At 36.6% G+C, this 72,089-nt stretch overlaps 1 protein-coding gene across 1 annotated transcript; it reads right to left on the bottom strand.

The window, feature by feature from the left end:
- Positions 1 to 24,221: 24,221 nt before the first annotated feature.
- LOC131050037 (uncharacterized) lies at positions 24,222 to 58,044 on the bottom strand. Its single transcript, XM_059218727.1, has 6 exons — positions 58,005 to 58,044; positions 56,545 to 57,903; positions 46,108 to 46,231; positions 45,842 to 45,920; positions 30,832 to 31,066; positions 24,222 to 24,998 (listed from the first exon to the last, which is right to left on the bottom strand). Exons 1-6 carry the CDS (start codon positions 58,042 to 58,044, stop codon positions 24,715 to 24,717), a joined length of 2,121 nt encoding a protein of 706 aa, XP_059074710.1. The 3' UTR covers positions 24,222 to 24,714.
- Between the last annotated feature and the right edge of the window lie 14,045 nt (positions 58,045 to 72,089).

Genomic DNA, 72,089 nt, shown 5'->3' on the forward strand with positions numbered 1-72,089 from the left:
GTGATCTCAGGTTATTGCAATATATGAACGGATTAGGATCACCGTTAACTATTACCTCGACTCCATTATGAGGAAGCTTAATGCATTGATGATATGTTGATGGGACTGCCCTCATCTCATGAATCCAAGGACGTCCTAGCAATATGTTGTATGTGAGATCCAGATCTAGGACTTGACAAACCACATCCTTTGTGACTGGCCCAATTCTTAGAGGTAAGGTGACTGTGCCTTTGGATGAGCTCTCTTCATCATCATATGCCTTGATGGTGATTTGATTTGTTGAATTCACAGCTTTATCAGAATATCCCAATTGTTTAATGGTGCTTAATGTACAAATGTTTAGACCAGCTCCTCCATCTATCAGGACTCGCTTTATTCGATGTTTGTGTATGAAAGCTTCAACATGTAGAGGTGCATTATGTGGCTGACTTACGGAGGCGTCATTGGCTTCTGTGAATGTAAGGGAATGTGGAATGGAAAGGTATCCCACCATGGCTTGAAACTGGTCCACGTTCAGATCAGTAAGAACGGCAGTATCTCTCAAGATTTTGTCAAGAATAGCTTTATGAGCGGGGGATATGCGTAAGAGCTCAAGGATGGAGATGAGCGCAGGTGTCTTCCCTAACTGTTCTACAAGGTCATACTCAGGTTTGGTTGATGAAGAAGCGGTATTTTTAGTGGAAGCACCTGGCAAAGTAATTTTACCTCAACGAGTTGTAACATGACATTCAGAGGTATGTTCGGAAGAAGATCCAACACCTCTTAGGACAATCTTGGGTCTCTGAGGAGGATTCTCAGGATTTTTGTTCTTGATGGTAATAGTAGAGATATGATTGTCCATTGAGATGTGATTGATAGTTGAATCATAGTTGTAAGGTGCTCTAGTATAGTTGGCTTGATCATCTGTGACTTTGGCTTTTCCCTTGTCATGCTTTGGGAATGGTTCCTTAAACATCTCATGTTCTTGATTGGATGAGTGTCCCTCAATCTCAATGTCACCTCTATCAATGAGATCTTGCACAATGTTCTTCAATCGATGGTAATTTCCTGTCTTATGACCCTTGCTCTTATGAAACTCACAATACTCATCATCATTCCACCAATTTGGTTTGACCTTTGGTTCATATGGAGGAAAATCTGGAACTGTGATCACTTTGTTTGCCACTAGCTTTTTGAAGACTGATTCAAGTGGTTCTCCCAATGGGGTGTACTTCCTTCGTGATCTAGAAGTTGTTTGAGTATTCACTTGATTGTTTGTAGAACTTGATCCCGAAAAGATGAATTTGGGTCTCACTGTATTGGCATCAACAACACCATCATTGACTGTGTTCTTGTTTTTATTCCAAAATCTTGGCTTGTCTTTTCCTTTAAAGTCATCTTTGTTTTTCTTGAATATTTTAATGACTCCTTGTTCAATTAAGACCTTTTCTATTGCTAAACCCTTTTCAATAACATCCTTGAAGGTGGACAAACAAGCTTTCCTTAGATCATAGCCAATATCCTTGTTAACATTTTGAGTGAACATTTCTACCATTTGTTTCTGTGGAATTTTGCAAGAGCATCTGCTAGCTAGATTTCTCCATCTTTGTAAAAATGAAGCAAAAGATTCTCCCTCCTTTTGCTTAGTATTGCACAAAGTAGTGACTGAGATATCTGTCTCAATATTGTAGGAGAAATGCTGAATAAATGCCTCTGCTAAGTCACCCCATGACTTAATACCAGGAGGTAATTGAGAGAACCATTCCATAGCTTGATCGCCTAAGCTTTGCGGGAACAACCTCATCAAATATGTTTCTTCTGCCGCTACCTCTATGCAAGCTGTGAAAAATTGTCGTATGTGTGCCTTGGGGTCTCCTTTTCCTCTATACTTGTCAAATTTTGGCGTCACAAAGTGTGCAGGGAATGGAGGCATTGGAATGCTCTTATCAAATGGATAAGGACATATGTCTCTCAGAGTGTATGTTGGTTTTGGTGTACTCATGTCCTCCATTTTCTTTTGTAAATCTCTGATTTGTTGCTCCAAATTATTCTTAGGTGGCGATCGATTTCTTGTAGCATACCCCATGTTTGAGACACCAATTTGAGGAGGAGCTTGTTGCATGTATGGATGATATTGATCATAGACATGTTCATATGGAGGAGGTTTATATTGATGCGGCATATAGGGAGCACTTGGTATAGCTTCATGTTGAGGAACCCCATATCTATTTTGTGCATATATACCATATTCTATAGGCACGTCATGTTCTATTGTTGCCCCCAAATTTGACATGAGGTTTCCTTGTGTCCAAATTTTGAGCATGCCTTTGAATGTCCACTTGTTTTGATTGATCCATAGCTTGAGCATGTGATTGAGCATATCTATCTGCATAAGACTTCCATAATGGTCTTCGAAGGTAAGTATCATATGTTTGACCGTGTGTATGTGGGATTTCTGGTTTTTGAAGCAAAGCTGATGGTGATTCAGGTACCATATGCGGTCCTCTATTTCCTCCACTATTGGGTCTCCTTTGATCCATGTTGGAGTGAGTTTGTTGCGAGGGTCGGTTTTCCATAAGTTGAGACATGTCAAATTCATGAGGTATTTTAGCTCCACTTTGTGCTATCATGTGTAAGAAGTATTGTCTATCCCTCTTCATTATCTCTTCAACCAATCTATTGAAATGAGGATTCATTATGGATTCTTCTACATCTGCTGATTGTATTGAAAAGTTGTCCACATTGTCATTGTGTGTAGCATTGTTGTTTGTAGTGTCTGCGTTTTCCAAATTTGGAATGTGTCTATAAACATCCATGTCAGGTAATGTAGTGTGCTCAGGATTGAAAAATAAATCGTTGTCATACTCATAAGAACTCATGTTGGCGGACTCTTGAGCTTCTTTAGCTTTTCTCCTAGATTTTTGAAGACGGGTTTCAACCATGAACTAGGTGTTTGACCAAGATGTGAGAGACTAGATGAAAAATGGAAAGAGTATGGAAGACCAAGAGTTGTATGGGGTGTAAATGAATCTGAGGTGTACTTGCAAATGTCCAAAGTGTAAGACCAAGTATGTAAGTAGTAGAGTAGGTGTGACTTCCAAAGAGATGATTGTTTCTCTTGATGAGGTAAGCTGACCTTGACTCTAAGTAAGACCAAATGAGACCCAAAGGTAAGAAACCTTGATGAGGGACCACTTAGCAAAATGTAGTTGTATGTAGTATGTTGACAAAGTATGATGAGGACAAGCAAGTGACCTTTTGACCCAAGTTTAGACAAGTATGAATGTAAAATGAGATGTGAAGCAATGATGGACTGTATGAGACCCAGAGACAGGTTGAATGCTAGATGAAACCTGAAGAAACAACCTAGGAAGCTCAAGTATTCCGAAACTGATTTCTCTTGTTTGTCGGACTGTAAAAATTTTCAATCCTGGACACAGACGCTTCTGTATACTTCACAGACGCGATTCCCAGACACAGACGTGTCTCTGTTCGACACAGACGCTGCTAGACACACAGACGCTATTATGCCCTTCACAGACGCGCTTAGATGACTCAGACGCGGTTAAAACAAACACAGACGCGTTTCTGTAAACTTCGTGCAATTTTTCCAATCTGTGAAGTTGTTTTGTTGTGACCAAATCCGACTGTGTGACTGTTTTTCGTGACAAGAGGACACAATGTTGATGAGGACTCAATGTTTGCAAGTGTTTAGACTCCAAAAGTGTGTTGTTTGATGTAAAATGTTTTGCATACACTTGAAGACACAAAAGACACAATGTTTTGTTGTTTGGTCTTGAATGTTTTGAATGTTTAACATAAGACAAGCACAATTTTTATGGCTGGCCAAGACAATAGTTGTTGATCCCACATAGGGTTTTACCCCCGAGGCTACGCTATTCAGAGCGGATACTTAGATGCTTGACCTCACTGGCTCCACCCTCGGCACTCACTTCTCGGGTCAGCCAAGCATCAGTCCCCATGAAAACTCCCCATGGCGAACTTTGTATCTCTACTAAGAACCGTATGTGTGTGGGCCGCTACTAGAGGTCCGACCTCCTGCCCCAACAACTAGAAGGATTTGGGCTTCTAAAACAAAAAGGTGCTAGTAAGGGCATCCGCTCATGTGGCCATACATGCGGCACTTTCAGCTCTGTAAATACAGAAGGCTCCCAGCCGGTAGGGGTTACGCCCTACAAATGATCAAATAAATTTGATCAAACGGGTTTATAGGGAGACATAGTGTTGGTATGAACTAATCAGCACACGTTATTCATAGTTTTCACCATGAATACATTTGATTATAGTGGTTTGGATGAGGTGGGTTTTCCTCGCTACCACTTGGGTCGTTCTCTTCTCACTAGTAGTCCTAATGACCACACGTGAAGACAGAACCTCTAAAGATTAAACAAAAAGAGCCTATTGCTCAAGACACAAAAGACAATGATTCAATTTTAGTGCACCAATGGAAGTGTTTTCTAGTCTATAAAAACAAGGCACACAACAAAATTTCAAAACCCTAGCCAAGGACCTGCAACAAAATTTGTTAGTAGTTTGGGTTGTTTCAAATGATCACCCCTTCCTACAAGCACACAAGTTAGGTAAATTTTAGAAACCCAAAAGACTATGTGAAAGAGGGGCCTTCAACCAAAACATTTTTGCTTCCAAAACAAGCTGCACAAACTTAGTTAGCTAGATTTGAAAGGGTTAGTCCAAAAATAAACTAGATCTGAAACCCTACGCACGAAATCTGAAAATTGAATCAAAAAAAATTTGAAAATTCCGAAACAATAAAAACACAGACGTTGTTAACCACGACACAGACGCGTTTATATGACACAGACGCTGTTCTGTGACTTACAGACGCGGCCAAAAATCACAGACGCCCCTCTCCGACACAGACGCGAGCAGAAATACCACAGACGCGCTTATAAAACACAGACGTTCCTGTCTGAGACCTGCAAAATAAAACTTGTCAAAAACACAGACGCGACTCCAGTATCCGCAGATGCTCCTGAAAATCAGAGACGCGATCCGAAAGTTCGTAGACGCGGAAAAACCTAAAATGTCGTCGAAAAATGTCCGATCTGCAACTTCAAAAACGCAAAATCTGCAACAAAAAGGTTAAATGCAAAAGGACAAGAGTCCCACCGGGCGTGCCAAAATGTGTATGGTGAAAATGGATACAATAATAACAATATTGAAAGGCTAAATGAATTCAACCACCAAACCCTAGCCTAACAATCAACAAAGATCCACCATAACATATGAAGATTACCTAAGACAATGCAAATCAAATGAAATCACAAAGATTATACCACCACATGTCCAATAGGGTTTTGATCTCCATTCTTCCTATCTCCATTGATCTTGCTTGATATATTTGCTCTCAGATTTTTATGTGCACAAGAGCTCAACAAAGAACGGAATGTGGTTGCAAGTAGGATCGTAGTGTAGCCAATTGATCAAGTTGTTAGCTCATTAGGATCATTAGGGCATTAAGTCATTAGAATGCTTGATTAGGGTTTGATAATGAAGAAAGCATCTCCTTAAATAGAAGACACAATATAAAATGGAGGGATAAGATTGAGAGGTGTAAAAAGGAGGTCGGCTAAGATTAGAGGGTAGGTAGAAGAAATAGTAAAATAGTGAAAGGGGTAGGTAGTGTAGGAATTAAGAGATGAATGACATGTGTCATGTGTAGAAAAAGATAATGAATTAATTAAATAAATAAAAATTTATTTAATTAATAGAAGAAATGGGATAATTAAATAAATAAAATATTTATTTAATTTAGGAAAAGGATAATTTAAATAAATAAATGTATTTATTTAAATGAGAAATAAGGCTAGAAGAGGACAAATGAATTAATTAAATAAATAAAGATTTATTTAATTAATAGAAGAATTAGGCTTAGATAATTAAATAAATAAAATATTTATTTAATTAGACTGGACAATTTTAGGTGTCTACAGTATTAAATTCATTTAAGTGCTCCGCTACAGATCCTCCCTCACTCATTTTCAAATTAAACAAACGCTTCATAAGAAATACCTTATTCGAACCCGAGGGTTTCTCATACAACTTAGCCAATGTTGCCATCAAATCTATAGTCGTTTTTGCTTCTGTTATATTGAATGCTACAGACGGCGCAAGGCACAATCGAGTGGATCCCAGTGCCTTTCTATCTAAAATGTCCCACTTTTCATCTGACATTGTGGTCGGTTTCTTTGCCTTTCCTTCCAATGGCCGCCACAAATCCTTTTGATACAAGTAATATTCCATCTGCATTTTCCATAATTGATAATTCTGGCCATTAAACTTTTCGACCTTGAATTTGGAATCCTCCATTGCTCCCACTCAAATATGAGAGTCCTGCCAATTTACAGAATACCTCGCTCTGATACCAATTGTTAGGGTTTTAAGCAGATCCGAAGCAAATATGAACTAACAATTATATGCAGATTTAAATACAAAAGATAAAAAAATAAAACAAGACACAGATAACACAGAGATTTAACGTGGTTCACCTAGAATGGGTTACGTCCACCATACACAATCGTCCAATCTTTCTTATTATCCAGCAAAAATAGTACATCAACCTTACAATGCCTTAAGCATCCCAACCACTTATAACATGTGTTTTTAGGGCAACAATCAAAGTCAGCCTTTTTAGGGTTTTATTACAATGTCGGTTTTCATCAACAAAAAATACCCCAAAAAAAATTTTCTCGGGGGCTCCTGCCCCCGAACCCCTGCCCGGCCTCGGACCCCGACGAGGATACGTGCTAAGTGTACAGTACTTTTCTGATCAGTCGCCACATTTCAACAGTTACGACCTTTTCATGCAATGTATTCTTCTTACAGACTATTTAGCATTTTTATGGCTGGGTAATCTAGTTTCAATAACAACCTTGGGAATCTAAATTGCACATTAGACACACTCTAAAGAATTACTTGGATTTTGAAAAAGACTACTATTGTTAAAGAAATGGATATGTTCTTCAATATATGTTCCATTTTATACAAACAGAGCCCATGAAATGAACAATACTATCTGGCAAAATTAGTAAGTTATGTCCTATGTTCCTCATAATGAGGTTTCTTGTATATTATAGTATAAAATATCCATAGGGATATTGGTTATTACTCAGTGGCAAGTTAAAAAATTACGTGTGTATCCTCTAATTTATTGATCGTATACTTGCAAGGGACAAACCAAAAGCCATGCTAGTGTATAGATTTTTGTTTCCAAATTTATAAATGTATTCATTGTTTGTATTGACCTATAGTCACTATCAATTATATAATAAATGGTTTATAAGATACTTATATAATTTTTTAACCCGTCGCTAAACAATAACTTTTTTTTTGGTTGGTAACAATATATATTTTATTAATTTTTAAAACAAAATTGTAGTCTCCATAGTATCATCTATCCACCATCAAAAAATAGAATCAAAACTGCTCCATTAATGGAGTCCATAGCCAAGTATTTTGTCACCCACAACCCAACCTACATCTATCTAGTATACACTACCCTTTACATGCATATACAAAGTAGAACAGTCTAAAGCATACATCAAACTACTTCGAATCTACACAAAAATAGAATTTGAACAAAATTTACAAAAATATTTCATCTATCATTTCTTCCTCACTGCTTTAATCACCCCATTCACCCCAATGGCCAACAGTACCGATCACTAGTCTAAAAAGTTGTCAATCACTATAGTCATGATTCTCATCATAATTGTCATGAGAATCATTTGTATTTGACATAGAAACAATGTATGTTGATGGCAGAGCTAGATCTATGGGAGTATGATTATGAATATCAAACCAATAAAGTCTTTCAAAAGATTCATTGTTGTAGGTACCAAGTGTCAATTTATTCATTCCATTGTGGATATAATTGATGAATACTTTGTGTCCAAGTTGGGGTTTGTTCCCGGGTAATTTTAGGTATTCTTTTGTATAAGGTTATGGCAAGAAAAATACCTTGTGGTCCCTAATGGTCTATCAGTTGTCTAGTCCATTTAGTGTTTGATTCTGAAGAAAATTGAATTCTGAACAATTGTCCATGGTAGTGTAGGTGTGGTAAAGTTTCCATTACTTGATGTGGTTCTCTGAACTTGGTGCTTAGCCAGAGCTTTCCATTTTGATCCAAGAGGGTCATATAATCTATAGTACAGTGAATTGAAGTTGTTTACATCCAAACTTCATTAGGCACTTGATACCATCCTTTATTATTGCAATGGGTGCATCCAATTAATGTAGCATGTTCTAGATTGCTATAGAAATGATCAAAATTTCTAAGACCTGAGGGTCTGAAGGTCATTAGTCCTCTTTCTTGGATAAATATTTTGCAGGATAGGTATCTTATTTGATCATCCTCATAAACCTTTTGAACATTGTTATGCTCAATCTTATTGTCAACAACAATAGTCCTAGATCTAATCATATTAATTTTGTTGAATTCTCTTGACAGGAAGTCTGCGAATAAATTATTTGATCCTTTGAGATGTTCTACTTTGAAACCAAAGGTAGCGAGAAATTCTGCCCATCTAAGAAGACAAATCCTTTTTGCCTTGTGCTTAGTTTTTACTTTGAGAAATCCTTGAACATTCTGCAAGTTAGACCTGGCAAGGAAAGGTTTATCATGAATAAACAATTCAAAAAAAAATCTATTCATCTCAAGATGTGTTGTTTCACTTGAAGAGGGTTATAAGTGACAAGGAGATAGAGTGGTTAGAAATCAAAACAAATCATTCAAAACACAAAATAAACCATGATACCTTGTTACCTTTACCTTCTCCTTCGGATTGAGCAATGGATGAAGTGGAATGTGCCCCTGTCTCCACTTGATTTTGATGTGCTCCTTGATTGAATGTGGGTTGCTCTCCAATCCACAACAAATTGGATGGATTGATGGATGAATGCTTGCAAATGGATGAGGGATATGGATGACTACGGATTTGGATAGGGGTGATGCACAAGGATGGATTTCTAGAGCTAGAATGACAGCATGAGATTGCATAAAGATGAGATATGAAATGAAGGGGAGGAGATCCAATTTATATATTTGAAGGGGAATTAATGGACGATTGAGATTGCAAGCACATCAAGGGTGGAGATTGAAGGGAGGTGGGGACATGGATTGAAGGGACATGGTGTGGAGACTAAGAGATTTTCCATAAAGGCATTTCTTGTCTCCACACTCTACAATGTACATGGGGAAGCTACCCTCAAGTACATTTTTAATAATAAGATGCATGAGGAAAGGAAATGGGAAAAGGAATTAAAAATTCCTTGGGAAGATGAGAGTGCATGGGAAAATGAGAAATTTTGAAATCCTTGAAATGACCAAAGTTGGTGCATTTAAGGTTGGAGGTTGAGAGGGGACAAGCCATTTATGGCAATTGGTTGACTTTGTGGCTAATCATGAGGATTAGCCACTAACAACTGATTAGAAAGGGTGTTTAGGAAAATTAATAGGGGATTAGAATACAAATGAGAAAATTAGGAGGATTTGACAAGGGGAGAGAGAATGAGTGAAGGAATTAAAAATTAGGAAATAATGTTAAGTGAGCTTCTAGAAGAATTAATTGGGCTAAGTGAAGATTAGAGGAAAGTGATTTGTAGGAATTATTGATTTTATGGTAGTGCTCGATAACCACAGGCAAACATCAGATCTATTGCCTTCCCAACCATAGACGATAAGATCTTATCGTCACCCCCAAGCACATCTCTTCTCAATATATGTATTTTCTATATGATTGAGTGTATACATATATATGAATGGAGATTTGATCTCCTTTAAATGCACCGCTTATGCCTTTTCTCCAAGAGTCAGCCCTCTCCTAAGCAACACGTCTCAATACAAAGAGGTGGCAGACATCCAAATCGGCCTCAATCAATTACTATTAAAGCAATATGATAATCGACATGCATTAAGACCTTAATTATGCTTAACACAAATGAATATAAATTGGACCTATAATTGTTTAAGGCCGATAGGCCAATTAGACAATTATATTAGCTATGCCGACCATAGAAGGAATCCGACCATAGCTACAAACATCAACACTCCCTCTTAGCTAGGGAGGAATCCTTCTCAATATCTGAGTCACATAGTGACATCCACCATGGCTACTCCCAGAGGGTGGGTCCATCATGGCTACTCCCATGTATGGAAAGGTAAGTAAACACAAGTGCTTCATCACAGAGTCACTCAACGCGATGTTGTCACCTCAACATGACGTTCACCATGGCTACTCCCAGAGGGTGAATAAGCACAAATGCCAAGTCATGGAGTCTCTCACATGACATCCACCATACCTACTCGCAGAGGGTGGATCCACCATACCTACTCGTAGAGGGTGGAACAAGGGCTACAACCTCAAACTTCTCTCACAGAGAAGAATGCACAACAAGGATTGATACCTCCAACTTCTCTCACAAAGAAGAATGCACAACAAGGGCTAATACCTTAAACTTCTCTCACATAGACGAATGCATAACAAGGGCTTGCACCTCAAACTTCTCTCACAGAGAAGAATGCATTAAACAAGGGCTTGCACCTCAAACTTCTCTCACAGAGAAGAATGCATTAAACAAGGGATTGAACCTCAAACTTCTCCCTCACAGAGAAGAACTCAGTAACAAATCTTTATGATGGTGTGGCTCCCTCTGAAGCTGAAATATTAAGCTCCCTCTGAAGCTGAAATGTCAAACTCCCTCTCAACCTTCTGACCTCTTTGTCCAAGGTTACTTCTGACGATATGTTAGACTCCCTCTAAATGTCGATTCTTCCTCTGCGAAGAAATGCAAGCAATCTTCCTTCCTTGAATGCAATCTCTAATTCGTCTTGGAAGCATTTCAAAGAGAGATAATGATAGTCAGGGGAAATGTCAATACATGATTCACTATTCAATGAAGTAGCATGACTTAATGAAAATTCATGAACATTATTCAAACATAAAGAGTACTTATCTTTTATAATTTTGCTCAGCAATGGAATTTCCATTCTCTTGGATTGATCACACCGAAGCACCTAGTGATGATCTAATGGTTGGGAGGCCTCTCATCATCACTCATCATCTGTCCACAATATCTACTTTGTGCATAGCTTAAGCATCATCTGAAGAACTGCCTTTAATACCATCCACAACAAAGTGATGGATTAACCAAATAACTGTGACAAAAACCCACCCATTCAACAGTGCCTGAAAAGAAGACTAACAAGACCTCTAACCAAACTTTTACCCAAAGCCAAAACCAATCGATTCAAAACAACCGAATGGCAAACACCACCACAGGTGATGATGAAAGAAATCGATCACCCAAAAATGCAAGCTGCAAAATATAATGAGGAGTATTGGGCAAAATGTCAATCTAAGGAAAATTCGTTGGGTAGATCAGATGAACGAAACCACCGTCAAGAACAGATCGATCAAGCCAAAATAATGTGAGCACCTATGAACCAAGGCAAATGGAGAGCAGACCACACAATGACATATGTCGACTAAGCAAGTTCTAAACTGTAGAACAAGAGGTAATTGACACAAGCAATGATGATGTTGTCTGCAACAATACATACATTTGTCACTGCAAACTCTCAACAATAAGCCAATATGAATCGACTTGATCTGATTGAGGAGAACGTAGGCCGGTAATACGCATTGACCAAACTGAAAAAACACTTGATCTGTCACAATAGCAACGAAACTCGATTTGATGAAAAACGATACCAATGAGATGGCATTGCTAATCGCCAAGAAACACCTCTATAAAATGCAGGTCTAATGGAAACTCCAAGAATCAATGCCAAGAAGGAAAAAGTCCCCCCCTCTCAACCAGATCAGTCGCCACAAGGACGATGAGTCACACAGATCAATCACACGGGATATGCGCCAACACATCTCTACAAAATATATCTCGTTGGATCCACAGATCTAACCGACCAAAGGAAAGCACTCCACAAGTGATTAACACAAGTCCAAACTTCAATTGGGCCAATCAAAATGCCAATGAAGGAACCAAGCAAGTCCTCTGACTGAGATGTCAATAATCAAATAAGACTCTGAATAGCTCAAAATGAGCCTGTGAAATAGCTGGGTTAACCAAAATATGGGCCATAGAAAGTAGGGCCGCCAAATGCAAAAGCACATCGACACAACCACAAGTGTGCAACCTGCAACATAAAGATCGGCCTAGATCGTGTACTTGCACTCACCCAGAGTGTTCCACAGCTGATTGTACGGTCACGCGAGGCAGACATAATCATGTCCGAGTTGTCGATGGGCGTCGCAATGGTCGTCACCTAGTCTGAGTGCCCCTCCATTGTGCCGCGTAGTACTAGTGCTTCCGTCATGATTCCTCGCTTGACCAAAAATTCTTCTTTCTACTCTAATTTTGGTTTTCCCTTTGTCTCTCCTCGGTGAGGTGTATTGAACTCCCTCAAAAACATAGGAACTACCTTCAAGCGATTAGGCTCTATAGAAGGAACTTGGCTCTGATACTAGGTTGATTTTATGGTAGTGCTCGTTAACCACAGACAAACGTCAGATCTGTTGCCTTCCCAACCATAGACGATAAGCTCTTATCGTCACCCCCGAGCACATCTCTTCTCAATATATGTATCTGCTATATGATTGAGTGTATATATATATGAATGGAGATTCGATCTCCTTTAAATGCACCACTTATGCCTTTTCTCCAAGAGTTAGCCCTCTCCTAAGCAACACGTCTCAATACAAAGAGGTGGCAGACATCCAAGTCGGCCTCAATCGATTACTATTAAAGCAAGATGCTAATCGACATGCATTAAGACCTTAATTATGTTTAACACAAATGAATATAAATCGGACCTATAATTGTCTAAGGTCGATAGGCCAATCAGACAATTATATTAGTTATGTCGGCCATAGAAGGAATCCGACCATAGCTACAAACATCAACAAGAATCACATGATTTGGTTAATTAATTTGAATTAATTAACTAAAGGTAATTTAGAAGAATAAATTAATTGAGGAACCTTAGAAGAATTGGGAATAATCAATTTATTTAATAAATCAATTATTGGACTATAGTGACAGGATTAATTTAATTTAATTTAATTAATTCTGAGAAGAATAAATGATAACATAATTAAATCAATTAATTATGTAGTAAGGTTAAATTAATTAAAACAATTAATTTAAGCGTCTACAACACTTGCATTTGTCCTTCTTTTAACAATATTGTGCCTAGGAAGACAATTTCTTCTTTGCAAAACTGAGCCTTGTCTGGGTTCAAGATTAGGTCATTTTCCAAACACAACTTATGTAGCAATTTCAAATTTCCAAATTTGTTTTTGGACGTTTGCTAAAGACCAAGATATCATCTATGTATGCAATGAACTACTTATGATATTTGTGGAATACTTGATCCATAAATACTTGAAAAATGGATGGTGTGATTTTTAATCCAAAGGCCATTAAAAAGTGTGAAGATTGCATACTTTATAGTGTATTGGCATCTAGGACACCGATATACAATACAATTTACATGGTTTAGATGTGGCGCAGTGCAGGTCTGATTGTTAACAAGTGTGAAGATTGCATACTTTATAGTGTATTGTAGTCTAATTCACCAATAAGTCTTGACACTTGCTAAGAAGGAAAATGTTAGTCTTCATAAAGAACACAAGACATAAGACACTGATTTTTCCTTTCTTCTATAATAGGGTTTCTTATCTATTGTAAGCCTGATTCTCAACAAATGTTGAAACATATTGCAGTCTAATTTACCAATAAGCCTTTACATTTTCTAAGAAGCAAGGATGTAATACACGAGAAACCTTCTCATACAAAGCACAAGGGAGAACTTACTAATTTTCTCATTATATTCCTCTTGCAAGAAACATAGTATGTTTTGTGTTGCTCTTGTCATTCATTGATAATTTTTTTCCACACTCATATTTTGTTTGAATATTAATAAATGTTAGTTTCTATTGGAAGATTGTAGTTTTGAGTGGATTACTTCAGAAGGCTCTACAAGCTTGTATCTAGGTGCATCTCATCTCATTGTTCAAGTGCAAGCCTAATTCTTCACAAATGTGAAGCCATATTGATAGATTAAGCTTATTTGACAAAGAATTATTAGTCATAATCCAAGTATGTTTATAGTTCTACATTGAGTTATGACCTCTATTTTCTATAAGAGGGTTTCCAATCTATTACACATTTGTTTTTGTAAGCAATGAATAGTCCTTATTATCGATTGAAACCTTAAAACATGGGGAAGTTGTGTATGCGTGTGTGCACGTGCGTGGATGGGGTGTGTGTGTGTGCGCGCGCGCGTGTGTGGGTGTGTCTCAGTATTTAGGTTCAGGCTTGATTCTTCACAAATGTGAAGCCATATTGGTAGATTAAGCTTATTTGATAGAGAATTATTAGTCATAATCCAAGTATGCTTATATTTCAAAGGTAATATATGGCCACACATGGGCTTACACAAAGGGGGAAAACAAACTACTTGTGATTTAGCACTGAGAGAGTTTGTCAAAGAATACAATGAAGTTAAGAAAAAAGAGGATAAAGACAAGGGGCATCAAGTAGACCAAGCTAACAAGAAGAACAAGTGACCAAGGCAAGATTCCATTCAATGCCAGGACATTCTTTTGAAATGGAAGCACTCTAATGAGGAGATATTAGATATTGACCCCCAATAGGATGGAGGGGCATGGACCAATTCAAAGAAAGAGGGAACCTTTGAGATGAAAATGCATATCTCCTATCTTTAGTTTTGATGTTTAGCAATATCTTATAATAGTATGTAATATGTAATGATCAGTCGTTCAAACTCTATGCCTAGATAAGGCTTTGTTTGTATATTAACTTTGAAAAACTATAGATATGGCAGTACAAACTTGATCTTCTAGATAGGACTGCAATGACAAATAACGTGGATAAATTTTGCAGTTTTTTGAACTATCTTTAATATATAAAAAAAGCAAATTAAACTATGTTACCAACAAAAACGTAGCCAAAATAAAATAAAAAAACTAAAAAAGACTCGCAAATAATTAAGCTATGTCCCTCCAAAGTTAGCACCATAAAACTTCAATGAGGAGCAAACTCCATAAAACTTCAATCAGTGTATAACTATCATATAAAATTAGCAATGTATACACATGGTAGTCAAATATTTAAGAGTACGATGTGCATGCACTGCGAATTTAAAAAGTGGGTCAACAACACAAGTTACATGTGATCAAGATGTGTCATGTAGCAATGAACTAGGGAGGGGGTGAAGGGAATCAAGTACAAGGGTGATGTGTCCTGACAACAGAAATGCGACATATCCATGTATGCTCCAAACATATAAAATGTACATTTAAAATTGCCAGTGTCAAAATTTGAGCATGACACTTTCAAACATATCAAATTCATTTAAATCCTAAAAGGTGTCTTTGATCTAGATAGCAATAAGTTCCTTGGCTTTACTATATCATACCATGAAATTAAAGTTAATATTAAGTGTATTACATGCAAATGAGATAGTTGACATATGCATCAAATCTAGCATATTCAAACCAAATACATGCAAACCTAAGTGATGTTGATGTGCTAATAGATTGAATATGGTTTCTCACAAATCCAATGACATAATGGTATGATCAAAATGATTCAATAGACAAATAGATAGTATAACAATAGCATAAGATTAGATTTGTTTTGCTCAAATGAGATAAGAGGTCTCTCATTTATAAAATTTTCAAGAGGAAAATAAAATGCATAGATGGATTGGTTGATAAATGGTTAGGTTTAATTGAGGATTATGGTTTGGACTAAAAGTTGTTATGTGACAAGTGTTCCAAGAGGTGTAAGAGATAAGGTTTAGGATTTGGTTAAGGCATACCCTTATGTGAATGCTCAAGATTTGGAGATGTATGAAATGGATGGTTGAGATGCAAAGTCAGTTTGACTTTTGCAACCTTTCACATATGAAGATAAATGTGGGAGGGATACTTGTCATACGGTGGTAAGTTTAGATTGTGGTCCATTTGAATGAATTCAATGACTATAATTAAATGAACAAAGATTGAGGTATTGGTGTTGGAAATAAGCCACACCTAGACCGACGATGGACTAGTCCAAGAGGGGCCAGTAGCTCAATGGTAGAGCACTCCAATAGCGTATGGAAGGTCCTAGGTTCGAGTCCTAGCTGGTCCATGTCTCAACATGGTATCAGAGCCAGGTCCAGGCTAGGAGCCCCAAGCACATGAGAGGTGTGGCTTAAGGGGGGGTGTTGGTGTTGGAAATAAGCCACACCCAGACCGACGATGGATTGGTCCAAAGGGACCAGTAGCTCAATGGTAGAGCACTCTAGCATCGTATGGAAGGTCCTAGGTTCGAGTCCTAGCTGGTCCATGTCTCAACATGAGGGATAAATTGGAATTATATATTTGAAAGAAAAAGGTGGTAGGAAATAATTAGTCTAAATCAATTAATTAATTAGAAATTAGTTAATTGATTTAGTTGAAGAATTTGAGGAATGAAGCTAGACTTAATTACATAAATAAAAATTTAATTAATTAAAGTAGGGGATAAAAGTGAAGGTTATATTCATTAAATAAATAATAAATATTTAATTAATTAATGGCAAGGCTATGGCAAAATCAAATGTGATAAAGTATGAATAGATTTAGGTGTCTAGACCAAGAACAATGTTGTCAATGTTAGCATGCCCCCTAATAACATTTCTCAACTCTGCAACCTCCAAGGCATAATGTAGTATTTTGGATACTTTGTAGCTCATTCAATTGACCGCACTCTCTCTTTTATGCTTAAAAAAGAAATCATATACTCACATAGAATAAAGAGTATTAACTTAGCATTAGATTCTCTCATATTCATGCCAACTTAATTGGTTGTAAACCAAATTGTGGGTTCTTATCAAGCTAAGGTAAATTTTCTCATTGTTGCGACCTTGGTTTAGCTCTTCTAAACTATTTCTTCTCTTATACTATTAATGTTCTTCCTCACAAAGACAATAATCAAGCTAAAACCATGGTTAATGTTGGTTCTTTTTTGTTCATTTCTGATTCCACTAACTACTTTCAATTCTCCACTCACATTTGTATTTCTTCTACCATCAATGACAAATCCTCTTCTTCCAACTTCATTTCTTGTCATCTGATTCTTGCAAGCAAATGAAACACTAATATTATGATTATTTTAGCAAAGGTACCTTTCTTAATCATGCTAAAAATATTCACACACATCCACATCCACATCCACAAGAATGTTGCTCAATACATTCTTCTTTCTAATGACTTGTACTATCAAAAGTAGAATGGCCTTCTAGAATGTTGTTTGACAAAGGCAAACAACACTATTTCTTTACAAATGGCAAATAATGGTGCACGTGGACACTACAATGGCAAGATGTTTGTAAAAAACCTCTATATAAAATAATTGTTCCACTCAAATCTAGTACCGCTAAGGTCATGTGTAATTTTTGAATGGAAAATATAATTTTACATTTTAACCTTTATTCTGTTTTTAAATCTAGTAACAACTCTTCTTTCAAGAACCATTAAGTGAAGAAGTTTCTTGATACCTTCCATACCCAACATCACTTCTCTATTCTTTACTATTTATAACCCAATGACCAAGTTGACAATTCCAACAAAATAAATGAATTTATTTATGTAAAATTGTTGATCAACAAAGTAAAATTGACATCCTCAACACCCTCCTACCTTAAAGGCCTATTGTACAAGAATTTTTAATCCCATGTGTGCTTCTCCTCTAATCTATCATGTTGAGATTGTTATGACTCTAAAGCTTGGAATTTGTATACTTCTCCTCTATTCACACATTCATTAATGCCATTATGTATTATGAGCTACCACCTAGAGCTCAAGATGCTTCAGAGCATTGCATGAATGTGTTGGAACACCTTTGAGTCTTCTACAAGCAACTTGTAGGAGCTTATAATCAACATGCTCTCTATTACTATTTTCATTACAAGAGAAAACTAATGCAATACACATGTGAAAGATAGACTCGAAGGAAAGTTATGTTCTATTCACTTCTATGGATAGAAAACAACACTTTAAAGAGCCTTTTAAACTTCTCACCTTCAACAATTTTGTGTATGATCATTTTGCATGTTCTCAAATTCACTTCTTAATACTTATATTCAAGTTTCATGTACATAGAGCTTCTTTCCCTACATATATTCCATTAGACTTATTATCTACTTGCGGCACACATTGTGATATATTTTCTTTTCCCACAGGCTTGTACATCTCAATCCTATGGGCACACCTCTCTAGGCATTGACTATGCAGCCCTTTAAACCGCACTACATAGCCTATGTCCCCCTATGTCTTATTTCTATGCCTCCGTATATGGTGTCAACACGTGCTCTCTGCGGGTTTTGACTGTCCCCGTGCATATGAAAGAAAAGACGAGAGCTCAAATAAATTTTTGAAAGGGCCTCACCCTCCTTGTAGCCTGATGGTGGAAACATTTCCCCTACTGCATCTGCAAGGAGGGTGAGGCCCTTTAAATTTTATTTTTTTTAATATATTTTATATAATTTTTTAAAAATGTTACTGTATAAATTTTGATTATATTTTTAGTAATTTTTTAATATATTTTATTTATAGATTTTAAATATATATTATTTATATATATTTTTAATATATTTTATTTAAATTATATATTCATTAATTTTTAATATATTCTATTTATATTATATTTTTTATTTTTTTAATATATTTTATTAATATTATATTTTTTATTTTCAAATGAATACTAGTTTATTGGATATATATTGATTTTTTTATTTAATTATATATAATTTTTTATTCTTATAATATTATTTATTTTATAGATTTATTAAATTATAATGTTTAAATTTTAAGTGAATCTATATTATATATATTATAAAAAAGTATAAACCAATACATTAAAGTTAAAATATATTAAATTAAACCCCCATATTTTAACTCTAATTTTAATGCTAAAATATAATTTAAAATTATGGTAGAAATATAATTAAGACTAGGGTTAAAAATAGAGGTTTAATTATGGTTAAAATATTATCTATGATTAAGATTGAAATATAATTTAAGATTAAGGTTAAAATAGATCATTTAAGATTAAGATTGAAATATAATTTCATATTAGAGTTAAAATATAGGGGTTTAATTATGGTTAAAATATCATGTAATATAAGGGTTAAAATATAATTTAAGATTAGGGTTAAAATATCATTTAAAATTACTTATTAAAAAAAAATATATCATTTAAGATTAACCCGTTAATGGGTCCCTGCGGGTGATGCGGAACATCCACACACAAACTCACAAACTAGGGACAGCCCATCCCAACTTCCCCATTCAAGGCATGCAATGTATAGCCACAACCCATATGCACCATATACATTACAAGAAGGATTAATGACATAATAAACATGAAGAAACTCCCAACACAACTCATTTAATGCTCCCTAATACTTCTTTAGACTTGGACCAACTTATACAACAAATTTGATACAAAACATGAACTCGCTGCCAACTATGATAGAACTGAACTCAGTCACTCATAACTTGCACACCAGACAATTTTAGGAAGATCCCTTTGGTGAGAACTTAGAAAACTTGTTTAGGGACAACATATAAAAAAATTAGAAAGATCCAACGGTTAAAATAAAAGTTATACCATCTGCACCGTGACTGTACTTTTGTTTTATGACAGACATTGTGATGGTTAGGACAGTCATATACCAACAAGGTTTGGTTTACTCCTTAACTTATCCAACACTTGTTTCATGCCAAGAGGACTCATACTCATCATTATCTTCCCTCACAACACCATTCAATATAAATTTCACTCCTTAACATGTAAAGTGCAGCGATTACAAAGTGCCATCAAACTGGAGCAGTCATGTGGTCTAGTGGACAGTCACAAGGTTTGATTGGTAGGTGTATAAACACAACTTGAAAACCTTTGTAGCATGTAATGGTAACCTTAAAAAACTTCCCTCTCCCTTCACTAGACCCTCCAAGATTCATTGATGCATTCACACCACTCAAACCCCATGAAAACCATTATGTTTCAGACTGTGACTCAGAAATCAGTCCCTTACATTCAAGTAGCACGTGCCAAAATCATTCTTGAACCCCTGAAAACACCAAAATATGAAAATACATGATATTTTACAAGTTCCCACCAGTTTTGGTGGATTTCCAACAATTACAAACAAAGATTTACATTATTTGAGGACACTGTTAACCCTAGGAAGGGTTTTGACAGGGTTTCACAAAAATTATGATTTCTCCTTCAATACTTGGTCAAATCAAATGAAACAAAAGGCACAAGAAACTAGATTCATTCCCCTTCAATTCCAAATCAGTTAGAAAGGTCGATCAATGAGTTTTAATGGCGAACCAAAAGCATGAACAGACTGTAATATGGTGATTTCCAGAATTTAGTGCAGGAATTTCTTAATTTTTATTGATTTTTCTTCACATATATCAACAACAAACATGAATGAACGAGGATAGGCCTTTTTATAGGTTTTATAAGCCTCCTCATCAGTTACAACCACCTTTTGTAATTGTTTTAACAAACAAACTCCTAATTTCTCTTATAATGCAAAAATTGCTTTAAGCATTTTTGACAATGTAAGCAATTTTGCCAATTTTAACTCCTACACCCAACCTATGATATTTTAATGACACAAATAGGTCCAAATAGACATGAAAGGACCTTTAGAACCAAATTGTACATTATTACATCAATTTTAACCATTTTGCAAAGTATTTTCCAAATCGAGACCTTCTTAGGACCAACTAGACAACTTGGTTACATGAATGGTCAAATGACCTTATTACAATGCTATTGATCTCGTTAGACCTTATTTAACAAAAGAAGCCATATATAATTAAAAATGTTCATATTTGACCCCATATAGGTCATTGGAACCAAGAGGTACACTTGGTTCACTTGGTGCTCCTGCACCAGCGGGTTAATCCCCCTTTAGAAAAAGAGGAGGTTAAATGGGAACCGCCAAGCAAGGAATGGATAAAAATAAACTTTGATGGGGCATCTAGGGGAAACCTGGGAACCTCAAGAGTGGGAGTAGTTGCGAGAAATGATAAAGGGGTCATCATTTTCAAGGGTGCACGACGACTGCAAGATGGAACAAATAATGAAGCAGAGGTACAGGCGGCACTTATGGCAACTGAATTGGCTATAAACATGAAAATCCCAAAGTTGCACCTGGAAGGAGATTCCCAAGTGATCATCAACGCAATTGCTAAGGGCAATACCCCATCATGGAAATTATCCCATTAGGTGGAGATCATTCGAGAAAAACTCAACCTCTTTGAGGAGTTTCGGGTCTCCCACATCAGGCGAGGTGCCAATGCAGTGGCAGACTTTCTCTCCAACATCGGATGTGCCATGACAAGCCAAATGGCCAAGTGGTGGAAGGGAGATGGCAGAGTGTGGAAGTGGATTTAATGCAGTCCTAGAAGCATGAAATAATCAATATGCACACAAGGCAGCTCATAATGACAAATACGCCCTCTCAAAGGCACTGCAATTAATGAGGCAGCTACCGAGTGCAGAGTATCAGTTCAAGATTATGGCGGAAGGCAGCAAATCTGCGGCGAAATCTCATTCCTTTTATATCATTGATTATGCATTTATGACCCGTCGCAAACGACGACGGAGGAATTACTATTTTGGTTTGTGAGCGAAGTATTATCAAATAATCTGCTTAATGAGAGTTTTTATGTCATTTGCATTGTAGTGTTTGGAGATAACAGTTTTGTGCAGGTTCAATGGAGGCAAATTTTACTCTGAGAACCGAGAAAAAATTGGTTCCTTTTCTGGGGACGGTGTCGGATAAAAGAATGCAAGGACTCTTCAAATACAAAGAAAAGAAACTGTGGAGTGCAGCGCATCTAATGTTGGGGGAGGAGTTGTCGCACATTCACTTCCGGTACAAGACGAATATGGAGGTTTACTCCTTGATTATGGCTTGGGCATGCGAATTTGAACCAGAGGTGGAGAAAATAAAGCTCATGATGAAAAAGTTGATTGACGAGGACTATCTAATCAACCTTGACTCCATTTTGGAGTGGGTTGTCCCTCAGACAGGAATCCGCATTCGGGAGGGAGATGTTGAGGAGGAGATATTACCTTTTGTTCGAGGGCCAGAAAATCGAATAAAGGAGCAATGTCGTGAGCGAGCTCGCATAGGCTGGGAAGCCATGAAGCTCTACGTCAAACTAATCAAAATAGATGACGCGTTGAAAGCCCTCAAGCTGGTGGTGCGTCTAGAGGTTGGGAGAGAATTGCGAGACCGATTTGAGGAAGGGCGGGAGGTCCAATTTTTAGCAAGTCTTGAAGGAGACCCTGATTTTGGGAGTTTAGATTGCATCCCGAAAATGAAGACCGAAGCAGCAAAAGGAAAAGCACTGGCAGATATTGCGGATGAGGAGGAGAAGTAGACAAACCAGAGTGATACCAAATGAGTGGCAACATGTCTATAAATTTGTTTTGCTTTACTCCTACTACTGGTTTTTAAAAAAAACTATATTTTATGGATGACTGTAATATTTTAGTGCAGAGATGCACAGTACTGGTGTCTTATTTCCTTGTTTTTAGCTTTGAATGCTCCCCATAGTAGGTTATGATTGTTAGTTTTTGGCCCGATGTTTAAATCTGGTATGGCCTCGAATGATTGTATCTCTTTTTTGGAATCAATATACCACAAAATTACCGATCAAAAAATAATAATATCAATTAAGATTATGATAGAAATATAATTAAGATTAGAGATAAAATATTTTAACCCTAATCCTAAATTATATTTTAATCCATCATTTTTTTCTTACAGTTAGGGTAAAATGGGTTCTCTATAAAATCTTTAGGTTTCTAAACTTCTAGACATGCTCTAATGTTTCCTTCAATCTATACTAAACTCTTTATAACTCGCAAAAAATTATATTATTCTAGTTTAACAAATATTTATTGTTTTCTCTATAGATATTTCACCTCTTACTTAATGCTTCATATCCATTTTATTAATATTATTAAAAACTAATAAGCATTACACTAACAATCTTAATTATATTCATATTTTAAAAGACAATACTAAATTCTTTATAACTTGCAAAAAGATTATAGTATTCTAGTTTAACAATTATTTATTGTTTTATCTATAGATATTTCACTATTTTATTAATATTATTAAAAATTAACAAGGGTTACACTAACAATGCTAATTGTATTCATACTTTAAAAAAAATAAATCTATGACTTAAATCATTTCATCCTTTTCAAATAACATTTCTTTTGTAAAGAGTCCCTTTAACTTTTTTCCTAATTTTTTTCCTATATACGTACTAGACATAAGCTTAATCTTATAGATCAATTTACTATCAATAATATTTATTCATTTGGAGGTTCAAGCTAATTTTCATTAGTCAATGATAATCTTTTTATATGAATTTTTTCATTAAAAATAGAATATATTAAAAAATAAAAATATATAATTTAAATAAAATATATTAAAAAATTACTAAAAATATAATCAAAATTTATTAAGTAACGTTTTAAAAAAATTATATAAAATATATTAAAAAAAACAAAAATTTAAAGGGCCTCACCCTCCTTCCAGATGCATAGAAATAAGACATAGGGGGGCATAGGCTATGCAGTGCGGTTTAAAGGGGCTGCATAGCTGGTGCACACCTCTCTATGCTCCTTCCTTTTTGTTCCATTTTGGCACACCTCATGTTGCCTCCCCCTATATATATTCAATCTTCCATTCTTCTTAATACCTGTGTTTAATTGACCCTTTGCATGTCAATTCTTATGTTTGTTGTCTATTTGTTTATTATGTATGTTATAAACTAATATTGTTTTTGTTTGTGATGGTGTTGTGTTCCATTCTTCCTAATACGTATGTTTAATTGACCCTTTACATGTCAATTCTTATTATGTCTATTTGTTTATGTATGTCATAAACTCGTAATATTTTTTGTTTTTGTAATGTTAAAAGTGTTACCCTTTCTACACCTTATCATATTCCTTCATTTCTATTTATTTCTTAAACAATCACATATATAAACGAAATTATCATCATAACATCCCATCTATTTATATCTATATCATCATCATACTAAAAACACGTCGTCATTTAAGCACAAACTCAAATCAAATCATTGAATCGAATGTCCTTGCAATAATCAATTATGTATATACAACTACAATACCCCATATCTTACAACTATGACAAAATATGAGGTCAAAATTTATACGTGGTCTAGGATTTGGAGGCTACAATAAGGTTGTTAGTCATGACTTCAAAATTGGGTGGGTCCAACTACATCACATGCTCCTTTGCGCTAAAATGAACCCCTCTAGGCGCCCCTCTGCTCGCCCTAATGCCTCTCTCAAGCTAGCGTTCTCCATTGTCAATGCATCCATCCTCTGTTGAAGTGCCTCAAGCTCTCCTCGCACACAATCTCGCTCTACTTTGAGTGCATCTATCTTAGCACATAATTGCTGGACCTCTGTTTGCATTTGTCTCTGTTGAAGTGCCTCAAGCTCTCCTCGCACACAATCTCGCTCTACTTTGAGTGCATCTATCTTAGCACATAGTTGTTGGACCTCTATTTGCATTTGTCTCTCTCTCTCTCGAGCCTCATCATGTTAAATGTGCAAACTATTACGATCTGACTGAGTTTGGTCTCTCTCAATTAGGGCCTCATCTCTCACAACCACTGCCTTTGATACTCTCTCATAAAGTTGATCCCTCTCTACCATGGTACCATATGTGTGCTCCATATGTCGTCTCAACATAAGATCAAAAATGTGAACAAACTGGCTCGCTATTTCCATTGGCCTATCACCATTTGCTATGTCTCGATCAGGAAAAGATAGTACTATCTGGGCCAAAGTGTGGGTGATGACATCCTCCCACTCTCGAATGTTTGCTGCAAAACCCAAACACCAAACCACCATGTTAGTTCCCATCTATTTCAAATCACATTAAACTCAATAACTAATTTCTATACACATACTCATCTATATCTATCAAACTTAAATCAAACCAATTCACAATCAGATCTCCCAATTGTCCAATTGAACATCTTCATGTTGGATTTTGCAAAATAAGAAAAAAATTAACTACAAGTTCACGCCATGGTAATAGCCACAGCAATATTCAAGATCAAAGGATATAGGTAGAATAATGTTATCGCCAATAATCAAGAGAGTAAATACGCAGAATGGGATACATATGAAACTAGATGCCTGGATCATCACATGAAAATACATAGCTAAGTCAATGCATTTTAAATAAATGCAAAGGAGAGTGAATGTGGACACATCATCCACTAAGCGTAATTCTCAATATATAAGAAGACAGTTTCACTCACTATTATTAAGCCTCAGCAAGCTAAACTAGGTAAAAGAAAATAACTAAATACCTACACCAACAACGTATAAAAAATCCATGTATGAATGACTCTCAATAAAGTTGAGAGATCTGAACAAATGCAAATCAACTACTCATGCAGAAAGCGTCAATAGTTACAGAGTAAGATCGGGTCATAAACAATTGCAAAATATATCAAGGTGGGAGCCTAATAAGACAGAAGGAATAAGGGGTTCAAAATGTTCTCTCATTACATTTAAAGTGAGAGATGCAACTCTATAGGAATTGTCATCAAAGAGAGGATGAATGTCCTCAATGCAAGATCCAAAATAAAAAACTATATGAACATGTGATGTTAATCTAACAGATAGACATCCCAATGAGGTGGATCAAAAAGACAAATATGCTCTTACTGGAGAGAATCCAATGAGATCTCTTTGATGTAGAAGGTGCAAAAGAATTCAGCAAACTAATATGATTTTGTTGAAGTTGCTTCACTTAAAAAATATGCTTCTGAAGGCAATAATATATGTCATGATTTTTCTTCTTTCGCAGATGTTGGTATCTGTTGGCAGAAGATGGTCCTCTTGTGATGCAGGTTGGCTCTCACAATCCTTTCTTCCTTGTATTTATTGTTTTAAATTTGATTTTCAACTCCATATTTTGCTGCAAGTACTTCATTTCTACCTTCAACAAAATATATCAGTCAAAGGAAGCACTCAAAATGACAAAATTTTTAACATTTTGTCCTCCTCTTTGTTGGCTTCTTAGTTTCTATTGTTCAATCATGTGATTGATTTTAAATTCATCACATACTAATCTTTGGTAAAATCTATCAACAGTTCAGCACAATGCCTGATGCGAGATATGACGAATACAGAAGAAGTTCTCACTTCATTAAAGAATATATATTCCCGGGAGGATGCCTGCGTTCGTTGAGCAGAGTTACCTCAGCCATGGTAGCTGCATCTAGACTATGGTATTAAATCTCACTACAAATCTTTGTTTTCATTCAATTTAATTATTTCTAACCCAAAAAACAAAAAGGCTCTACATGAAGCATCCATTTCACTTTCAATCAAGTCCTACTTGGGTCAAAAATGATGGATGCATACTCTGTAGCAGAGTCCTGTTAGATTCAATGTTAATTTGCGGTTGTCTTGGTGGAATCAGCATGGAGCATGTGGAAAATATTGGCACACATTACTATCATACAATGCTACTCCGACCACAAGAAGTTTTTTTTTTTTAAGACGTTTTGGAGTTGTTTCAAGTTTATTTTTAGTTTAAACTTTAAAAGGGGTGTGGGGGTCCTTGTGAGCCCATCCATCTCTTTTTTTCCTTAAAATTGTGGCTTTTTTAAAGGCCCTCAAAAAGTGTTTGGGTAGTAGAGGACAGCTAGTCATCCCCTGCCATATCAAAGTTTCCCTCGAAAAAAGCTAACATCCTAGAACTCTTTCGTAAAATTTGAAAAAGTGGGGGATGGCGTGGGGACGTTCCTACCCACCCTGGCATCCCCAAAACATCCTCTCTAGAGGACAAGGTCATTTTGGTTAGGGGACTCACCCTCGAAGACCATAGGGTATACATAAAAAATAAAAGATCTAATAGCTTTCGTTTCTCACTTGGTTTACTTAGCATGAATTGATTTTGATGGTCTTTCCATAGCCAGGTGAACTTCAAATTGATGTTTTGGTAGATTAAAATGTAGCCATGTAATGGATTCTTCCAATAAATAAATCTTGCCCTGATACTAAGAAATGAGTGAAGACATGTAATAATTTTTATGGGATCTCTAAATTATCTCACAATAGTTCCCCTTGAAAAACTACTAAATTTTCTTAGCAAAACCTGCTGCTAAAAATTTATTAAATCTATGGGATCATTTCACTGAGCAAGGTCCTTCAAATATCATTTGCCATCACTTTGGCATGCAATTTATCTTTTTTAAAGCAAAATTCTTATATTTTCATGTCTAAGAACCACAAAATTTAGGCAAACTTTATGTTCATATAACTTGTTTCAAACTGAATTATGTCCTTGTGATCTGGCAAAGTATGCATTCAATACACCTATTTTTTAGGTATCTTTTACTTATTTCCCCTGCAGTCCCCAGAAGACTATTTGAATTTGTTGTAGGCAAGCTTGACGGAAAGTCTAACTCAAATTTGTCTCGTGGAGGTTATTGTATGGCCTGCATAAAACACATTTGACAATATTTTTCATAGTTTACAGCTTGTCATGGTTATCACCTTTAATATTTGGAGGATCTTTCCTTGGAAACAACTAAAATCCGTGTAAGGTATCTAGCATACAATTCTTTGAAGCTTTAGAGTTTCCAATACATTTCCCTGAGTTAATATGGTACATATCCTGGTCGTCACCTTCAGTGGATCTTTCCCAGAATCTAACTCAAAACATTCATGTGCGGGTCTGTGGTATACAATCTTCTAAAGCTTCAAGCCCAGCAATATTTCCCTAAACGTTACAGCATATGCAACAGTTACCACCTTTGGTGGATCTTTTCTTGAAGCTAGTTCAATACATTTGAGCACACATCTTCCGAACATAATTTGCTAAAACTTGCAGCCTATCAAAATATTTCTGCAATCTATTACAGAATGTCATAGTTATCACATGCGTGAACAGGTTTTTAGTATACAATCCTTTGAAGCTTTGGGCCTAATAAAATATTTCTCTACACCATCGTCATCAGTAAAGTTCATTCTCTAAAAAAATACATTAGGATTATGTAAGTTAATTTGAATTTTAACCCTAATTGGTGACATATGTAAAGTAAGTTTGTCAGATAAACACTTTGAAACCGGATGCTCGACAAACCTGCATTTCCAAAACCCCCGCATGCTTAAGAACTCTGTGCACATAAAAGATATTCAATTTTTGTTATCATTAAAAGGTAAGGCCTTGGTGTAATGATTATCAGGAATATTCAGGAGTGAGTGGATTTATTAGTCTTAAAAAATGTGGGTTAAAAACACAGCATATAATGTCCTTCAATGCATTGTTAAGACATGAACACAATATAGGGTCTAGAAAATGTGCTTATAAACCTCCTCCACCATCAAGCTAGCGAATTTACACAAAAATATTGAATCAGTCATCACTTGTACAACATTAGAGGTTCCAACCTCTTCTATGACATGCTTCAAAATCTAAAATTGGAAGTTTGCATTCTTCCTCTTCCCTAAACAATGAAGTTGACAAGCGATCAATGTCTAATATTGGTCCACCCATCCATGACGACAGAGAAGTTTGCATTCTTCCTCTTCCCTAAACAATGAAGTTGACAAGCAATCAATGTCTAATATTGGTCCACCCATCCATAACGACAGAGTAGTCACCCTTAAATCTTCTCAGGTAGGATTATTTTCTCACAACCTTTTACCCCTAATCTACTTGTGAACAAAAGATGAGAATAAAATTTTGTATAGCTGCCCCTATAGTCTTTCTTGCACAAATGACATAGCTATTCTCTACTCCTTGATTTTTTTTCCTTGTCTTTGTCTATGCGTGTTGCAAATTGTAAGAAGGGCTGTTTGAGGTTAGATGGGTTTTTTGCATAGGTTTTGAAGAGTACAAAAGGGCATTCAAATGGAATACTTGAACTTGCAATCCCTACTACACTCTCACTCACAATGGCAACCATTATTCTATGAACTCTAGTTCTTTGTTGCATTTGACTTCAATCTCTTCACTTGACTATTCCCATCGCTCATTGTTCCTTTTGTTAAGAATTTAAAATACAGTTGTGCAAACATAGAACACAAAATATTAAATAAACAAAAAAAACTTTCCTCGGAGTTTGGAAGTTTCAAAAAACTAAAAAAAAAATTGAACAAAAGAATAATAATTAATAGATGGTAAACTGGTGGGGTTAATCCCATGGTGTGATGATTAAGTCATGGCATTGTTGTTGTTGCCACCAAGGTTCAAATCTTTGTTGGGCTATTGTGATTGCAAACTTTGTGCGCCCATCGATACAATGTGCTTGCAGGTTTGAATCTTCACATTGATGCTGCTTGCATTCATGCCAAGTGCCTAGTGCTCCAAATTGTGCTCTAGACCCTTGCTGGGCTAGTGCGCTTGTGGACTTTGTGCCTCTATTGGCCTATTATGCTCATGGATCTATATCATTTGTGTTCATGCTAAGAATGAGGTCTCCTTTTTTTTTTTTGCATCTCTAAATTATTTCACAGCAGTTTCCAAAAAAAATATATTAGATTTTCTTTGGAAAACCTGTTGCTGAAAATTTGTGAAATCTATGAGGCCATTTCGATGAAAAAGGTCCCTCAAATATCCTTTCCCGTCACTTTCGTATGCAAATTATCCTTGTTAGAGAAAAATTATTATATTTTCTTATGTCTAAGAACCACTGAATTGAGGCACACACTTTGAGTTTATCAAATACGTTTCAAATTGAATTATTTCCTTGTGACCTGGCAGGGAATGCATTAGATACACCTAATCAAATTTTAGCTCTTCAATCCCAATAAGACTAATTGAATTTTGTAGGCAAACTTGACCAAATGTCCAGCTCAAAATTGTCTCATGTAGGTTTGTCGTATGGCCTGCATAGAATGCATATAATAAAATTCTAAATCAAATGCTTCTTGTCTAAGTACTTTGCACACATCTTAGTTGTAGTATTGTACATGTTTGTCATAATTTTTCACATGAAGGACAACATTCTTCATAGCCTACAGCTTGGAAAATTATAATTTTGTTAGGTTAGAAATGTTGATTGGGATGCAGTGGTCGTCAGGGTATAATGTCTTAAACTTCAAACCTAGCAACATTATTCCACAGGCTATAATAGCATGTCATACTTATCACATTCATGAAGAGGTCTCTAGTACAGAATTCTTTGAAGCTTTGGGCCTAGCAAAATATTTCCCCAAGCTATTGCCATCAGTAAAGTTTGTTCTCCACTAAAAGCATTACGGCTGGGTATGTTAATTTGAATTTTAACCCTGATTGGTGATACAAATATGGTGAGCGGTCAGATAAACACTTAGAAACTGCATGCCAACAAATCTGCATGCTTGAGAACTCTGTGCGCACAAAAACAAATTTGATTTATGTGATTATTAACAGGTGTAATAGCAGTGTAATGATTATTGTGTTAATTCACCAGTGATCAGATTTAGAAGTCTTACAAAATGTGATCTTATCACACGACACATTGAAAGGTTGCCCATAACCCTGCCCGAGATCTTAAAAGCAAAAGAAAGAAACACTTCAAGGCAGCCCACAACCTCTGCCAACATTCTGAAAATTAAGAAATCTTAAAGGTTTACCTAATCTCACCAAATATTTAGCAAACAGTAAATGACAAATCATAATGCAGTAATTACGAGAGACAGACTTACCAATTATCGAAGATGCAGGTGTTGTTACTGATGCCTCTGAAGAGGATAAAGCAAAACCGGTATATGCAGCGGAATTGGTAGTGGAGGTTGATCCTGATGAAAATGACTTCCCAAATGATGGTACAGTTACAGCAGCAGTACTGATCTGTCCTAGCGCAGTCGCTTCACAAAGCAAAGGAATTGTAGTTGTAGTCATAGTTGGACTACTTGCGACTCGGCTCGACTCGCCAAGCCCCTGAGAAAAAAACCCGGCAAAAACTCGGGAAAAACTCAATGAAAAACTCGGCAACGTAAAAACACGCTTAATTTTAATTAAAAATGCCTTTTTTTAGCAAAATTTAATGAGAAGATACATCCAATGAGTCAATAAATGACAACACAAAAGAAACAAGCTGATTCTAGATATACTTAAATGCAAAGTATCTACAAAATCGCATCCTCATGAGGAATGCTGATGGCTGGAAGCAAAATAGTAAATAATTTTTGTAAAACCAAAAGTAAATACATCATTACAACTTCCTCTTCCCAGCTCTAGCTAAAACCATTTACTATTCCTCTTCCTCTTCCCAGTTCTGAGGGTGAGAAAAAGAGGGGTAGAGAGATAGGTCTAGATCTTGGTGGAGATCTACAAACACGCAATATTTGAAATTTCATCATTCATATTGATAGTTTCAAACTTTCAACTCTAAAATGTATAATACCAAGATTTCTTCAATGCTAATTATGTTGTTATATGGAGCCTAATCCATCAGCGCAATTTCCCCCTATATTTTTCGACGGGGGTTTGGGGGCAGTGCCCCCAAGTTGGGATCAAGGGGCAGCGCCCCACAAGGCCAAAAATACTTTTATTATTTTATAAAGGCGTCGGGTGTTATAAAATATAAGAAAGGAAAAAGACATATTGAAATGCCACTTATACATAAATGTTATATTTCATGTGTATATTCTGATGAAGAGAATGAAACTGACCTGAAAAAACAAAAAATGATAATTTTTTGACATGTTTGGGCCTCTTTTTTTAGTCTAGCCAAGTTTTTTAAAGAAACTCACCGAATTTTTGCTGCGAGTTAAAGTCATAAAAACTCGCAGAGCTCAAAAACTCGCCGAGTACTCTGCGAGTGTGCCATCTATGGTTGTAGTTGCAGCGGTGGTTGAAGAAAATGAAGCAACACTGCAAAACACAAATGACAATTGAGATGCAGAGGAAGATTGAGTCGCTGGGGTTCTGTTGTGACCTTTTCACACATCGCCCCATTGCTAACGAGGACCCCCTCTTTGCCGGCTTTCTACGTTGTTAGGTTAGGGTTTTTGGCTGCTTAGTGGGCAATTTTGCGTTTCCCATGCCCGAGTCTCGGAATTTTGATCATGCCTAGCGCCGTCTAGGGTTTTTGAAGTTATGGGATCAAGTTGCAAATGTTGATATTTTAATGATCCTAAGTTTTGTCTAAGTGTTGACCTTTTGAGCGTTAACGTGTTTTTAAACACGTGCATTAGTGATTTTAAAGTGCGAAATAATTCACAGACCTTTTGGAGTGGTTTTCTCGCTCCTAAGGTATTATTTAAGTTGATTTTGCACTTCATTCCAGTATTTTCCTAGTGTTTTGCTCATATTTTTGGAAAATTAACCTAAGTCCAATTTAAATTTAATGTTTCTAAGTGATTTTGAGTGGTTAAAATGATAAAATCCTAAGGGAAATTCATATTCCAAGGATTAGAGGGTCAAATTCCATGCTAGAGGTGCTTTTCCCCTCACATTCCAGACTACCCAACCCATTCCCCCACTCAAAATCCACACTACACATGGGTTTCCCCTAAAATCCATTCTGGCTACTATTTTCCCCCACAGTTTATCCATACCTGGATCGATTTTCCCCTGGAAGTGCTAAAATTTGGCTAAGTGTCAAGATTTATCCAAACTGCCATCGATTTTCCACCAAGAGTGCGGACTGGAGTGCGGACTAAAGTGCAAGCAAAGTTAAGGATGATTCCATGCCTGGGTCGATTTTCCACCAAGATTTTTGTGACAACTAAGTGTGGATTTCTGTCCGGATTTTCATCCAGACAGAGGTTGATTTTCCCCTGAGAGCATTTTGTAAGGATTTTTGTCCGGATTTTCATCTAGACAGAGATCGATTTTCCACTGGGAATTTTTTGAAGAGTTTTGAGTTTGGATTTTCATCCAGACTGAGGTCGAAATTCCACCAGGGAGTATTTTTCCACGTTAAGTGAGTTTGGAGTGTCAATTTTTCAATCTAGACTGATATCGATTTTCCCTTGGGGATGATTTTTTGCAAATAGAGTGGATTTTTGTTTGGATTTTTGTCCAAGCTCATATCGATTTTCCCCTGGGAGGTTTTTTGTGTGCATTTTGATGAAGTTATGCATGGATTTTTGTCCAAGCATGTATCGAATTTCCCTTATGGGGAATTTTTGACGATTTTAATGATTTTTAAAGGGATTTTTCAATCCCAACCCATATTGATTTTCCCCTAGAGGCTTATTTTAGATTTTAATTGCAATATTTTAATAAATAAGCCCCATTTTAATTGCTTTTAAATAATTATTAATGATTATTTAAAATTTTAAAAGCAAAATTAAATAACTTGCAATAATGAATAATCATTTAACATATGAACCTTCTAGAAGCAAGTTAGGTTTTCACCAAGCAAGTATTTAAGCAAGTGTTTTATCTCAGATTGCTTGTGTGGTGAAAGTGTGAGGTGAAAGCAAGTATAAGAGAGGAGCCTTAGCATTATTTTATTATTATTTCTGCCAGGTGTCTCCATGAAAGACAATTTTTCTCCAAGTTGGGCGAATTTTTAGCAAGGCGTTTTTGGTGAAGTGTGGGATTGAGGATTTATTTTCCTCCATTTTTTCCAGCTTGCTGATCTATTCCCCTTGCTGCCATTAAAGACCAGTTCCAGAATTTCGATTTTGCTAAGTTTGGCAATTTTTTCCAAATTTGGCATTTTTTGGTGAAAGTTGGCGATTTTATGTTTGGAGACTTGGGCGATTTTTTCCTCCATTATTTGCTTGCTGTCTGTTGTGACGTTTTCACACATCGCCCCATTGCAAATGGGGACCCATGTTTTTTGCTTTTTAGGGTTTGTTTTCTAGGTCTTTTAGGGTTTTGTTAGTTAGCCTTTGCATTTTGAGTGCTGTCGGGGAGATCAATAGGATAGCAAGTCTTGCTTGAGTGAAGTCCCGATCCTGAAATTTGGCTAAGTCTGGAATGTCCTGATCCTGAAATTTGACTAAGTCTGGAAACTGAAAAACCTCAAAAAACTAGATTTTGCAATATAACTCCTGGAGGTCTGAAACCACTCTCAAACATCCTGAAAGTATATATGGAATATAACTTAAAGTATAAGAAATGTTATATTCCATATAAATTATCCTGATAGAGAGTTCAAAAAGTCAAATTTCGCTCCTGTCCTTCTCCAAGGGTCCAGAGCGAAAAAGCTTAGTGGAGTCATTCCTGACCTTGTTTGGACAAATTGAGACATCAAAGGCATGATGGAGGACAAAATGAACGTGATAGAGCATCCAGACTTGATTAAGGACGATGAAATGATGGAGTATTTGTCTAGAAAGGTAAATTCGCTCCTGTCCCTCACCAAGGGACCAGAGCGATTTTATTCATATACACATTTTTAGACCTTGTTTGGACTCGAACTTTTATTCATGGCGTGTAAAGAGATGATATTTTCCTTAGCGAAGGAAATTTGAAGTGAAAGTAAAAAGATTTGGCCCTGAGAGCAAAAAAATCGCTCCTGTCCCTCACTGAAGGACCAGAGCTTGAATTCCAATTTCGCATTATCCTTGCAAGATTTAAGTGGTTTCCCGATTTGAGGAGGTCAAGGGAAGTATGTTTTGCCCGTTGAATATAACTTAAGTACGCCACAATGAAGAAAATCGGCCTAAGTAACAAGTTCGCCCCTGTCCCTCTCCAAGGGACCAAGGTGATTGGCTAGGGCGCTCCTGTCTCTCTCCAAGGGACCAGAGCGATTTTCCCTCAAGACAAGATTCGGGCAAGAGAAAAACAAGTTTTACGTTTGAGGTGGGTGAAGGAAGACGCAATCGATCCGTTGAAGATAATTTTCAAAGCTAGCGAAGGACGAATTGGCTTGTAATTGCAAAAGTGCTCCCGTCCCTCACTGAAGGACCGGAGCTTGAATTTCAAATTTGCACTGTTCTTGCAGGATCAAGACAATTTTATGATTTGAAGAGACCAAGGAAAACATGATTTATCCATTGAATATAATTTGGAAGGCTAACAAAGGACGGATAAGCTTGGATTTGCAAAATAGCTCCTGTCCCTCACCAAGGGACCAAGGCGAAAATGCTTTAAAGTGCACTCATTTCAAAGATCGAATAAATTGAACTCGAAATTCTACGTAAAAATGCCATCTTGGACATCAAAAATGAGGTCTTGAACGTAAAAAACAAGAAGTGTGAGGTCCAAAAGGTATAATCGCTCTTGTCCCTCTCCAAGGGACCAGAGTGATCTTGTTAATAGCCATTATTTTTCATGATTGGGCGCCAAATATCCTTCAAATTACATTAAATGCCAGATTCGATAAAACCTTGAAATATTTTTGGCATTTAATAAAAGCGCATGGTATTTAATAATTAATTTTGAGCCTAAAAAAATCGAATTTTTTAATTATAAAGGCATAAAAATTAATTATTATTAATTTAAAAATAAAATTGGAGCGCTTGGGGTATTATTTAATGTTTTTATCAAGTCGGCCTCTTCTTTTATTAATTTTTATTTATCTTTTGGCCTATTTTTCCAAGTCGGCCCATGGAAATAAAATGGTGAGCGCTCTATATATTGGAGGTGTTGTTTCACAATTCAAATCATTCAATCATCCTCTCAAGTGCGATTTGGAGAAGCAAGGAAGGAGGTGCGAAATCTAGCTTGTGTGGAGCGAATTTCTACCAAGTGTGGAGACTAAGGAAGGCGAAATTCATATTGAAGGCTATGGGAGAGGCGAATTTCTTGCTACATTTGAAGGCAAATTTCCAGATCTTGAAGAAGCTAGCTAATGGAGGCGCAATTTTATCCAAGGGAGAGCTTTGATCTACATTTTGCCTAGCAAAATTCATCTATTTTTACATCATTTTTAGAATTAATTCCCAAGTGGAGGTATGGCGTAATCACCTTGGCACCATTTTTGAAGATTTAAATTTTGCTTTGAAAATCCTAAATTAGGAAATGATAACTCAAGATTTATCATGAAGTTTCCTAATAAAAATCTTGAATCTTCCTTTTAAAGTTTAATTTTTGGATTTCAAGACATATTACTAATTTTGAAATGTTGTGTAGGCATCAAATGGAGATCCCGGAGTTGGAAAATCAAGCCAGATCAAGGACGATCAAGCAAGGACAAGGACGACCTCCTCCAGCCTAGCATCGACAAGGACGACCTTCTTTGGACTAACGTCATCAAGGGCGACTTCTCCAATTCAGCATTTCCAGATTCAATGTACCTAACCCATGGAAGGTGGCACAAACTCCGATGTACCTACCCCGGCTATCCATTGGTCGATTTTTCCAGAGAGGACATGTGTCCAAGCAATACAATTTTATCATTGGTCAAGCATTAAATGTTATGTAATGGTTGTAACAAACCCTAATTAGGGTTTTTATTATTGAATCCTGGCCATTGATCTCAAATTGATCTTAGCCATCGAATTGTATTGTGGGCACTATATAAGCCCTGGCATTTCATTTTGTAAAGGGAATTAGCAATAGTTAGAGAGTTGAAAATAGTTAGAATAGTTAGAGAATAGTTGGAAGCAATTAGAGTAGAGTAGAGAGAGAAGGCAAAGATTGTTGCCAAGATGTTGTTGTAAAAGACTTGTAACTTCATTGAAGAAATGGTGAAATTTATGGGTCGATTCGACAATTTGCATGGTCTTTATACTTCTCGTGTTTGATTTCATGCTATTAGATGAGTGGAAGAAATGTTCTTGATTGATGGTGGAATTCGTATATCCATACTACTAGCAGTTTGTTGATTGCAGACTTGCCTTGCGTAGTCAACTGGAATCATTCAGCTTAAGCTTAACTTCAATTGTCGCTTCTTCATTGATATGCATCAACCTGATGGTGTCTATGCCTGCAGTGATGATTTGAACATCATAAAGCTTCCCTTCGAAGATCGCACTAGCCTTGTGGAGATGGTCCTACAATGTCAAAACAAGACCTAGTTAGAGTTTCATCAAAGATCAATCATTGCTCCTACACTCTTAGTATTAGGATTAGATCCTCTCTTCGCCCTCATCTTTTTTCCTTTTTTCAAGTCAAAGTTAGTAAAATCCTGTGTCCAGCAATATTCAAAGCAAATCAGAAGTTCAATCATCAAATGTAAGTCCCCTTGTGATTCTAGCAAATCATATCATACCACAGAGAGCTTATCCACACGTAGAGACCCTACATACAAGAACCTTGAAGTCATCCTGATTGATCCTTTTCGCGACATCTTTAGCATTCGGAGGCTTTACTCAAGAGAGGATAAGGTACCTTTAGGTATTTTATTCTGTGTATGATTGTGTACAAAATACATGTCAACACTGTCCAGACCTCCATTGCTGCAGATCAAGGCTGCCATTAACATCATTTTCAGAATTTTAGTATGGCGCCATAGTTGGGAAATTTTCGATTTTAGTTTGGGAGTGATTTGGTGCCACATTGTGGTGATAATCTGGAAACAATATAATGTTAGAACAATTTGGCTTGATCCAAGAATAGACTTGTAGTTAACATCAAATTACATTACAATTTAACAAAAGAAGATAAGAAATGTCAATGTTTCAAAAACAAATTTTGATGTTTGCTCTTGTGATTCAGAGTTCCCATTGTTGATAATCTAAAAATAGTATAATATATTAGAACGACTTGGCTCAATTTAAGAAAAGCCTCATAGTTAATATCAAATTACGTTACAAGTTAAAGAAAAACAATAGGAAATGTGAATATTTTAGAAACAAAGACAGTCTTAGTGCATTTACTAAAATTGATACTAACATCATACAACATGTAATAAGGAACTTGTTGATGTGTATTTTGTACACAACCAAACACAGAATAAAATACCCAAAGGTATCTTACCCTCTCTTGAATAAAGCCTCCGAATGCTGAAGATGTCGCGAAAAGGATCAATCGGGATGACTTCAAGGTTCTTCGTTGCAGGATCTCTACATGTGGATAAGCACCAGTGGTCGTTGTATATGCTATTTCTTCAAGGGGCCTTACGTACTTTTAGAGAAAGCTTGTCCGTGTTACTCTCTTTTCGACTGCAGGAACAGGATTTTCCTAACACTAACAAATTTTCAAAAAAAATGTCAAAAGAATAAGGGTTTCAAGGAAGGAATGCCAATCTAATCCTAAGAATGACTCAATGAAGGCTAGACTTGGTAAGATTCTACCAATTTCAATATCGCCAAGAAATTACAACTCTACTGGAATTGATGCGATCTTCTAAGGTGATTCAGTAACTTTCAAATCATTAAGGATATGGATACTATCATAGAGATACATATCAATACTTCCAAAAATGATTGAATTTTTTAAGCAATCTCAATATTTCCAGCTGACCACACAAGGCGTCCTTGCAATCAATAAGAAGCTAGTGGTTTGGAACGTGAATCTCACCAAAGATCAAGCACAACACTTAGTCCTTCAAACTTAAACTTAGATACTACTTCAACTGAGAGTGATTCAAGAAAATAAACAATCATGAAGATAGCCACAAGTATTGCAATAAAACACCATAACTTCAATATTTTATTGATCTCAAAGCCAAATAGACAACAATTGTTCAAAATTCTTTCTTCACTACTCAAGTTTGCTACACAATTACTTTTTCTCTCTAAGCTCTCTCTCCTTTTTTCTAGCTTCTAACTCTCAAAATGAAAATGAGTGAGGGTATATATAGCATCCTCAAATACAATGAATGGCCCAGATCGAAAGAAGATCAACGACTGAGATTTTGACACCTAAACCCTAATTAGGGTTTGTTACAAAAAGGTCCCCATTTAGATAAACATCATTAAATGCATAGCCAATAATTAATTGGCACAAATATCGAGGAAACATAGACCAATAGGAATTAAGCTGCCACATCATCCTATAACAACTTTTCATCTAGAATTTTGTTCCCTTTCCTATGCTCTTTCTTAGCATATTCAATGAATCTGGACACAACTCTCTTGATCTCAGCAATGGGAATCTCAGGAAGATTCTTCATTCGTTCTTCCAAGTGAAGGACTTGATCAAAAGCAGTGAGAAGAGTTGTCTCCCATCCAAGTTCAAGTTCTTTGGTCTTCTCAATCAGGAACATAGTAGTGTACATCTGATCTCGTTGCTTATCTGTGATGATGTTCTCCTCTTTGCAAAAGATAACCTTGACTCTCTCCTCCAACTCTTGGATGTCCACATCTGTCTCAATCTCGATCCGCTTGCCAAGAATGGTACATAACACCTCAAACACCTTGTCTTGAATTGGATGAATGATACCTTCAACTTGACTGCATCTGGTGTTGATGTCTTCAAAAAGGACCTCTTTCATCTGGAGCAGAGCTGACCACTGTAGGAGATTATGGGTTCCTCCATCCATTATTTTTTCTTGTGCCAGAATCCCGTCTTGGTGTTTGTCTTATCACTTGTAGGACATAAATGATAACATCTCTAGTGTGAGTGAATGCAGCTATAGTTATCATTAGATTATGGATAATCTCAAGGACCTGGATAGCTCGTTGAACTGTCTTCATCATTCTTGTTGCAAATTCAACAGCTACTGGTGGGATTTATCAATCCAAGAGCTCATAAGCTGAACCAAGCTCTTCACCCTTTCTGCCTCGCCTACTGATTCAAGAGGGAGCGCTTGTAAAGGGGATACTGTCAGATCTTGACGTCTCAAAGGCTGATTGAGATGACTAAAATAGCTTCTCCAAGCACTAACCTCTCTTTCAAGCTTCTTATTTTTTTCCATTTCTTCTTTAAGTTTGTCTTTAAGTGCTTCAAATGAATCGGTTGCTTCTTCCATTGCTTGCTCGGAGGTAAGTGGACCAAGCTCAAATGTTTCTAAGTCATACTCATCTGCAAGAATCTCACCCTCATATTTGTCCACTACTGGTGTGGCTATTTGCAATTTCCTAGATCCTGTCTCATCTCTAATTACCTTGGACATCTTTGTGGCCTTCTTCTTTTCCATTACCTCTTGAGAGTTTCCTATAAGGCTTTCCAAATCAAATACATCTTCTTCCTCTTCAATCACAACTACCCTTGTCAGTCTTTCTTTTAACCAATCCGGAATGGCGGATCTTGTTTCCCTTACTTGTATTTCTTTAAGCAGTGGTCTATCCTCTCGAAAAGGAGATGTCGCTTCATCATCATTCTTCTCCTCATGTAGCTCATTAGCATCAACTTGGGGAGATTGACTCGTCGACTGCTGAGGTGTCTATCCCTTTTCTTGCTTGTCATTTTGTACCATGGATTCCATAGATTCATCAATTTCATATACCATCTTCCCCTGATCTTCTCCTTGATTTGCCTTCTTTTCATGTCGAGAAGATGTGCTTGGTGGGTGATCAAGGTTTGTTTTCTGCTTCTTCCTGGAGGGTTCCCTTTTCTCGGATCTTTCTTGAGCTTTTGGAATGAGAAGTATTCTCACTCACGCTTGCTTCTCCTTCCTCTAGTCTTGCCTCCAAAGTGAATGTCATTGATACATTCTGCTCTTTCAACTTCTGATGTTGTACATCCACCCATCTGCGAGTGCATGATAAAACGAGAGCCATCAAAGCTCTCAAGTCTAAAACCTCGAGCTCATTCCAATCTATTTTTACTTCCTTGTCCTCTTTCTCATAGGATGACTGGAGGTATCTACCATTGTCCTAGGCTTGATCAGCTACTCTATAAACTTTGCATTTCCTGATGAGATCTAAGGGTAGCCTGGAATGCATCTTTCTTTTAACCTCTAGATCACCGGGGAGATTCATTCAAAAGTCCTCCACTTGAAACTCATGCTTGTACTTCCTGCCGACTATCTCCTCCATATAACCATGAGGATCAAAATTCTCGTGCAAGGCAAAGAATGAGGAGGAGTATAAAGATAATTCCTTCTCTGCATCTTCCGAGGCTTGAGTGTTAGGACACACCTCAACTGAATTCCCGAGTATGATGGGCATGGGAATTCCATTTCCATGCTTGTGTATGGATGCCTTCGCATAAGCTGCCAACTGTCTAGTCACCTCAAGTAGTACTATCCTGTCTGTTGGGTATCTTGGCAACATGTAAGGTGGTGAAGGACACCCGTGAACTCTAATGTATGTGAACTTTTGAAATGGATGAACCAGACGCCATACTTCTTCACAAGGTCCTGTGCATCCAGAGACAGACGATTGTGAATTCCCCCTTGCAATATCTTGGTAATGTTCATCGTGAAGGTGTCATTGACTAACTTGTAGTCACTTCTAGGCGGATGATGCAGATGAACATAAGAATCACAAACCCTCATTTCTTCGGGTCCTCTTCCGATCACTCCTTTGTGAGGTAGCCCTGCATACTCGAAACTCCTGATTAAGGCATATATAACATATGAGCTCATGTGGAATGATTTGGTGGGTCTTAGCCTTCTCAACTGCACGTCCAGACAATTGCTAATAATTTTGGCCCAATGAAGCATTCCTTTTCCTTGGACTATCATTTGAATGAAGAAGAACATCCACTTTTCAAAGAAGAAGGCTTGAGGAGCCCCTATAACTCGATTGAGCAAAGTTATCAAATCTTTGTATTCCTCCTGGAAGTCGATCCTATGTGGTGTATTGGGAATCTTGTTCAGGCGAGGCCGACTCTTGAGCAACCAATTCTTATTGATGAGATTCAGACAAGTCTCAGGATCATCTTCATAGATCGACCTGGCTCCTTCTAAGCTTTTGTAAATCATATCTTTATGGTTTGGAAGATGAAGAGCTTCGCTTATAGCTTCCTCTGGAAGGTAAGCGAAGATGTTCCCGTCTTTGGTTACGATCGTCCTTGATTGTGAGTCATAGTGGCGGGCACACTCGATCATCAGCTCATGACACTTGACTGCGGGAGGGAAACCTGCCGCCTTGATGATGCCACTCTCGATTATCTTCCTTGCAATAGGTGATGGCTTGCCAATGTAGGGGGACCTCTCGAAACTTCTTCACATTGAAGTTTCCTAAGTTGGTGTCTCCTGGTCACGATCCTGGTCTCCAACTCATCACCCCTCTGATCTTCCTTAATGAGAGCCTGCCGACTAGTAGATCCTCCGGCTTTGGGGGTCGCCATTTGATGCCTACAAAAATTTCAAAATTAGTCTTTAAGCATCATACCTTAAAGCGTAGAAATTAAGACCTTCTAAGGGAATAGTTCAAAAACATTAATTTGAAAATGACATGACAACTCAAGAATTATGAATTTTCAAATTATGAATGAAAATCAGATTGCACAAGACTTGAAAATGACATGACAACTCAAAAATTATGAATTTTCAAAGGATTGCTATGAGATCAAAACAAGTCTTGAATATAAACTTCAAAATTTAATTCTTCATACCTCCTTCTTTGAAAGCTTAACTATCAACCTTGGAAAAAATGAAGAAAGAAGATCAGACTTTGCTGGATAAGGATTGAATTGCTGGCCCTCTTGGATGAATTATGTCTTAATTAACCTTCAAAAGAGCTTCACCCTCCACTAGCTTTTCAAGATCTGGAAATTATCCTTCAACACTCAACAAATTCTGGAAATTTAACCTCCAATCTACTGGATTTTGCTCCTCAATCTGCTCCTTAGAATCGCACCTAGAAGGAATGAATGAATGATTTGAAATTTGAAGCAACACTCCCCCTTTTTATAGGGCGCTCACCTTAATCCCTTCAAGGCCGACTTGGCAAATAAGGGGTAAAAATAAATAAAAACTCCTTGAAAAGGTGGCCGACTTGCCTATAAAGGCATAACAATGATTTTGAGTGCTCATTTTATATTTTTTAATTTTAAAAAATTAATTTTAGTGCCCCCAAGGTGAATTTTTAAATTATTTCAAGGCCTAAAAATTAATTTATTAAATTAAAAATGCCTTTAATTAATGCGAATTTATTTTAATCCTCCCAAATGTTTTGAATTTAACAAATTTGGTGATTTAGTACAAACTGGAGAATATCAACGTTTGATCAAGGCCTAATGAAATTTGCTAATGATTTCGCCCTGGACCCTCTGGGAGGGTCAGGAGCAATTTTCTCAATTTAGTCCTGAATGTTTCATACCTTGACTTCAAAATCTCCTGGAGGGTGAATTCATACCTAATCAAAGTCTTGCATTTCAAATTTTGGTATTTCGCATGAGGAATTTAGGTGAAAATGTGGATTTCGCCCTAGGCCCTCTGGAAGGGTCAGGAGCGAATTTTTCCTCCTTAGGCTATTTCCTTCATCATCTTTCGTTGAATCCTTCACTCATCGCTAGGCAATATTCTTCCTTATTCATTCCACCCAAGTTTGTCTTGTTTCTGCAAGGTACAATAGGGGTTTTTCAAATTTTCGCCTTGAGCCCTCTAGAAGGGTCAAGAGCGATTTTTCCTCTTTGGCCTAGAATCATCAAGTTTTGAAGCAAACAATTACTCATCCATGGTCTTGAAGGTTATTTCTACCTTAGTGCATCCTTGTCTTAGCAAAAACTCAAAAGGAATAGGTTGATTTTATGATTTTCGCCCTGGGCCCTCTAGAAGGGTCAGGAACGAACTTTGAGTTTTTAGGCACATTCCTTCATTCCTTTAGCTTCAAATCACTTCTAAGGCATGAAACATCATGTCCTTCTCCCACCTAAGTCATGAATAGCAAGATTTTGTCTTGAATTTGCAAGAAAAGGGGAGGACTTGGAAAATTCGCTCTGGACCCTTTGGAAGGGTCAGGAGCGAATTTCCTCCTTGGCTTCAAAACTTTCACTTTCAACAAACTCTCCTCACTTCAAGGCAATCCAAACATCGTTTTAAACCCATGCCTAGGCTCAACTTCGCTCAAACTTTAGAAGAAAAGATGGGTTTTTTGATTTTCGCCCTGGACCCTCTGGAAGGGTCAGGAGAGATTTTCCCATTCTAGGCTTGGTTGCATCTTCTTGACTATCCAAATTATCTTCAAAGGACAAAACATACTTCCTTACATCCACTCCAACCACAAAAATCGTTTTGATCTAGCAAGAAAAAGTGTTTTTAAGAATTTCGCTCTGGACCTCTTGGGAAGGTCAGGAGCGAATTTTGCAATTTTGACCCAATCTCTCACTTTTCACTTTGAAAACTTCTTTGCTAAGTGGGATTTCATATTTCACCATCCTAGGAATAAAGTTTATGTCCAAGGAAGGCTAAAAAAAGTGTTTACAAAGAATTTCGCTCTGGACCCTCTGGAAGGGTCAGGAGCGAAATTGCCTTTCCTAGGCAAAACTCCTTCATTCTTTCATCTCCAAATGTGCCTAGGGGTTTCATCATGTTCTTTCCATCTTTCATCATGTCTTTGATACTCCAATTTGCCCAAACTGAGCAAAAGATGTCCTCTACTAAGATTTTCGCCCTGGACCCTTTGGAAGGGTCAGAAGCGAAATTTAGGTTTTAGGTGAGATCCTTCATCCTTTCAAGTTAAAGCTTTCTCAGGAGGGTAAAGGGAGTTGTCCTTGTTTCACTCATGCCCAAAACTTGACCTTTTTTATTGCAATATAAGAGATATTCAAAATTTCGCTCAGGACCCTCTAGAAGGGTCAAGAGCGAATTTGCCTTCCTTGTCCAAAATTCATCATTCTACATGCTTCCAAATCTTCAAACGTATCAAGTGACGTCCAATCTTTCCTCCAAGATGCCCTGCACATCACAATTTAGCCAAAGTTAGTGACAAAACAAGCTCAACTAAAATTTTTGCCCTGGACCCTCTGGAAGGGTCAGGAGCAAAACTCATAATTCCAGGCTAAATTGCTCAATTTTTAAGTTTCAAACCATTTCACAAGACAAGGTCAGATCATTTTCAAGGCCAGGAACCGGATTGCAAGTTTACTCAAGGCAAGAAATTGTGTTTAGAATGAAATTCGCCCTGGACCCTCTGGAAGGGTCAGGAGCGAAAATCCTATTTCAGGCATCATCTGGCTCTCCAAAATTGGTCAAATTCATCCTTAGGCAAGAACACATAAATCCATCCTCGAACATGTCAAAACTTAGTCAAAATTGTGAAGGAAATCCAGTCTACAAAGAATTTCGCCTTGGACCCTCTAGAAGGGTCAGGGCGTAATTTCACATTTTCAGGCCCTTGATTCATTTCACTCTCCATTTAACCAAATCAACTCCCTTTCTTCACTGATCATGCTTAGCTGACTCAGACTCGGAAACAAATAGGACCTTACCCAAAAAAACCTTCCTTCAATCTAGACCTGACCTGAGACCTATCCTATCCTTGACCTAACCAATTTGACTCTCCTGAAAGGCATGCTTCATTTTGACAATCTTGAACCTTCAGGTAGACTAACAATTCCAAAACTTGGTTAGACTTAACTTGAATGAAACCCTAAAATGAGCTTCCAAGGTTTAGCCCTAATCCAGCTAGCTCAGACAGGCCACTCACTCACTCAAAATCCTAAAAGCAAAGAGAAAGCAAAACCAAAAACAGAAGAGGGGGTCACCATTCTAATGGGGCGATGTGTGAATTGGTCACAACAGAACTCAACATCACCACACACATTTTCAAACTAGAGAACGTAAATTCCTATATATATTATATATCAACAAAAAGCACACTTTCTGGTTAATGTAATCACTGCTGAGATATAGTTATCTTTGATTAGATATAATCAATTCTCTTAAAAAAAGCATTAAGAAATTCACAACACATTAAAACAAATTCAACAAGGATATAACAAATACAATATTTATTCTCTCCTATAAGCCAGAAAATAGTGTGTGAAAAGCATGCACTAATCTCTATGGGAAGATAAATAAAGTGATTTCACCTCCTCTATTGTTTTCCCTGTTATTTCAGATGGCATTTGAGGCGTCCGAACTGTTGGAGTTATTGTTGTCGTTGTACTTCTGTAAAAAACGATTTGGAATTCTGTAATTAATAATTTAATATAGAAAACCAATCTATTTCCAAGGCAATATTAGAAAAGCAATCTATTTCCAAGGCAATATGTCAAAAAAAATAAAGAGATGCTTCATTTTAAACAAATTATCATCAGAGCACTGTATAAAATCTGCATCAAAAATTAGTATCTACCTGCTAGTTGTCCCAGCAGCATTAGCAGATGATGCTTGAGCTGAACTGGATGAAGTAGATATGGTAAAACTGACTGGTGCTGCACTTGATGCAGATGAAGTTAATGCCGAAGAAGATGTAGAACCTAAAAAGATGCAGATTAAAAATAAACATTAAGAAAAAGTTATGAGCATTTGAAGTAATTCCATCAATGCAAAAAGTAAAAGTTTGTGCCAAAAGTCACATTAATTAAGTGTATACAGTGTATACCAGATGTGGAAAAAATGCTGATACATAAAAGAGAGATTAGTGCATTCCCTAAAATTTCTGATAATTGGATCAGAAGACTCTAGCCTAAAATGTTTGGCATATGCCAAATTATCTCAGTTCCAAAACTGCATACAAAAGTTTTAACATGATTGGCCCATCGACAAAAAATGTAATGTCAACATCATGTGCTATCGACCATATCTTACAGGAATTCCAGTTTTATCTATAACATTTGATATTTTAATCAATAAAACAAATTAACCCTTGATCACTTTCTCATTTGTGTTAAATGAAACATTTGAAGAATTAGTTGTCAAACTCATTTCTTCATCACAAATATATGGTGCAAGAGATGAATACTGTTGCTAAGGAAAAAACAACTGAAACTGAACCCAAACCATATGATGAAAATTTCAAACCTGTTCTTTATCAGTAGCCACACATTTTTTAATATATAATAAACAATTGCAGAAAGCCTTCAGGAGTCATTTATTTTAAGTATAACAACTTTTTCATAACTCCCTTAAACCTAACTAGAAGCCACTTACAAGGGAATCACTCAAAAGTCAAATGGGCATGCAACTTTATCACTAAGAAGCCTTGAACACTTTAGATGTTAGAATAGTATTTCTTTACTGTTAATGGTCAATATGTAATTAGTTAGCTGGCATATTAGATGTCTACAGTACCAAGTTGTAAGAGGTATTTGGTTTCATTAATATCTACAGTAATTTGTAATCCCTTCTATTGTAATCCTTTTTTTTGCTAATGTAATTAAGTATTTTACCAGTTCTTTCTTGAACATGGTATCAGAGCTTGGGTAAGGAAATTTTTCGAAAATTCTGTTCAATGAAATATTTTCGCACTTTTTCACAAACCCATCTAAGGATTTTTTGTGCTTGGCTCCCGTGCGAGGGTTTTCCTGACCGTTTTAAACCTGCAACCAACGAACTCCAAAAAATCGCGACGTTTTTAAACCTGCAACCCTTGACCCAGAAAACCACAACGTATTTCGCGATTTTTTGTCGCCTATGCTTGTGTCGCGATCTGCATTTCGCAATTTATTTCCCAACGCGATTTTTATTTTTCGCGCACGTCTTTTGCACTTTGAAGCCCGCACGACATTATTTTCTGTGTTTTTTGCCGATGTCGCAATTTTTGACTGTGTTTTTTCGGCGTCGCGACGGCAACAAAGTTCTTTTAACCCCGCGAGTTTTCTGCGATTTCATAGGTTTTTCTTCGCGTTTTTGCCCACGATTTCTGTGTGTTTCTGACGCACAAGGATTTGGTTGCTTGTGTTGTGCATCTGCTCACGATTTTTATCATGTTTATTCCACAACCTTCTACAGATTTTTTTCAATTCCAGCTGCTGGCTAGGGTTTATTTTCAACCATTTGTATTTTCCAACAGCCACTCAAAGAATTTTTGGGTTCTTTGTCCACGGCTAGGGTTTTTGGGCAGCACCTAGGGTTTCCCAAAAAAAAAAATCAAGGTTTTTGCAACTTCGCCTAGGGTTTTGACCCTCTATTTCAAGGCGAAATTTCTTTTGATTGCAAATTCTTGGTGGGTTTTTCGAGATCTCTTCTAAGTTGCTTTCAGATTTTTTTGGATCTTCCAAAAAAAAGTTTGCCTCGAAAACTGTGCTAGAGTTTCAATTTCTCCCTTTGACTCCAACTTGTAGAATTTTTAAAAAACCCTCTGCATCCGTTGGTTTTCATTCATTGGAATTTGTGCCTTCGCTGGTTCGACCTCGAGGTATGTGATGGCATCTCTACCAAACATTATGCTCGAAAGTAGCCAAACATTCAACGGCCACAACTACAACACCTAGTACCAATGTCTTGATGCAGTTGTTCTAGGCACTTCTTCACATCCAACTACTGTCGAAAAAGATTAGGACAAATGGGATGAGCACAACCAGGAAGCAGTCATGCTCATCAAACTCTTTGTCACACATGAGCAGCTACCTCAGGTATCATCCGAAAAAACTGCGAAGGAGATATGGGATCATTTGAAGAGTCTCCATGAAACCTCTGACAAGAGCCGAGCATTCTTTTTGACGAACGTGCTCTTTTCGATTATGATGGACGAGAAAACACCTCTACAGGATCACTTGACAAAGATCAAGGACATTCGTGACCAACTTGAGGCGATTGGTCGCACAATGGAGGAAGAGGGCATGGTCGTCATCACTCTGAAGAGTTTGCCCAAATCTTATGAGCATTTCATTGAAACGCTGAATATCACTTCCACTAACATCCATTTGAAATTTCCCAATCTTTGTAACAAGCTTTTACAGCAAGATCAGTGGCGATAGCAGTTTGGAAGTAGTACCATGTTGATGTGTGTTTTATGCACATAACATTTCAGAATAAAATACCAAAGTAATTTACCCTCTCTTGAACAAAATCACCTCAGATGCTAAGGGTAAGATCAACTAAAATGATTCCAAGGTTTCTACATGTCAAGTCTTGATGAGTGGGTAACTCAATGGTCGATGTGAATTGTTGTGTTCACTTGGGGACTTACACAAATGTTAGGATTATTTTCTTCGATCATGAAATATGCGAAATAGGTACGCTAAAAACTTAGGATTTAGCAATGTAGTTCTAGATTTAATTCTTACTAAAAAATAGGCAAAAGGAATAGGGTTCAAGAGATCTATTCTAGGCCTAGGAATGTAGGAAATGATGAACAAGTTTAGTGGAATCAAACTAGGCAAGGTCTCACAAACAAGTATTGACACAAGCTTAGTGCAATCATCTAAGGTATACTCAGAGATTTTCACACTATCACCATCAAACGTTGACACCATCCAAGTTAATTTTTGTCAAGGGATGCATAATAGTTGAAGTTAAGCTTACTCAAATTTCCAGTTAACCACACAAGGCGAATTACCAGTGGCAAGAGGCTAGTGGTATGGATTAAGGATTCCACACAAATATATTCAACAAATCTTTCACTAAACCTAACAAACATGAAAATAAATTCTAATCTAACTTGGAGGAATTGAGAACCATGAATGCAAAGACAACATTTGAAGAGCAAAATCACCAACAATTGAACAATGATTTAGATTCAAATAGTTGCAGCTTATACCAACAATTCTACAAAAACTCTCTTACAAATGAGAGACAAGGAGGTATATATAGTCTTTTACAAAAATGGATGGCCAAGATTGATACAGGATCGACGGCAAAGATCATGCCAACAAAACCCTAGAATTGCCCTAATTAGGGTTTACATAAAAAATGGCACCACCAACATATGGCCCAATAAAAAGATACCTAGTCATCAAATAAGGAATCTTTTGGAAGATTCCTCCCTGCATCTCTCTCTATCCTAACATACTCCAAGAATCTAGCCAATACAAAATCTAACTCCTCCATGGAAATACTAGGCAAGGTATCTTGCTGCAAATCAATCACGTCTAGTGAATCCGAGCAAGCGTCCAAAGTGTTCTCCCAATCTGGCGTGAGCTTCTGCGAACTTTGAACATGAATCAACAAAGAGACCAAATCATCTATCTGACTCTTCTTCAAAGAGTCCAACTAACAAAAATACATAAGATTCATCTTGCCTCTTAATTCGGTTAAGTGTAAACCACTAGCATCACTAACATCAACACCCAATAACTCCTCAATTGAGGCGAGGATCTTCATCTGAATGTCCTGAATCAATCCTTTCATCTCCATACAACTCAACTGGGCGTTCTCATAAGTTGATTTCTTCACGGCCAATGAACAATACCAGCTATGGAAATCGTATCTGTATCCGCTGTGCACAATGCTCTCACTGATCAATGTGGACTTAGGAATCTTCTTCAAAGCTCTGAGGCATGGAATAGTCTTCTCTTGAATAGGCCGGAATTCTTCCCAAACTCCCTCCAAATACTGGATTCTAAACACGAGCCCTGTTGTCCTATCATATGCCTGGACAAACTGAGTAAGGAAATCATCTACCTGTTTTCTTGCACTCTCAATCAGATTCGAATTTTGGATAACATGTGAAAGTCACACTAAGTCCCTGAAAATATCCTCCAAAATTTTGGAAAGTAGATTGAATATCACCAAAGATGCCTTGAATCTTCATCAAAAGGTAAGGAAACAAACCAAAATACCCGTCACCTTGAGAAATAGATGAAAACCCTTGTTTGTCTTCTCCTCAATGCCTTGGAAAAATTTTCGAACTGTTCTTGAGGCTCTGAAAATGCTTTAGAAAACCTGAAATAATCTTTCTTCAAGTGTCTTGCTCTCCAAATTCAAACTGCTTGAATGAGAGAAATGAATGAATGATTCATTCTTAAAGAGTTCGAACTTTGCAATTAGAAACCCAATCAATCCTTCCAAATTCGAACTAGATTTGTTTCTATTTTTCTTCCATTCATCAAACTTAGACATTTCTTGTTTCTTTGTTGAGTTTAGTCTCTTAAGAAAGTTTCTATTTTGATTTCAATTGAACTCAATCACTTTGGGAAAGTTCTGATTTTGTTTCTAGTTTGAGTTTAGTTCCTTAAGAAAGTTTCTATTTTCAGTTTAAGTTCATGAATCGAACTCCATCTTTCTTTCTTCTTCCAAATTTTGAAACTTTCTAAAACTTTCTTCTTTCCCTTGGCTCAAATTTTGAAACTTTCTTTCCTTCACCATGGTGGAGTTGGTAAAATATTTTCCTTGCTTGTTGATCAGATTTTCAACACAAAGTGAACTTTGTCATAGATTTCCCTTATTCTTTTCCAGCTTGGGCAGACTTCATGAAATGTTTTCCATTTTATCAAGCAATGAGGGCGGACTTGGAAGAGCCTCTAATCCATCTACATGGCGGACTTGGCAAGAGTCTTTCACTTCTCTTCAAAACCGTCTACTATTGCCAGGCGGACTTTATCAAACCTTTGCACCTCTTGAAATGTATTTCACATGTGAGCGGACTTCAACAGAACTTGTGCACCATAGGCAAGCGGACTTCATGGAACTTGTGCACCTCTTACTTGCCATGTTCTTAACCTCTAGGTGGACTTAATCAATCTTTTGCACCATGTTCAATCTTCTTAAAGGCGGACTTCGTCATGTCTTTGCCCTTACCACATGGCGGAGTTCATCAAAGTTGTGCACCATGGGTAGGCGGACTTGGAAGAATGTATGCACCATTGAGGGCGGACTTGATGAGATGTCTTCCACTTTCTTACATCATGAGGGCGGACTTCAAAAGACCCTTGACCATGTGAGCATCCTTGCTGGGCGGACTTGGAGAGAGTTGATCCCTAGGATAACTAGATTTGAAATATCCATAAATTATGCATTTCAACTCGAATCTTCTTGAAATTTGAAATTCATACTCCATTTATCCACCAAATTCACGTGGAACCCTAAAATCTAGGAACTTAGCTTTCTGGGACAAAACTTGAATTTTGAGAGGAATTCTTGATCATTTTCAATGTAACTCAAAGCCAACAGTGCAAACCCTAGATCCCTTTCCAAAAATAGAAAAAGCAAGCATCCCTAAAAAATGGGAAAAACTTTCTAAAAATAGCCATTTCAAGTATCATGCTTAGAGTGCCAAAAATGAAACTTCCTAAAAAATAGGAAAAAGCAAAAAAGCAAAACTTTCCAAAAATAGAAAGTTGTCCAAATTGATCCAAATCAATTGTAATATTCGTTCTTCGGACTTTCTAGGCACATCGACGATGTCTAGACTCTGTTCTGACCATGGCTTGCATAGACTGACTTATGACTTCCAAAACTTGGACCTTTCAAAACTGACAAAATTGGGCATCGGGAAGGTTGCGAGACTCTAACAAAACCCTAAAAAGCAAAAGCAAGGAGGGTCCCCATTTGCAATGGGGCGATGTGTGAAAAAGGTCACAACAAGACGTAATTCTATATTTTATATGGTCTGGAACTTTATTTTTAAATAACATAAGGTCTTAAGTGAAAATTAAAATATTTCACTTATGTTATTCAAATATTATAAAATTTAGTCATTTGAGGTTCCCATCAACATAAAGTTGTTTTAAAAAGGGGGACTCCTAGGAGTGAGTTCCAGGCTAGAGAGTCGTAAGGTGTTTTTAATAATAAATTAAAAATAAGGCTCAGGTTGGAGTCCAACATAGGGAGTCATGAGGGTTTTTTAATAAATAAAAAGAGGGAAGCCTATCATGGTGTCCAACCTGGGGAGATATAAGCTTTTTGATAAATTAAAAATAAAAAGGTTTTTCCTTCATTGTGGGCGTGGGAATTAGGCTGAAGGTGGTGCCCTTTTTGAAGGCAAATTGGAGCCTCTGTTCATTCATTCAAGTTTTCATGTTTGGAATTTGTTTGGAGCTTCTCTGGAGGCTTTCTTTTGGGTTGGTGAGGAAGAAATCCGTTGCTAATGACATCTTCTACGATGTTGAAAGATACAGTCTGGGAGACCTGAGGTGCTTTCCATACAGGCAACACGTGGGCTTATCAGAATATTTGAATCTTTCAGTAACAGGGTTGTTGAAGATTTGTTGAAGCGGTTTGGACAGATTAAAAGGGGTTAGATCAGACCTATTTGTGGCAGTTACAGCTGCCAACATCCTTCCATCATTTCATTGGGCAATTGGCACTCAGAGTTAAAGGTGTGCTGTGCAGAATTGGGAATTTACAGGTCTGATTTCATTGCAGCAGTGGGTACAAGTCATCAACTTTTTCTGAGGATGTTTGATTTGAATATGTAGGGGTATTTAACAATCTGGATTGCTGTTGTATTGGAGAAAAAACCGTTATTTTGATCAGCACCTAAATCTGGAATTTTCTGCTATCATATTGCATGATAACTAATTTGTTTCAGGATTTAAATTTGCTGCAATTTATTATTGTTTTATGCCGATTCATCAACAAAACAAACCCCTTCTGCACCTTCTGTCTAGTCTAAAAGATCACAAAAAAAGAAAACAACATAGCATTTTTAATTAAAAAGAACAACAGAGCAGCATACTACACCCTCCCACTCCTTTTCAATACTACCAATTAATAAATAATGTAAAGGTGGGTTTGTCTAATATGTGGATTTTTTATTGGAGTTTTAACACTCGCATGGTAGAAGTGTGGCAATATTTTTGGTTTGAATTGTATGGGATGGTCATTGTCTGTTAATATTTTTGTTGGGACTATTAATGCTCTCTCAAGTTTTGTGAGTGGTGTGTGGGCAGCTCCATATATACACTATATATCAATGATATGACTAAAATGAACTGTTTATGGGTATTTTGGTTCTCTTTTTTTGGAATGCCACTGATTTCAAATGTGTAGTTTAGAACAAGTAGGTGGAAAATAATCAAATGGAATGGAATTATTGTTTTTGTCAATTGTTGATGAAAGCTTTTTATGGATTTTGTCGAATACAATTGAAAAATAGATGGATCTAGTGACCCAATGGTTACCAATTATCCAAAAGCTTCAATCGTCTTTTTTTTGGCTTCTAGGTTCCTTACCCAAGTATACTAAAAAAATTAATCTCTGAAATTAGGTTTGCTTGCCAAGAAACCTAGATGAACCTAGACTAATCTAGGTTATGGTATGATCTTGGTCCAAGTCTAACCCAGGTTTAACCTAGGCCTGGAACATACCTAAGCCAAATGTGCAAGCCTCCCCTAAAAACCAAACCCTCCCAAACAATGATGACAACTATTGATGTGTATTGGTTTTCAATGTGCAATTACACTAATATAAACCACCAAAGTTAGACTGAACAAAAAATTGCAATTAAGTCACTCAAATAAAGAGTAAGTGCATTGCCAACATCTAAACTTGTATATGAAAATCTGGTCACAACTTTTAAGAATACATTGATCACAATTTTTGCATTCCAATTATTACTCCCATGTCATCAATGATTGTGTTTTTTGAAGAATTTGTAGCTTAGTTAAAAGCAATAAAATTATATGCTCTATTTAACCAAGAGTGGAACAGAACATGCGTAGGGCACAATGGAGAAAACAGAGTTTGTTCATATGGAGAGCTGTGACTGCAAATGTGGTGCCCCAGTAGGAGAGCAACTCCGGGATATTTTTGTTATCACTGGCGATGTGGAGGAGGAAGCAATTAGAAGGATACTGGGGCGGCAGACGCTAGAGGGATCACATAGCCATAATGCTGCTCTCGTGGAGAAGTTTATTTACACAGTGGTTTGTACCTCGACTGACTTTGAGACCACGGAGAGGGCCATCAGGAGGATAGTGGCCCCCACACTGAAGGAGAAAGCAGTTAAGGCAGTCCATACAATAACCTGCACTTGACAAAACTTTTGTCATCGTCCATGGCTTAAGTCTGAGTATTAAGGCATATGGCATGGTTATCGCGTTTAAGATTTGGCTCATCCTGCCTTGGAAACAGCTCAAAAAATCCATGTAAAGGTATCTAGCATACAGTTCTTTAAAGTTTTAGAGCTTACAATATATTTCCCTGAGCTAATACAGTATATGTCATGGTTATCACCTACAGTCAGTTTTTTCTTGAATCTAATTTAACACATCCATGCACAGGCCTATAGAATAAAAGGCACTAATGCTCCATGCCCAGCGATATTCCCCTTAACATTACAGCATATGCCACAGTTACTACCTTTCACAGATCTTCCCTTGTTCTTTGAAGTTTTAGAGCTTCCAATATATTTCCCTGAGGTAATACAGTGTATAACATGATTATTACCTACAGTCAGCTTTTTCTTGAATCTCATTCAACACATACATGCACAGGCCTGTATATTACAATCCACCAACGCTCCATGCCCAGTGATATTTCCCATCACATTACAACATGTGCCACAGTTACTGCCTTTCACAGATCTTCCCTTCAACTTCAATACATATATGCAGAGGTTTCCAGAATATAATTTTCTATAATTTCCAATGTAGCGAAATAATTCCACAAGCTATTATAGCATGTCACAGTTAGAGCTTCAAATATATTTCCCTGAGCTAATACAGTGCATGCCATGGTTATTAACTTCAGTCAGTTTTTCCTTGTATATATTCTAAGTCACAAGGTTCGAATTCGACGGCCATGAAATTCGGATGAAATTCAACAAGGGAAAAATTCGAAAAAAAAATCGGATGAAATACGACAAGGGAAAAATTCGAAAAAAAAATCGGATAAAATTCGCCTTTTATAATTTTGTTTATTTTTAAAAATATGTATACTTCTAATAAATTATCAGAATAGCGACCCTTGTTGGAGAAAATCCGAGGGCGACCCAGCAGTTGCAGACACCCATGACCCAATAGATACAAAGCATATACAAAGAATACTCACGACCAGCTGAGTTGTGTTTAGAGGCAGATAACACTGCTTTATAGAGGAAATTCGATTAAATTCTATTTTTTTTATAGAAGTTTGAAATTCGATTAAATTCAAACCTCATCCATGAAAATTGCCGTATCCTGTGACTTAGTTAATATATTCAACACATTCATGCACTGTAGAATACAATCCACTAAAGATGCGTGCCAAGCAATATTTCCCTAAACATTATAGCATGTGTCACAGTTACTACCTTCGGCAGATCTTCCCTTCAACCTTGTTCAATACATACATGCAGAGGTCTCCAGAATATAGTTTTCTAAACTTTCCAACCTAGTAAAATATTTCATCATTCTATTTTAGCATGTCATAGTTATCACATTGATGAAAAGGTCTGTAGTACACAATCATTTGAAGCCTTCGGCCTAGCAAAATATTTCTCTTCGTTATTGCCATTAGTAAAGTTTATTCTCAACCAGAAACATTAGAATTGGGTGAGTTAATTTGAATTTTAACCCTAATTGGTGACACAGAGATAGTGAGCTTGTCAAACGCTCAGAAACTTGGTACCCAACAAACCTACATTTTTCCAAAACCCTGCATGCTAGAGAATTCTGTTCGCACAAAATGATATTTGATTTCTGTGATTGTTAACAGATATGATTGTGGTGTAGTTATTATCAAGTTCATTCACGAGCGACTGGTTTAGTCTTAAAAAAATGTGATATGATACCGTAGAACTTTCAAAGGCTGCCCATAACCCTGCCCAGTATTTTAAAAGCTAACGAAAGACCACTTCAAGGCAGCTCATAACCTTTGCAATCGTTTCAAAAACAAAGAAGCCTTCAACGCTCGCCATAACCTGACCAAATATTCACCAAACAGCAATGACACATCATAATACAGTAACCTCAAGAAAGAGACTTACCAAATATCGAAGGTGCAGCTGTTGTTTTAGATGCCTCTGAAGACGATAAGGCTAAACCGGGAAATGCAGCGGAATTGGTAGTGGAAGCTGGCCCTGACGAAGATGACTTCCCAAATGATGGAACGGCTGCAGTAGCAGAAGCAGTGGTCTGTGCTGATGTACTCGATTCACCAAATAAAGAAGTTGCAGTTGTAGTTGTAATGGTGGTTGAAGAAGACGAAGCAACACTGCCAAACCCAAATGACGGTTGAGATGCAGAGGAAGACTGAGTCGCTGGGGTTCCAAAAGAAAGTGAAGTGCCAGGAGTAGCAAAAGCCGGACTAGGATTCCCTGCCGGAGTGTTGAAAGACATGGCCGGTGTAGAAAATGCCGTGGCCGGGGTGCTGAAAGACATAGCCGGTGTAGAAGATTGTGCTGGTGTTGAAAAAGATAATGCTGAGGAGCCTCCCAACGTTGCAGTAGGCGTTGAAGCTGAAGAAGATGCCGGAGTTGCAAAAGAGAATGGTGAAGGGGTGCCGAACAAATTGGAACTTGGTGTAGCCTTCACAGCAGGATTTTCTTTCCCTGCAGCTGCCCCGGAGAAAGAAAACCCCGACGATGATGAGCTAGTCACACCGAAGAGTGATGATGGTGCAGCAGCAGAAGAGGATGCTGCTGGGGCACCGAAAAGAGACGATGTTGTTGGGGCACCAAAGATAGAAGACGGTGCGGCAGAGGAGGATGCTGCTGCTGACGCTCCGAAGAGGTTAGATGATGCTGCACCTGAAGAAGCCCCAGAGAGATTTGTAGGCGCAGCTGCTGAAGAAGAGCCTGCAGCACCGAAGATAGATGTAGGTGCTGAAACATTAGTAGTTGTTGCACCGCCAAAGAGAGATGTAGGCGCCGCGGCAGAAGTAGAAGTAGCACCGAAAAGTGATGCAGGTGCAGCAGCCGAAGAGGAGGCTGATACACCACCAGAATGAGACGTAGGCGCAGCAGCGGCCGAAGTAAAGGCTCCTGTGCCAAAAAGAGATGTAGAGGCCGCAGCTGAAGAAGCAGTTCCAGCACCAAAGAGAGCCGAGGGTGCAGAGGCAGTGGCACCGAAGAGAGATGTAGGCGCTGAAGCCGTAGTGGCGCCGAAAGGAGGTGTTGGTGTCGCAGCCGCAGTGGCGCCGAAGAGAGGTGTTGATACCGCAGGAGCGCCGAAAAGGGGTGTTGATGCCGCAGCCGCAGTGGCGCCGAAGAGAGGGGTGTTGATGCCGCAGTGGCGCCGAAGAGAGGTGTTGATGCTGCAGTTGCGCCAAACAGAGATGTTGGTGCCGCAGCCGAAGAGGCTGCCGTAGTACCAAACCCAAAGGAGAGCGAAGACGCCGCTGGTTTAAAGGCCGAGGCGCTGCCAAAGCCGAAACCAGGAAACGATGTTGAAGCCGGAGACGAAGACGAAGATGAAAATGCTCCAAACAAGGAAGGCGTTGAAGAACTTCCTGCTCCTGTGCCGAATCCAAATCCTGTGCCCGCCATGGTTAGAGCACAAGTAATGCCGATGAAAGATTAAAATTGAAACCTAAAGCCCTAGACCGAAGGATTTTGAGAAATAAACTATCTACTGTTGTTCCTGTAAACCTGCCGCATGATTTGCTTCTGCAAATCTAACAAATGGAGGGAAACATGGTTTGTGGCTATATTTAAACCTTTTCCACAGCTGAAATAACCGTCACCTTAATACCATGAAGACCCTGCAAAACATTAAAAAAAAATTGTCACTATATAAATAAAAAAAAATCAATCAGTAAATATTTATTTTAACATCAATATATGTGCACAAATGAATTAATAGTTGAAAATCAAAAAGTAAAAAAAATAACAACTATGGTACATTTCTTATTTTAATACAAAATATCTTGCACAAATAATAAACATTTTTATTTTTTTTAAAACTTAAAAAGTGGTTTAAGAGTACAAATGTACTCCAATTACAATTGCATATGCTCAGCTATTGGTGCATTACATGACATAAAAACAATCAATTGTAAACTTCTTAGACACTCAAGTGTACATTCTTCCAAATATCATTTCATAGTTTCATGCATTAAATAGATCTGCATTTGGTACCTACATTTGCAACAACTAGTGTAAGGCTCCCCAATATCCAAGAATTTGTATAAAATCCAATTTAAAAAACCAAGTTTCATTCAAAGTAGGGAAGAAAATTGAACAATTCGAAGCAATGGAGAACTGCATATTTCATATGACATGACCAACTGTTTCCCACAAAAATTCAAATTTGAAAATAGCTAGCTACCACAATCGAATGCATTGCACATTCGAATTATATTATAAGACAGAATTTTTGTGTCACTTTCACTACAATCAAATTCATTGCATATTCCTGAGCTCTACAAATACCCTTTGCACATTCCTTACTCGAGGGCGCACATTCAAGTTGGTACACACAAATTAAATAAATTCCCTCTATTCAATGAACGTTAAATGCTACAAATCTTTCAATTCAAATTATACTGTTTTCAATAAACCAACATTTCTTTCAATATAGTCACTGTAAATAATATTAACAGCCATATTGGATGTCCAATGATAGTTTACCTCCTTCCTAGTTGCATTATGCTTTGTCTATTGATGATTTCTTTGTATGTGGTTTACAATTTCATTTCAATGCTCTCTTACAATTTAATAATGCCAAAATCCTCACAAAGAATGTTTAATAATGTCAAAATCATCACAGAGAATGACAAAACAACTGAATATCTTTTTGTTTTCTTTGAAACACTTTCATTATTTATCATTTCATTTCATGGGTGCGTTGTTAAATGGTGTCTCTCTGTTAATAATGCCAAAATCATTACAGTGAATGCGAAAAAAAAATGATTATTATTTATAATTGTTTGATTTCATTGTTTGCTCTGCCTTCAATTTGTTAATATACTCACTGTAAATAATATTATCAAGCATACCATGTAGTACTTCCAATAAATTTCATATGAGAAATACAACAACATCATTCAACCATTTACTCATTTGAGAAATGAATCTACATCTTCATACTATATCAACAATATCCACTTTTTAATCACATCACAGTTACATCTTCCACTCATGCATCTCGTGTTTGTAGTTTCTCTCCTTGTTATATAATGTTTCAAGTTTTGTACCTATGTTTGTGTGTGTCTATACACACACACACACACACACACATCACGGTTACATACTGAACTCCTGAATGGCTTTTTTGAGTTCTCTGGCTATATGGTTATTGTCTATATTATCATGCATACATAAATAGAGACACAATACCATTTTATTTTGTTCAAAGATGTTCAATGATGAGTTACAGAAATAGATTTGTTTTTCATCATTTCTCTTAATGGCATTGAGGGTTTCATTTCAATGATCTATCTATGTATATATATTTATACGGCAACATTTATTTTTTGTTGAAAGATGTTCAATGATGATTTACAGAAATAGATATGTTTTTCATCATTTATCTCAATGGCATTGAGGGTTTCATTTCAATGATCTGTCTCTGTATATATATTTATACAGTAGCATTTTTTTTGTTGTTGCAAGATGTTCAATGATGAGTTACAAAAATAGATTTGTTTTTCATCATTTATCTCAATGACATTGAGGGTTTCATTTGAATGATCTGTCTCTGTATATATATTTATACGGTAGCATTTTTTGTTGTTGTTGAAAGATGTTCAATGATGAGTTACATAAATAGATTTGTTTTTCATCATTTATCTCAATGGCATTGGGGGTTTCATTTCAATGATCTGTCTCTGCATATATGGCTATGCGGTACCATTTTTTTTTGTTGAAAGATGTTCAATGATGAGTTACATAAATAGATTTGTTTTTCATCATTTATCTCAATGGCATTGAGGGTTTCATTTCAATGATCTGTCTCTGCATATATGGCTATGCGGTACCATTTTTTTTTGTTGAAAGATGTTCAATGATGAGTTACAGAAATAGATTTGTTTTTCATCATTTATCTCAATGGCATTGAGGGTTTCATTTCAATGATCTATCTCTGTATATATATTTATACGGTAGCATTTTTGTTGTTGTAGAAAGATGTTCAATGATGATTTACAGAAATAGATTTGTTTTTCATCATTTATCTCAATGGCATTGAGGGTTTCATTTCAATGATCTGTCTCTGCATATATGGCTATACAATACCATTTTTTTTTTGTTAAAAGATGTTCGATGATGAGTTACAAAAATAGATTTGTTTTTCATCATTTATCTCAATGGCATTGAGGGTTTCATTTCAATGATCCGTCTCTGCATATATGGCTATACGATACCATTTTTTTTTGTTGAAAGATGTTCAATGATGAGTTACAAAAATAGATTTATTTTTCATCATTTATCTCAATGGCATTGAGGGTTTCATTTCAATGATCTGTCTTTGTATATATATTTATACGGTAGCATTTTTGTTGTTGTTGAAAGATGTTCAATGATGAGTTACATAAATAGATTTGTTTTTCATCATTTATCTCAATGGCATTGAGGGTTTCATTTCAATGATCTGTCTCTGCATATATGGCTATACGGTACCATTTTTTTTTTTTTAAGATGTTCAATGATGAGTTACAAAAATAGATTTGTTTTTCATCATTTATCTCAATGGCATTGAGGGTTTCATTTCAATTATCTTTCTTTGTATATGTATTTATACTGTAGCATTTTTTTTTGTTGAAAGATGTTCAATGATGTAATTGTTCACTATCTAATAGAATATCAACAATATCCAATTTCCAATCACATCACAGTTACATATTGAACTCCTACATGACTTTTTTGAGTTTTCTGACTATATGGTTATTGTCTATATTATCATGCATACAGAAATAGAGACACAGTACTATTTTATTTTCTTCAAAGATGTTCAATGATGAGTTACAGAAATAGATTTGTTTTTCATCATTTATCTCAATGGCATTGAGGGTTTCATTTCAATGATCTATTGCAGGTTCACTGAACATAATGACACGAGGTAGAAAGGGAAACAGGTTTGTTAGACGTCGAACAGTTAGAGTCACTCGTGGGGTGCACTTCCCTGATGAAGATAATTTTGTTCAAATTGAAGACCCAGTGAATCCTGCTATAGATGACCATTCACCTAACAATGCAACTGATGTAGAAATTGTTGTTGTACATGACCATCCCACTGCAGATTGTAATCCTATTCCACAAACACCACAAGTACACGTGGCCTCAAAGGATCCCAAACCAAAATGGAGCATATCTGATACGAAAGAGGCAATATCATGCATAGAAGACAGGCACATGTCTCTTAGAGGCACATCAATCAAATATGGTATCCCCATTACCTCTTTGAGGGCATGGATGATGGGAACCCAATGCTTTCCATGCCAAGTCTGCCAGAAATTGATCCAGCAGATGTCATTCATTACTTCACCAATGCAGTCAACTGGGAGCAACAAGATGGTGTTGATGGTGAAGGCGAAGTTCACATAAGTGATGATGAACCTGAGTTTGTGCCATGCACACAAGAGGATGGGCAGCAAGTGCCAAGGCAAATCAACAAATTCTTAAGACTTCCAGTGTAGAGAATGAATCAATCTTCACGTGGAGGTAAGAAAGGGGTTCTATGTCTTAGTAGCCAGTCACAGATCTTGACATCTGATGAGTACATTCAAAGGGTAAAAGATAAAGAGGCTGAAAGGAAGAGAGAAGAGGAATTGGCAGAGCGAAAGAAAGAACAGATGAGACAGAGGAAGGCACAATGTGAAGTAGAAGCGATAGAAAAGGAGGCTATGAGGGTGGAAAAACAGGCCAAAAAATTGTAGAATTCCCAAAACAAGGCAAATAAAGATGCAAAAGCAAAGCTTGAGAAGGAGAGGATGAAAGCTGAAAAGGCAGCCAAGCGTGCGAAGAGGACAAAAGACATGGCCACAGTCATAGAACCTCTACCCATCCGACACCCAATTCTCATGGAAATGATGAACCTCTTGTCCCCAGCCTTTGCAGCTATTAATACTATGCAAGCTGGGACTGCACCTGGATCGTCAGACACCATGCAACTTACTTCAGGTGTAAAACAGGCATTCCTTGCTCAAATAGCAAGTTGCTTACAAACCCCTCCTAGCGAAGAAAACAATTTTGTTGGGCCAGACCCTAGTAGGCCACAGTCCGTTGGGGTTGGATTTTTCACACCTCCTCCATTTAATACCCAAATGGAGAATTGATCTAGTATGATGAATTATATTTTGTGAGCCCTCCGAAGAGCAGATTTTGAGTTTCGATATAACTGTAATGTGATTATAGAATGACATATTGTCATATTTTGTAATGTGTTCAGAACTCCGTTGTTTTCAGATATCTCAGATGGATATTCCAATGAATTGATGGTGTTATTGTAAATCTCATATGTTTATTTTTTGTGATGTGATATTTCTCATATATCAGTTGAATTGATCTTGTATATTTCTCACTATCAAAAAAGGCCACATAAGTGTTCAAATTACTTACTATCAAAAAGGCCATGTCAATGGCATTTGATTATTCAGATGCCACTGATATGTCCTCTTTTGATAGTGAGAAATTTGAACACTTATAAATATTCAAGTTGTAGTCATCATATTATAAGTATTCAAATTGCAATCATCATATATAAATTACAGTGTGTAATATGTCTACTAGGTCATTGCATCAAAATGATAAAAGGAAGTGTCCCATTTGTAAAAAGACACCAGATAGAGAACTATTTTCTACTGCCTTACACGATATCTTGTTAGCTACCAAGTTATCCTTCTTGGAAGTATCTAACAAGACATCTTTTAAGGCAATATAAGACAATTCTTTGTCTGGTTTTTTTTCTCAAATAGGGCACTTCCTTTTGATCAATATGAACTAAGTGTGTTTCTTGCATTATTATGAACTAAGTGAGGAATTTAAACAAATTGAAACACAAACGATTCAGAAATTGAAACATAAACAAATAAGAAATTGCATTGTCTATTAGATCATTGCCAAAGTACAAATCAAAAAAAGAGAAGATTGAAACATATGAACTGAGTGAGGAATTTAAACAAATTGAAAAAGAACAAAATTCTGAAATTGAAACATAAACAAATCAGAAATTGCATTGTCTACTAGATCATTGCGAAACTATAATTCCAACAAAGAGAAGATTGAAACATATGAACTAAGTGAGAAATTTAAATAAATTGAAACACAAACAATTCAGAAATTGAAACATAAAAATTCACAAATTGCATTGTCTACTAGATCATTGCCAAAGTAAAGTCATATGGACTTTACCTGAGAGGAATGCTTGTTGTCTTTGACATAGTGAGTCCTAGATCATTGTCTGCCATAACAATCACAACAAAATGCAAAACAAACTAAGGTGTGTTAAGAAACACATTTAATAAGAAATGCATAACTACCTAAGATATATACACAAATTAATATAAAATGCAAGCATTAAAGGCATAATATCCAAATAATTGAAGTATGTTAATAAACACATTTACATTGATATGATGATCTTCCACAAGTATGGTTCTTCCCTCGATGCTCTAGCACGCCTGCAAAAAACAACAATAATCGAGGGTAGCGTAACGTTGTAACAACAAATCATCCATACATTATTGAATGCATAAGTACATACATATACATGTCCAGCTACATACATATGCACATGTACATGGAATTACACATATGCACATATACATATATATGCATATGCATATGTATAACGTACATACATATTGCAAATAAATAGTTACCTAAGGAATGTGCAAAGGGAATTTGTAGAACTCAGAAATATGCAATGAATTGGATTGTAATCAAAGTGACATGGAAAATTTTGTCTTATAATATAATTCGAATGTGCAATGCATTCAATTGTGGTAGCTAGCAATTTTCAAATTTGAATTTTTGTGGGAAACAGTCGTTCATGTCATATTGAATATGCAGACCTCCATTGCTTTGAATTGTTCAGTTTTATTCTACACACACACACACACACACACACACACACACACACACACACACACACACACATGTATATGTGTGTGTGTGTATGGGCAATAACATGTATGTGTGTGCGTGGACCACAAACATGTAGGCACACTAAACTGTAAGAGAGCATTGAAATGAAACTGTAAACCGCATACAAATAAATCGTTAATATACAAAGCATAATGCAGCTACGAAGGAGCATAAACCATCACTGGACATCCAATATGGTTGTTAATATTATTTACAGTGACTATATTGAAAGAAATGTTGGTTTACTGAAAATAGTATAATTTAAATTGAAAGATTTATAACATTTAACATTGACTATAGAAGGAATTTAGTTATTCAATGTGTACCAATCTGAATGACCGCCCTTGAATAAGGAAATTGTTGTTGATTACAACAAGTTTTGTGGTTATATGGTTATTGTTCATATACATATAAAAATATATATATACAATAACCATATAGCCAGAGAACTCGCATCAACCATCATTATAGAACATATTATGCTATTGTGTGTTTCTTCATATATATATATATATATATATATATATATATATACGTGTGTGTGTGCGTGTGTGTATATATATACACACACACACATGCACACACACACACACACGTATATGTATATGTATATGTATATGTATACACACACACACATTTATGTGCGTGTGTGTGTGTGTGTGTGTGTACATACATATGAACAATAACCATATAGCCAGAGAACTTGAAACTGTATATAACAAGGAGACAAACTAAAAGCATAAGATGGAGGAGTAAAATATGTAACTGTGATGTGATTGAAAACTGGATATTGCTGATATTTTATTAGATAGTGAACAATTCCATCATTGAACATCTTTCAACAAAAAATAAATGGTACCATATAAATATATAGAGAGAGACAGATCATTGAAATGAAACCCTCAATGCCATTGAGAGAAATGATGAAAAACAAATCTATCTGTAACTCATCATTGAACATCTTTCAACAAAATAAAATGGTATTGTGTCTCTATTTGTGTATGCATGATAATATAGACAATAACCATATAGCCAGAGAACTCAAAAAAGCCATGCAGGAGTTGTAAGTATGTAACTGTGATGTGTGTGTGTGTGTGTGTGTGTAGACACACAGACATAGGTACAAAACTTGAAACATTATATAACAATAACCATATAGCCAGAGAACTCAAAAAATCCATGCAGGAGTTATAAGTATGTAACTGTGATGTGTGTGTATATATATATATATAGACACACAGACATAGGTACAAAACTTGAAACATTATATAACAAGGAGAGAAACTAGAAGCATGCGATAGTGAACTGTGATGTGATTGAAAATTGGATATTGTTGATATTCTACTAGATAGTGAACAATTACATCATTGAACATCTTTCAACAAAAAAAATGGTGTCGTGTGTGTATATATATATACACACACATAGGTAGAGAACTTGAAACATTATATAACAAGGAGATAAACTCGAAGCACGAGATGCATCAGTGGAAGATGTAACTGTGATGTGATTAAAAAGTGGATATTGTTGATATAGTATTAATTTGAAGATTCATTTCTCAAATGAGTAAATGGCTGAATGATATAGGCAGAGAACTTGAAATTGTATATAACAAGGAGACAAACTAAAAAGCATGATATGCAGGAGTAAAATATGAAACTGTGATGTGATTGAAAACTGGATATTGTTGATATTCTATTAGATAGTGAACAATTCCATCATTGAACATCTTTCAACAACAAAAAAAATGCTATCGTATAAATATATATACAGAGACAGATCATTGAAATGAAACCCTCAATGCCATTGAGATAAATGATGAAAAACAAATCTATTTCTGTAACTCATCATTGAACATCTTTAAACAAAATAAAATGGTATTGTGTCTCTATTTTTGTATGCATGATAATATAGACAATAACCATATAGCTGTAAATAAAATGAGTAAATGGTTGAATGATGTTGTTGTATTTCTCATATGAAATTTATTGGAAGTAATGTATGGTATGTCTAATAATATTACTTACAATGAGTATATTAACAAATTGAAGGCAGAACAAACAATAAAAATGCCACAAAAAAATCTTCATTCCCTAAGTTTTTAGGGCCAAAAGGATAGCGGGAGTTCGTGCCACATGTACACCCCCCCCCCCCCCCCCACACACACATACATATATATGTATACATGTAATGATAAATAATGAAGGGGTTTCAAATAATTATGAACAATAATCAAACTTTTTTGTGCTCTCTGTAATGATTTCGGCATTATAAACAGAGAGACACCATTTAACAGTGCACCCATAAAATGAAATGATAAATAATGAAGGGGTTTCGAATAATTATGAACAATAATCAATTTTTTTTGCATTCACTGTAATGATTTCGGCATTATAAACAGAGAGACACCATTTAACAACACACCCATTAACCATTTAACAAACACACACACACACACACACACACACACACACACACACACACACACACATGTATGTGTGTGTATATATGTAATGATAAATAATAAAGGGGTTTTGAACAATTATGAACAATAGTCCATTTTTTTCGCGTTCATAGTAATGATTTCGGTAGTATAAACAAAGAGACAACATTTAACAATGCAGCCATAAAAGGAAATGATAAATAATGAAGGGGTTTCGAACAATTATGAACAATAATCAATTATTTTCGCATTCACTGTAATGATTTCAGCATTATAAACAGAGAGACAACATTTAACAACGCAACCATATAAGGAAATGATAAATAATGAAGGGGTTTCAAACAATTATGAACAATAGTCAATTATTTCCGCATTCATTGTAATGATTTCAACATTATAAACAGAGACACACCATTTAACATCGCACCCATAAAAAGAAATGATAAATAATGAAGGGGTTTCAAACAATTATGAACAATAATCAATTATTTTCGCATGCACTGTAATGATTTCGGTATTATAAACAGAGAGACACCATTTAACAATGCACCTATACAAGGAAATGATAAATAATGTAGGGGTTTCAAACAATTATGAACAATAATCAATTTTTTTTGCATTCACTGTACTGATTTCTGCATTATAAACAGAGACACGCCATTTAACAACGCACCCATAAAAAGAAATGATAAATAATGAAGGGGTTTCGAACAATTATAAACAATAATCAATTATTTTCACAATCACTGTAATGATTTCAACATTATAAACAGAGAGACGCCATTTAATATCGCACCCATAAAAAGAAATGATAAATAATGAAGGGGTTTCGAACAATTATGAACAATAATCAATATTTTTTCGCATTCACTATAATGATTTCGGCATTATAAACAGAGAGACTCTATTTATCAGTGCCCCCATAAAATGAAATCATAAATAATGAAGGGGTTTTGAACAATTATAAACAACAATCAATTATTTTCGCAATCACTGTAATGATTTCAGCATTATAAACAGAGAGACACCATTTAACAACGCACCCATAAAAATAAATGATAAATAATGAAGGGGTTTCGAACAATTATGAACAACAATCAATTATTTTCACAATCACTATAATGATTTCAGAATTATAAATAGAGAGACAACATTTAACAGTGCACCCATAAAAGGAAATGATAAATAATGAAGGGGTTTCAAACAATTATGAACAATAATCAATTTTTTTTCACATTCACTGTAATGATTTCGCCAATATAAACAAAGAGACACCATTTAACAGTGCACCCACAAAAAGAAATGATAAATAATGAAGGGGTCTCGAACAATTATTAAACTGTAACAGAGCATTGAAACGAAACCCTAAACCGCATACGAAGAAATCATCAATAGACAAAGCATAATGCAGCTACGAAGGAGCAAAACCATCATTGGACATCCAATATGCAAGGAGGAAGAGTGACCGTTACCTGGGAGCAAGGTGACGAGGAGGTTGCAGAGGAGGCAGAGGTTGCGAGTGAAAAAGAGCTTGCAGAGGAGGCCGTCGATGGAGAGACGAGGTTGCAAGTGAAGAAGAGCTCGCAGAGGAGACCGTCGACGGAAGACAAGGTAAATAATGCAACCACAAACCTCCATTTCCCTAATTTTTTAGGGCAAAAAAGATAGCGGGAGTTCATGCCAGGTGGGGCCAACAAATGTACACGGGAAGGGGGTTATGGGTGGTCAAAATGTTTTTTGACCACCCATTTTAAATATTTTTATATTCATCTCCATTTTAATTATATGCATATGATTTTTTTTTCAAGTTAATTATTTTTTATAGAAAGGTGAAAAATATATTACTTTTTAGGTAGTTTTTAAATGGATATTGGCCTTTTGGTGTGCGGGTATTGGCGCAAAAGAGGTCAAGTATCGGGCAACACTTTGAAATGACCACTTTTTGACCTCTCGGCGCATAACGACCCCTAGAGATCGGATCGTTACTACCCAAAAGCTAGATCAATAGGTTTAAGAAGTTCACTTGCATACGAAGACAACCCAAAAAAAAAATCAAAATTCGATGTATCATTTAGGATCTGTGGGTGCGCGAAGTTATCTATGACGGCTACTAGTGCTCTTCCCCTACGAGATATTTTATAGGAGCCCGGGTGGATTTAGCACACCATGTTTTTAGAAAACTACTTATTGTCCTTAATCTAGGCTAGTAGCCATATTGTACCATCAACCATTTTTAATAATTAATTAATAAATAAATATTAATTAAAGCTTAATTATTAATTAATTAAAAAATACAATCAATGGTACAATATGGGTGCTGCATAAACAGGTGAAATGGGTGCTCATGAGTATGAATATTAGACTATCAGTTCCACATTATTAGTAGGTGGATAGAAGCATTGTTTTGAACATTTCTTGGACATTTACAAAACACCTGAAATTTGTCAAATAAAGTAGTTTAATTTGAGCAATGTGCTAAGATTAAACGGTATGAATAATATATGTATTGAACTAAGAATAGAAGGAACAGACCTCATATGCTTGGATGGTTAGTAGATTGTGCATTTGATAATGTCTTCAATCGTACGTCCTCTTCTTTGCGTTGAGTGACATGTGGACTTTGTTGCATTCGTGCATACCTTTCGAATGTGAAGGCAGGGTGAATGCGAAGACTTGTAAGATCATGAACTCTTGAAATAGTTGTGAATGTCAACCCTTGCCGGTCAATGTTGCCAATGTCAATTGTTGCTCTTTGAAGTGTGAGTCCTTGTGATTTGTGTATTGTTAAGGCCCATGCCATTTTTAGTGGTATCCGTCGTCGAAGACCACGACTTATTGGTGGTATAGGCATATTTGTTGCGTTATTGTGATCCCAAGTCGGGCCTGTGTAATTTTGGAATTGAACAACAACAAATAAGGGCAGTTGAGGTGGGTTTTCACCATCATTGTATACAATTTCTTTGACTTGTATGAGTGTACCATTGACAAGTCTTGTTTCCACCCATAGATTTGTAGACAACATAACCTCTTGGCCAATACATAGCAAGATCTTAAATTGTAGTTGTTCATCATCTGGATTTGAGCATGTCAATCCCTTCATTTATTTTGTAGTGGATAGGGCAATAGGATTTGCTAAAGACAACAACATGTGTTTATTATGCAATGACACCATTTCATTTGTTGCAAAAAGATGTTTGGATGGTAAGAAAATAGATTGTTCTGCAGATGTGAGTGATGAACTTGACTGAGACATTAGAAGTTGCCAGTCTGCAATTGTAGGTGTTGCATTTCGTAAATTTCAGAGGAGTTCACGAAAAACAATTTGTGCAGGTTGCTCTCCAATTTGATGAAATATTTTATCCAATGTTATAATTGTTGTGAAACTATGACATAGTGTCCCTCCATAAGAAGTTGAAGCATACATTGGAATGTCCTTGACAGGTGGTAGTTGGCCCAAGTCACCAAATAGTATGATTGAGCATCCTCCAAATGGGATTTGGTTATGCGGGGGGAATGCCTCACGCAACCTCATATCAATGCATTGTATTAACCTTCGACCAATGAAGCACATTTCATCTATTATAATATAATGAATGAAGTACATGCTTTCTTGGAAGTTTGCAAGTGTTTGTCCTTGGAGGGGGACCATTTCTTTGATTGGAATTCAAAGGGCACAATGAATTGTTGATTCTTGTATGTTGAATGTTGCAACACCTGTTGGTGCGAGGAGTAGTAGTGGTGATTGTCCATTTGGTGCCAATCTCATCATTGTAGACTTTATGCTTGTTATCAGGTGAGACTTTCTCATGCTTGCAATTCCTTGAACAGTAATCTTTAGTGGTGGCTTTAAAGTATTGTCCTATAGATGTGAAATAACTAAATCATATGCCTTTTGTTGTTGTATAGACGGGTCATATGGGGCCTATTGATTTTAAACATGGTGGGCTTGAAATGTTGTCCGATTGGAGTGTATGAAAGTAGCAGCTACAACTTTTTGTTGTGTGGGTACATGGTGTTTTGCCCAATCACGGCTCAAGTCAATTTCACATTGGCCAAGCAAATTAAGTTCATCCAACTGAATAGGAAGCCCTTGGTATAAAGCTGAAAGGGCCTGCCATTCATTAAGGAAGTCTTGTTGTATTTGTTCAGGCTCACTTGAAGGAGTGCTAGTATCAATTTCTTCCATTGTTATTGAGGTTGTTCGACATACATGTCATGGATGGTGGTTGTTGGAGAACCTCTCCCATTGTGCTTTTATTTCGTCATCTGAAGAGCCAAAATCCATCTGAATGTTGCGGAATGGATGGTACAATATGAGTTCACTCCAACAAAATGATTGAAAATATTTGTCCTCCTTTGAAGGGATGGATGTGAATCTAGGGGATACTCGGACTATTACTGGAGTGGTTCGCTCTTTCCATTGATCACGTTTTCGAGATGCACTGAATGACCATTTTTGAGTTATGTCAATAAGACACATTCTCTCTAGATGTATCGGCCTTTCCATGCAAGTTGCAATATAGCTTGGATAAGTGGTTGTTCCTATGGGGGAGATTGAAACACGCTGGAATTTTTTTTGGTTCGCATTTAAAGAAACAAATGTTTTGCTAGAGAGGGATAGTGGTAGCTTTAGTAAAAGGTGACAAGTCTCTTGAGCACCTATATCACGGTCGACAAGGTTCTTAAGAAGCATTTTTCGAAAAGCATTAGGAGTTGGTGCATCAAGCTCAAAGTTAGTTGAAATGCAAGACAACATTTGATGATATGTCTCAGATTTGTTTTCAGCTTTAGCTGCATATTTTGCAATATATTTGATCACAACATCTATTGAGAGAACGGGTTGACAATCGTCATTGGCCCTCCATATAGAAACTATGAATGGGTTGTGAAGATTGAGACAGTCATCATTGCGAGCATGGGTGTGTTTTGGTTGGCCATTTTCAACATTTGAAAGAGTAGAATTACCTTAATGGTCGAAGGGGCTTTGTAACGACATAGAAGATTTGTGCCCTTTCTTTTGAGGCATGTTTGGGCAATACACTTTGTATGTCATTGAACACGATTG

The sequence above is a fragment of the Cryptomeria japonica genome, chromosome 4 (assembly GCF_030272615.1).
Source record: "Cryptomeria japonica chromosome 4, Sugi_1.0, whole genome shotgun sequence".
Classification (NCBI taxonomy): domain Eukaryota; kingdom Viridiplantae; phylum Streptophyta; class Pinopsida; order Cupressales; family Cupressaceae; genus Cryptomeria; species Cryptomeria japonica.

Bases quoted from the DNA above. Each gene is read 5' to 3' on its own strand.
- LOC131050037 (XM_059218727.1), bottom strand. From the start codon at position 58,044: ATGGCGGGCACAGGATTTGGATTCGGCACAGGAGCAGGAA. The intron at 46,232-56,544 runs GTAAGTCTCTTT...GCATCTTTTTAG, and splicing joins AGCTGCACCTTCGATATTTG to GTTCTACATCTTCTTCGGCA. The intron at 45,921-46,107 runs GTAGATACTAAT...CGTTTTTTACAG, and splicing joins GCTGCTGGGACAACTAGCAG to AAGTACAACGACAACAATAA.